The following is a 72089-nucleotide window of genomic DNA, read 5'->3' as shown; positions in this document are numbered from 1 at the left end:
AGCTCCGACATTACGCTCCATTCTTTTCCCTTCTTGTCGGTATTTGTTTTCAGTTTTCATTAGCATTCACTGTACGGTTCTTTTGTAATCATCATTTCGAATTGCTAGTGATTGCCCAACGAAAGTGGTCAAGGACCACGGGCCTTCGAGTAGGAGTCGTCACAGGCTCCGAACGAAGTAAAACATTTGTGTCTATTTTAATTTTCCGCTGCGTTTACACTCTAAGTTTTCGAATCGATATTCACCCCCCCTTCTATCGAATTTAACGGTCCTACAAGTGGTATCAGAGCGGTACCGCTCTGATTTGGTGCAACCACCAATCAGACAGGGGTGAATTTTTTTTTGGTTCGATAATTAATTTTAAAACTGGTGTTTCGTTAACTTAATATTTCTCTAATCAATTTAAATTAGTGCAACACGAATCTAGATTTTTTTTCTATTTTTCTCTTCCCGCACTACTAATCCATGACCAAGTCTTGGGATATTTTTTGGCTATTTACCTGTGCACAGAATGTCCCAACAAGAAGGATTCAGCACAGTACGACCTCCACTCTTCAACGAGGATGACTTTTCATACTGGAAGAAGCGCATGGAGGTCTACCTCAAAACAGACTTCGACCAGTGGATGAGCATTACGAGACCTTACAAAATTCCGGCAGACACCTCCGGGAATATACTGGATCCTGAAGACTGGACAGCTGACTTGAAGAAGAAGGCGTCAACAGAAAACAAAGCGATCAACACTCTACAGTGCGGACTAACAAGAGAAGAACTAAACAGAGTCGGTCCACACAAAAACACTAAAGAACTGTGGGACAAATTGATCGAGCTGCACGAGGGAACGAGCGATGCTAAGGTAACAAAACGAGACCTGCTTTTAAATAAAATTTTTAATATAAAAATACAGGAAGGAGAAACAGCGAATCAACTCCACGCGAGGATCAAGGACATCCTCAACGGGCTTCATGCGATAAATCACCAGATCGAGAACAGAGACTTAATAAGGTACGCATTAAACGCCTTTCCACGTAATAGTTTGTGGGCATCAATAGTGGATGCCTACAAAATTTCTAAGAATCTTTCTAAATTAAAATTAGATGAGCTTTTCTGTGAATTAGAATTACACGAACAAACTAATGCTGCAGCCGAGAAAGGTATAGCTCTATTTGCAGGTTCCTCCAAAGAAAAGAAAAGCAAGCCTGAATTTGAAGAAGAATCTGACCAAGACTCCGAAGACGAAGAATATCTGGTGAACTTGGTAAGAAAAATGTTCACCAGGAGAAAGAGGAGCTTCAGCAAAAAGGACCTTCAAAAGATCAGCTCTCCCTCAGAACAAAAGAACGTGACTTGCTACGGCTGCAATAAAAAGGGACACTACAAGAAGGAATGCCCAAAATTGAAGTTCGACAAACCAAAGCCAACCAAAAAGAAGACACTCAAAGCAACGTGGGACGACTCCTCGAACGAATCGGAGGAAGAAGAGCAGAAACATCAGAGCCACCTCGCACTGATGGCCCGCGAAGCCGAAACAGAAAACGAGTCGGAAGATGAAGACGGGCTGAACCCGAAACAAGCCACGAGTCCGTACTCGTTTCCGAAGGCCCGAATGAGGTATACTTTAATTTAAACAAAAAAATTTTTAGAATTATTTTCTGTTTAAATAGTAAATTAACTAAATTAGAAAATGAAAACAAATCACTTCTTGAGGAAAATCAAAACCTCAAGGAACAAATCATAAATTCAAATCCAACTCAAGATCTAACACTTGAGGAAGAAAATTTATCACTAAAAAATGAGATTAACAATTTAAAAGAAATGTTAGAAAAGTTCACAACAAGATCAAAAAATTTAGACTTAATCCTAAATAATCAAAAAGCATGTTATAATAAAACCGGACTCGGATACAAGTCAAACTCAAATAAAACTTTTAAGTCGTTAATAACTCAATACAAATCAACTAATCAAGCTTGGGTCCCGAAAGCGTGTCTGACCACGCAAGTAGGAATTAATCAATATTATATACCTAAAGAAAAAATACATTATATAAAATCGAATAAACCAAACCAAAATCCAAAATACAAACCTAAACCAAATTCAAAATCTAAACACCTTAAAAATCAACAAAATTATCACCAAGTTAACCATAACTATAAAAAGAATCGACACAAACCTAAAACCAAAATTTAAATTAACGGCCAATAATTCAGGGGGAGGCTCCAGATTAGCTGGCACCTTCAAAAACTAACTTATCCGACAGGGTAACCCAAAACAAACTAACCCGGTAGGGTAATTAGGATTAGAGACCAAGTTTAACTTGAATCATGGTACTGGTGAAATTTTTGGATGATAGTACGTTAGGGAAGCTTGGGGATCGCATGTCTAGAAAGATATGGCTTCGATCTGGTGCATTTGGCCAAGTGGAACTGACCGAAGCTACCCTTAAATGGATCATAATCAGTTAGACCAAGATTTAGTACTAAGCTCCGTGGATAGGAATATTCGGAAAATCTCGAAAGGTTGGTTACTTCTAATGACGTCCATGTGACTCACCAAGCTTAAAAATTTATCCGAAGAATGCCTATTTGTGGAGACCAAAGCTAAATCTGAATTTAACACAAGTTAAACCAAAACTCCATAAGAAAAAAAAAAATCTAATTTCATCTCACAAAATCATAGGATTCCCTGATTGATAATATAGATCGGGTGAGATGAATAAGGTTTAAAAAAAAAAATTAATTTCAAAATTTTAATTTTTAAACTTAAAAAATTATTTTCAAAATTTTAATTTTAAACTTAAAAAATTATTTTCAAAATTTTAATTTTAAACTTAAAAAATTTTCAAAATTTTAATTTTTAAACTTAAAAAAAAATTTCAAAATTTTAATTTTAAACTTAAAAAAAAAATTTATTTTCCAAATTTTAATTTTAATTTTAATTTTAAACTTAAAAATTTTATTTTCAAAATTTTAATTTTAAAACTTAAAAAATCATTTTCAAAATTTTAATTTTAAAACTTAAAAAATTATTTTCAAAATTTTAATTTTAAACTTAAAAAATTATTTTCAAAATTTTAATTTTAAACTTAAAAAATTAATCTCAAAATCTTAATTTTAAACTTAAATTAATGCATGCTCAAAAGACTAACTTTAAATCCTACTTACTGTAGGAAACCAAGTGGATTTTGGACAGTGGTTGCTCCAAACATATGACTGGAGATCACACCAAGTTCACTCAACTCACTTACAAAAGCCTAGGAACAGTTGCCTTTGGAAACAATGGCAAACTCAAGGTAATTGGTATAGGTAATATTGAATTAAAATTAGACTTTATAATTACAAATGTCTTACTTGTTGAAAACTTTAAATATAATCTTCTAAGTATAAGTCAATTGTGTGATACTAGGTATAAGGTCAAATTTCTATCTACAGAATGCTCAATCAAACATCTAGATAATCCTACCATAAGCCTAAAAGGTTTTAGAAAAGACAACATCTATGTCATCAACTTAACCATTTCTTCCATTAAGTGTTATTTAACACAAAAAGAAGAAACTTGGTTATGGCATAGGAGGATGTCTCACACCAACTTTAGAAATATAAGTAAACTAAATGGACTTGTAAAAGGCTTACCAAAGTTACCTAACTTAGATTCAACCATATGTAATGCTTGTCAACAAGGCAAACAAACTAAATCAACCCACAAACAAACAAATCAACCACAAACTAACTCAATCTTAGAACTTCTACATTTAGACCTTTTTGACTCCCATGGAGTCAAATCCATAAATGGAAACTTATATTATTTAATAATTATAGACGATTATTCTAGGTTTACTTGGGTAAAATTCTTAAAACATAAAGATGAAACTTTTGAAGTTTTTACAAATTTTTGCAAACAGATTGAAAACGAAAAAATATTAAAATTAAAAGAATTAGGAGTGACAATGGGGGAGAATTTAAAAATCACAACTTTAACAGTTTTTGTCTAGAAAACGGTTACCATCATGAGTTCTCATGCCCTAAAACCCCCCAACAAAATGGAATTGTAAAAAGAAAAAATAGAACCTTACTTGAAGCTTCTAAAACAATGTTAAATGAGTATAACCTACCTAAATACTTTTGGGCAGAAGCCGTTAGTACAGCCTGCTATGTACAGAATAGAACAACAATAAATAAAACTCATAACAAACTTACTTCTAAATGTTTTATAATAAACAACCAAACATAAAATATTTTAAGGTATTTGGGTGCCCAGTTTTTATCTTAAATACAAGAGAACACTTAGGAAAATTCACCTCTAAAATTGAAAATGGAATTTTTGTAGGATATTCCCTAAATAGTAGAGGCTACAGAATTTATAATAAGGTTACCTTAAAAATTGAAGAAACTACTAATATAAAATTTAAAGAAACTAAACAAGACATAGAACCTACACAACCACCTGAGTTTGTTCCAGAAACCAACCAAACTCTAAGTCATGAAGAAGAGGAACAACATCAAGAGAATCAACCTCCTAAAACAATAAGGGTAAACCCAAATCATCCAACTGATCAAATAATTGGTGACCCAGACTTAAGAGTTCAAACCAGATCATCTTTTAGAAACCTAAGTCAAATTTCATTAATTTCAAAAATTGAACCTAAAACCGTGGATGAATCCCTACTAGACCCAGATTGGATTATAGCTATGCAAGAAGAACTAGCCCAATTTGAGCGTAATGAGGTCTGGGACCTAGTCCCACCACCTAAGAATAAGAAAATAATAGAAACAAAATGGGTATTCAGAAACAAACTAAGTGAAACTGGGGAAATTACTAGAAATAAGGCTAGGCTGGTTGCCAAAGGATTTAGTCAAGTTGAAGGACTTGACTATGATGAAACATATGCCCCAGTAGCCAGATTAGAATCTATTAGAATGTTACTAAGTTATGCAGCCCATAAGGGATTCAAACTATACCAAATGGATGTTAAGTCTGCCTTTCTTAATGGACTAATCAAAGAAGAAGTTTATGTAGGTCAGCCTCCTGGTTTTGAAAGTCTAGAACACCCTGATTATGTTTTTAAATTAAATAAAGCACTATATGGACTTAAACAAGCACCCAGGGCATGGTATGAGAGGCTAACATCTTACCTAACATCTAAAGGATTCAAACAAGGTCAAATTGACCCAACCTTGTTTGTTAAATCATTAAATACAGACATATTTATTGCACAAATATACGTAGATGATATAATATTTGGCTCAACAAATTCAGAATTTTTAGAAGAATTTATTAATCTAATGGAAAAAGAATTTGAAATGAGCTTAGTGGGAAAATTAACCTATTTCTTAGGATTACAAATCAAACAGACAAATGAAGGAAATTATATTTATCAACATAAATACACCAAAGAATTACTTAAAAAATTCGGAATGGAAAATACAAAAGAAATAAAAACACCAATGGCAGTAAACACAATCTTAGACAGTGACTCAAATGGAAAACCAATTGATTTAAAACATTATAGAAGTGCAATAGGTAGCCTACTGTACTTAACTGCAAGCCGACCTGATATTTTATTTGTAGTTAGTATGTGTGCTAGATACCAAACTTGTGCTAAGGAATCCCATTTGACACAAGTTAAAAGAATTTTTAGATATCTTAAAGGAACAACAAATGTAGGAATCTGGTATCCTAGGACAAATAATTTTGAACTAATAGGGTATTCTGACTCAGATTATGCTGGATGCAAATTAGACCGCAAAAGCACAAGTGGTGGATGCCAATTATTAGGATCATCACTTGTTAGCTGGTTTAGTAGAAAGTAACATTGTGTTGCTCTGTCTACAACTGAGTCAGAATACATAGCTATAGGCGAATGTGTTGCACAATTATTATGGATGATGCATACTCTAAAAGATTTCAACTTAAATATCACAAATGTAAAAGTATTAATTGACAATATAAGTTCAATTAACTTAACCAAGAATCCTGTGCATCATTCAAGAACCAAACATATTGAAATTAGGCACCACTTCATCAGGGATCATGTTACTAAAGGTGATATTGAACTCAAGTACATTGAGTCCAAATCAAATTTAGCTGACATTTTTACAAAACCACTCCCTGAAAGTGAATTTAGCAACTTACGACGAAAATTAGGGATGTGCTCAATAGACTAGGATCTTTCAAAAATACTTTCAAAAATGGTTTTATCAAATTATAAGTCAAATTTATTTGTTTTCAAAACTTTCCATTTTTAGATTTTCAAAAACAATTTTGGCCTTAGACTAGTTTTGAATCCTTAGAAAGCATGTACCCATAGGACTAGTTTTTGAGCATCTCACCAACACCTTAGGTTTACCTTGCTTGTGTTTGACAAACATAGAAAGGGGTGAGATGCATAGGCCAACTGTCTGGACTTAAGATGCTTATTTCAGTGCATCAGCATAAGTCTGGACGTTAAATACAAATCAGACAGTAATCAGATTAAAGATCATCAGTCAAGTCATACACTGACCTTAATCTGACTAACCAAGTGAAAGCTACTATCTTCTGATAGTTAGTTAGTACCTAATTGGTTAGAGAGCTGTTTAATTTTCAATGTCAAGTTCAGGGGGAGAAATTAATCAAAATTTTATGTGTTTGACAAATGCTTTTAAAAAAAAAAAAAAAAACTAGCTTATGTGTGAACATTAATTTACAAAAACGGTTAAATTTAACTAAGTGTTTGAAAGACTTGAAAGTTTAATCCCACCTAATTTTCAAACCTGATTTAAAATGTTGACTATTGAAAATTAAACTTTCCAAATTTAGCCTTTATCAAATTAGCTTTGCTTTGTTTTGAAAAATTGAAGTAAATGTTACTCAAACCTGAAAAGAAAAATTTACCTTTTGAAAAGTTGAAAAACCCAATTTAAAATTTTTTTTTCACGCTTGAGAAGTTAAAACTTTAACTTGTCTCCCCCAAGTCAACTTGATTTTTTCCTTGGATTTAAAAAAAAAAAAAATTCTTAAACCAAACTCAGATTTCTTCAAGATTAGCTATGATTATTTTTTCAAGAAACTCTACACTATGATAGTTTACCCTTGTTTTTTGATGAATGCCAAAGGGGGAGGGTTAGGTGGTTAAGTTAGATAAACCAAATTGAAAACACTGAAACTAACTGTAAAACCAATGTACCTGGCTTTTTCGTTCTTTCACTAACTTAACCAAGTTGTCATTCCATCAAAAAGGGGGAGATTGTTGGTGCGGGTAGCACTAACGGTCTAACCCAGGTTTTGATGAATGACAAATAGGTTAAGTTAGTTTTGTTGTTGTCTGACACTTTGATCGAGTGTGCAGGAGAAGTCCAGCTAGGTCGACGGGCTGACCGGATAGCTTGCGAGAAGTCCAAGCGGGTCGACGGGCTGACCGGACGCATGGCGAGAAGTCCAGCTAGGTCGACGGGCTGACCGGATAGCTGGCGAGAAGTCCAAGCGAGTCGACGGGCTGACCGGACGCTTGGCGAGAAGTCCAGACGGGTCGACGGGCTGACTGGACGTCTGGCAGGTAAGTAAGGTAAGTCACTGGAAGGGAGTGACTGTGAGGACGCGTTCCCCGGAAGGGAACATTAGGCGTCGATCCGGCTTAGATCCATTTCGGATATCTAAGTCAAGATCGTGACTAGATTCCGGTCTCGGAAAGACAGAATCTAAGTTATACTCTATTTTATTTTATTTTATCCGTTGAACTTTAACTGTGCTGACAATCTATTTTACAGGATATATATTTGCCTCGGACTAACTTTGTTTTGCAGGAAAAGGGAGTTTTCTGGAACAAGGTGGTCCGGGCGCCCGGAGGTCCGGGCGCCCGGAAGGCGAATTCTATCCAGCCGAGTCGTCGCCACGTGGAGCATCATGGTTTGTGCAGCTACGTCACATTCCAGGCGCCCGGAGGGGATCCAGGTGCCTGGAACAGCATATAAAAGAAGCCCCAGACAAGAGCTTCAGATCAATCAATTAAGCTGAGAATTCTTCTACTGCTGGTCTTGCTGCTCGACGATCAGTGCGACGCCAGCAAAGCTCTGACATTACGCTCCATTCTTTTCCTTCTTGTCGGTATTTGTTTTCAGTTTTCATTAGCATTCACTGTACGGTTCTTTTGTAATCATCATTTCGAATTGCTAGTGATTGCCCAACGAAAGTGGTCAAGGACCACGGGCCTTCAAGTAGGAGTCGTCACAGGCTCCGAACGAAGTAAAACATTTGTGTCTATTTTAATTTTCCGCTGCGTTTACACTCTAAGTTTTCGAATCGATATGCACCCCCCCCCTCTATCGAATCTAACGGTCCTACAGGATGTAGGTGTTAGGACCTTCGGATGGCTAGAGAGGGGGGGTGTGAATAGCCTCTTCGCAAACTTACACAAATTTTCTTCCAGAACTTTGTTAGCACAGCGGAAATAAGCAAAAATAAACTAATACAAGGAAGAAAACAAAACACCACTAACATAATGATGTACGAGGTTCGGGGATAACTTGCCCCTACTCCTCGGCGTGTCCGTAAGGTGGACGATCCCTTGATCTTTCGGTAGATCAACCCCCAGACAGATTCCGGCTAAGTATTTCTCCTTCTCGGTGGAGAAACCTCTCCACAAAGTCTCAAAAGGATTTAAATGAAGCACAAGACTTACAGAGTTTGGTGGCTACTATGAATGCACAATTAACTTGCAGCCACAATGAAAACAGAGCTTAAAGAAGCGGATCCTCAGCGAAGAGCTCCACACGACACTCTTGCTTAATCGACGACAGAGAGTTTGCAATACAAAAACATTACACCAACCTCTCTTCTTCCTCCTTCTTATTTCTCTGCTTTCTTCACTGCGTTTTCCTGCATCGAATCACTGCAAGCTGCATAGAATCGCTGCAATCTGTATCGAATCACTGCAATCAACTCAGGCGTCGCCAATCACTCCTCCTCCTCATCTCGTCCTCTGAACTCACACCAATACCATCCATGGTCTTCACTGGTGTCTTCTGAGCTTGAACCAATGCCAAGGAGTCAAGCAGATTGTAGCCAGAGCATACCCAGATCGCCAGTATCTCGTCCTCTGAACTCACTGCAATCAACTCAGGCGTCGCCAATCACTCCTCCTCCTCATCTCGTCCTCTGAACTCACACCAATACCATCCATGGTCTTCACTGGTGTCTTCTGAGCTCGAACCAATGCCAAGGAGTCAAGCAGATTGTAGCCAGAGCATACCCAGATCGCCAGTATCTGTTGATACTTCAAATGCACCATTTGCAGCCAAACTCAGTAGAAAAACCATTTTGTCTTATTCCTCTGATAGACCTTAATTTGAATTCAAGCATCGCCATGATACCTACAACCTATAACTCAAAAAGCTCATAGCAGATCGTTAGTTCAGAGAAATCAGAAGTTGCAGAAAGACAGCAGAATACAAACGACATCGCTGTGGATCGGTTAGCAGACCGATCCATGGCTCTCTGGACCGATCAGGACACATCCTGATCGGTCTGGGATGGTGCTGATTGGTCTGTGGACCGATCAGGCCTTAGGCTGATCGGTCCCCAGACCGATCAGCCAACTCTGTGTGAGAGTTGGCCTCGTCTCTGATCGGTCTCCAGACCGATCAGTAACTCTCACAGAGCCGCACTGATCGGACTCTGATCGGTCTGTGGACCGATTAGGCCTTAGGCTGATCGGTCCCCAGACCGATCAGCTAACTCTGTGTGAGAGTTGGCCTCGTCTCTGATCGGTCTCCAGACCGATCAGTAACTCTCACAGAAAGCTACTGATCGGTTACTGATCGGTCACCAGATCGATCAGATAACTCAGTGTATCACTGGATCGATCCACTGATCGATCCAGCTCTTGGTTTTTATCCAAATCAAGTCTCAAGCCTTCCAAACCAACATCCGGTCAACCTTGACCTATTGGTACATCATGCTTAGTATCCGGTCACTCCCTTGACCTGCTAGGACTCCCCGCCAAGTGTCTGGTTAATCCCTTTGACCCACTCGGACTTTCTCCTTCGTGCCAAGTATCCTGTCACTCCCTTGACCTACTTGGACTTTCCAACACCAGATGTCCGATCATTCTTGATCCATCTGGATTTTCCCTTGCCCGGCTTCACTCACCAGGACTTTCACCTAGCTTCACTTACTAGGATTTCCACCTGGCTTCACTCACCAGGATTTCCCGAATCAGGTCGACTCACCTCGGGTCAACCAGATCAACCTTGACCAAAGATTGCACCCACAATCTCCCAAGTTTGTATTCTGTCAAACATCAGAATACAACTTTTCTATCCTCGTCAAACATCAAAATACAACTTCTCTATTTTTTGTCAAACATCAAAATATACCTTGAGTCAGGTCAACTCGAGTCGGGTCACCCAGGTCAACCTTGACCTAAGGTTTCACCAACAATCTCCCCCTTTTTGATGTTTAACAAAAACCATAATCAAGTTAGGTTAACCCGATAACCTAACTTAGGTTTTCCAATGTTCTTCCTTGAACATTCTCCCCAAACTCTAATGTTCTTCCTTGAACATTCTTTGGATATTCTCCCATTCTCCCCCTTTTTGACACACATCAAAAAGAGTGAATCAAGGTCAAGAGTTTCTTCCTAATGAAAGTCCCATACCTTTCATTGAAACCCTTAATTTCCCCCTTGATACTAACAATCAACTTAATGATAATCTCATATCACTCAAGTCTTTAGAGTAAAAACTCCCCCTTGACGAATAGGTAAAACTCCCCCTAAAAGTCAACTCCCCCTTGACCATTGCACCAACAATGTCTTGGAGAGTTTCAAACCTTTAGAAATCCAAAACATAAACTGTGTTTTAACTTTCAGCTGAAATTTCAGACAACACAGTCGAAAATCAGCATTTTGGCACGCCCGATCGGTCACCAGACCGATCAGGAGCTCTCTGGATCGGTCCAGTGACCGATCCAGCATCACCTGGACCGATCAGGGAACCTCCTGATCGGTCACACATGTCTGATTTCTGATTTCTGAATTTCTTCCTCCCGAAATTCAGAAACCCCTACAAAATTACAGAAAATTCCAAAAATTATAAAATTTTGAGGATACATTCCTCATACCATATACTATCATGGAAAAATAGTTTTCTATGAAAATAACTTCCACTTTCAAACCTTGATACAAAGTTTAAAAACTTTGAAATAGTTCAAGTTTACCTCAACTTTGTATCAACTTGCTCAATGATGAATGCTGTCACTAGAAAAGCTTCATCAAAGTTTTTCAAATCAATTTTGAAATGATTTTAAACCATTCAATTTAGGACCACAATCTTAGGGCTAAGTGTACATGACTTGTACGCAAGCTTTCCCTATGATCCTCAATTTCGAATTAGGCTCATCTAGGTACAAGAACTATGCACCTTGATCCTAACTCATAATCCTAATATCTCACACACATCAAAGGTGTATCAAATAGTCCAACAATCAAGGTTACATGATTTATAGGAAAAGGTCCAACCAAGTTTCCTTGGTTGGAATATATGAGTAAGATCTAGGAACCAAATACACATGAATTATGTAATGGTCTTCCCCATACTCAATTGATGTCTCTTCAACCTAATTATTCAAGAGATGTATGATACATTTTGAATAATTCTGCTGATCCTAGCATCTCACCCCATTTCTAGCAAATAAAAATAATTTGTTAAGCCTTATAGTTTGTGTGAGATGTTCCCAAGTTGCCCAAATTAATTTCCCAATTTCTCTTGTTGTTTTAACTGTCCTCATTGATCATGATGATGTCCGAATGGTCTATTGAGCCAAATACATTCCCAATTCTCTCCTCAAATGACTAAATTCATTTTCCGGAAGAGGTTTGGTGAAAATATCGGCTAGGTTTGACTTTGACTCAACATATGTGAGCGCAATGTCTCCCCTAGCTACATGATCTCTAATGAAGTGATGACGCACTTCAATATGTTTGGTTCTTGAATGATGGACAGGATTTTTCGTTAGGTTTATTGTGCTAATGTTGTCACATAACACTTGCACTCCCTTATACGAAAGTCCATAATCTTCTAGGGTGTGGATCATCCACAACAATTGTGATACACTCTCTCCCATGGCAATGTATTCAGCCTCGGTCGTGGAGAGAGCAACGCAATGTTGCTTCCGACTTGACCAACTAACCAAAGATGAACCTAAAAATTGACAACCCCCACTAGTGCTTTTTCGATCCAACTTGCACCCAGCATAATCGGAGTCGGTATAACCTATCAAATCAAAAGACTCCGTGCGAGGGTACCATAGACCCACTCTAATTGTGCCCTTAAGGTATCTCAGAATTCTCTTAACTGCAATTAAATGAGATTCCTTGGCACAGACCTGATATCTAGCGCACATGCCCACAGCAAAAAGTATGTCTGGTCGACTAGCTGTGAGATATAGAAGACTACCGATCATGCTTCTATATTACGTCAGATCAACTGATTTTCCATTCTCATCATTGTCAAGGCGAGTGTTTGTCGCCATTGGAGTGGATACTTCCTTAGAGTCACTCATTTTGAATTTCTTGAGCATCTCTTGAGTGTATTTTGTCTGATGGACATAAATGTCATCTCGAGTTTGTTTAATTTCAAGTCCAAGGAAGAATGTCAATTCTCCCACCAGACTCATCTCAAACTCACTTTCCATGTGAGTGATAAATTCATTTAAATAGCCCTTGTTATTTGAGCCACAAATTATGTCATCGACATACACCTGGGCTACAAATATGTTTTCACCATCTCTACGCAGAAATAGTGTTGGGTCTATTTGACCTCTCACAAAACCCTTTTCTAGTAAGTACGTTGACAACCTTTCGTACCAAACTCGAGGTGATTGTTTAAGCCCATACAGAGCTTTCTTGAGCTTGTACACGTGGTTTGGAGCTTCGGTATTCACAAACCCCGGTGGTTGTTCAACATAGACCTCTTCTTTAATGAAACCATTTAAGAAGGCCGATTTAACGTCCATTTGATAGAGCTTGAAACCTCTATGTGCAGCAAAAGCTAGCATTAAACGAATGGACTCTAATCGGGCCACGGTAGCATAAGTCTCATCATAATCGAGACCTTCGACTTGACTATAGCCCTTGGCTACAAGTCTTGCCTTGTTTCTTACGACTTCTCCCTTTTTGTTTAACTTGTTTTTGAAGACCCATTTGGTTCCAATAATGGTGGTCTTCTTAGGTCTAGGAACTAAGTCCCACACTTGACTCCTTTCAAATTGACCTAACTCATCTTGCATAGATATGACCCAGTCAGGATCGTGCAATGCCTCATCAACTAATTTTGGTTCGATTTCCGAGATCAAGGCGACCTCATTAGACTCATTTCTAAAGAATGATATAGTCCTAACCCCTTGTTGGATGTCTCCCACAATCTGGTCTTGGGGATGACTAGAGGCTATCCTAGATTGCCTTGGTGTTGACGGTGTCTCATGAGTGGTCTCACTAGACACAGGCAATGGCTCAATATCAGGCTGAGCCCTCTCTTGCCTTTGCTCATCATTATCGGAGTCAATTTGGACTCTTTCTATGTTTTGATCATTTAAACTTAGATTTCTAAGTTCAAATTGAATTTCTCCTACATCCCTTGATTGATCATTTGATTTAGGGATTTCTTCAAACGCTACATCCGAGGACTCTTCAATCAACTTAGTCCTATTGTTGTAGACTCGATAGGCTTTGCTGATGAGAGAGACCAGTATCCCTTCATCAGCCTTAGCCGTGAACTTTCCAAGATGATCCTTGGTGTTCAAGATAAACACCTTACAACCAAACACCCTAAGATGTTTAATTGTAGGGGGTTTCCCAAACCAAAGTTCATGGGGAGCCTTTCCTAAAAACCTATGTTTCAAGACTCGGTTCTGCACATAGCAAGCTGTATTTACAGCTTCAGCCCATAGGTAGCTCGGTAGAGAGTACTCATTGAGCATGCTTCGTGCAGCCTCTTGTAAGACTCGGTTCTTTCTCTCCACAACCCCATTTTGTTGTGGGGTCCTTGGAGTAGAGAACTCATGCCTATATCCTTTTTCTTGACAAAATTCCAAAAATCTATGGTTTTAAAATTCTCCACCATGATCACTTCTAATTGTTTTAATTGTTGTTGATTTTTCATTTTCATTTCTTCTACAAAAGGAAATAAAAATATCTATGGTTTGGTCCTTATTTTTCAAAAAGAAAGTCCATGTAAATCTAGTAAAATCATCAATAATTACTAAGCAATATCTACTTCCATTCAATGAAATAACATTACTGCAATCAAGCAAGTCCATATGCAATAAATCTAAAGCAGTAGATGTACTTACAATGCTCTTACCTTTATGAGGCACTTTTGTTTGCTTACCCTTTTGACATGCATCACATAGTTTTGACTTTTGGTACTTGATGCTTGGTAGACCTCGCACTAATCCTTTGTTGACCAGCTTTCGAATGTTCTTCATGTTTACGTGGGCCAACCTCCTATGTCAAAGCCAAGATTCTTCTTCTTTTGACATGAAACACTTAGCAGAGGCATTAGTAGCACTTTTAAACGATACTTGATAAATGTTATCTACTCTTGTGCCTACTAGTACCGTGTCAAGTGCGTCAATGTGTTTGACCAGACATTGACTTGAGTGAAACTCAATTGTGTAACCCGTATCACACAATTGGCTGACACTTAGGAGATTAAAAGTCATCCCCTTGACTAGAAGGACATTTCTGATTTGGAGACATTCGGATATATGAATATCTCCAACTCCTATAACCTTAAGGCTACCATTATTACCAAAAGACACATTACCTCTATTTTTATTTTGAAGGGTAGTAAAGAGTGACTTATCCCTGGTCATGTGCTTGGAGCATCCACTATCAACAAACCAAGTTGATAGATGCTCCCCCTCGACAAATGCCTACAAGACACGAAAGATAGATGTTTTAGGTACCCAAATCTTGGGACCTAATGCATCTACAATGTAAGACCTAGGAACTCATGCCTTGGTCACACCCTTCCTAGTCTCATGAACCCTAGAAGCATATGATCTATGAAATTGGGTTCTAGACACTAGTGAAATGAAACTAGACTCTTTGGGTTGATATCCTAACCCGGCTTTGTTGTAGACCGCCCTTTGGGCATTTAGAATCATGTCTAAGGTCTTAGAGCTAGTTGAAAATTTCTCAAGCATTTTCTTGAGTTTCTCAACTTCACTCTTTAAAGCTTTGTTTTCATCCTCAAGAAGCTCTTGATGTAGGTCATCGACCTCTTCTTCCCTAAGAGCCTTCAATTTTTCTACTTCATCTTTTAGTGATTTAATTTCTGTTTTTGATTTCTTGAGCAAAGTAGATAAATGAGTAATAGTTCTATAACACTTTTCTAAATGAGGCGAAGTTACCTCTTCATCATCCGAAGATGATGAAGCCGCGACTGACGCTTCACTTGTGTCACCATCACTTCCGGAATCCGGTTCCTCCCTTGCCATGAGCGCTAGTTGATGTGTGCTCTTCTCCTTCTTTTCTTCCTCCGATGAGCTTGAGGAGGATACATCCCAAGTAGCTTTGAGAGCTTTCTTCTTCTTGGCCCTTTCTTCCTTCTTCTTGAGTTTTGGACAATCGATCCGATAGTGTCCTTTCTTGCTACACTCATAACAAGTAACATTAGTTTTATCAATATTTTGATCAGTAGGTTTACCTTTCCCTTTGTATCTTCGGCTCCTTCTCATGATCCTCCTTACAAAATTCGCCATCTCGCTTGATGATGATCCTCCTTCATCATCGGACTCGGAGGAGGATGAGGATGTAGGGATCTCTTTCTCCTTCTTCTTTTCTTTCTTTCTTCTTCCATCCTTGCTCTTTTCTCCTGCAACTAAGGCAATACCTTTCTCTTTTTGACCTTGGTTAGCAAGTTCATGAAGTTCCATTTCACAGAAAAATTCATCTAACTTAACAATTGAAAGGTCCTTGGAAACCTTGTAGGCATCTACCATAGATGACCACAAGGCATTCCTTGGAAAGGCTTTGAGTGCATACCTTACGAGATCGCGATTCTCTACGCGTTCATCTACGGAATGAAGACCATTGAGGATCTCTTTGAACCTTCCGTGTAGTTCACTTACCGTTTCGTTCTCCTTCATGGTGAGGTTTTGTAGTTGGTTTAGGAACAAGTCTCTCTTGGCGATCCGAGAGTCTCGGGTTCCTTCTTGGAGCTCGATGAGCTTGTTCCATAAATCTCTTGCACTCGTAATTGGACCTACCTTGACGAGTTGATCTTTGGCTATCCCACATTGTAGAGTTACCACCGCCTTGGCATCGGCTTGTTCTTTGCGAGTTTACTCGGCGGACCACCTTGATGACTCTAGTTCCTTACCTTCTTCGTCCTTTGGAGGTGTGAACCCTTCCTTGACCGAGAACCACATAGAGATGTCGGTCTTGAGATAATACTCCATGCGGCTCTTCCAATATTGGAAGTCCGCTCCGTCGAAGTAGGGTGGACGATTGGTGCTAAAGCCTTCCTTCATAGTCATCTTCTTGCTCTTTAGGGTGTTAGTCCGGATGAAGAGCGCCAAGCTCTGATACCACTTGTTAGGACCTTCGGATGGCTAGAGAGGGGGGGGGTGTGAATAGCCTCTTCGCAAACTTACACAAATTTTCTTCCAGAACTTTGTTAGCACAACGGAAATAAGCAAAAACAAACTAATACAAGGAAGAAAACAAAACACCACTAACACAATGATGTACGAGGTTCGGGGATAACTTGCCCCTACTCCTCGGCGTGTCCGTAAGGTGGACGATCCCTTGATCTTTCGATAGATCAACCCCCGGACAGATTCCGGCTAAGTATTTCTCCTTCTCGGTGGAGAAACCTCTCAACAAAGTCTCAAAAGGATTTAAATGAAGCACAAGACTAACAGAGTTTGGTGGCTACTATGAATGCACAATTAACTTGCAGCCACAATGAAAACAGAGCTTAAAGAAGCGGATCCTCAGCGAAGAGCTCCACACGACACTCTTGCTTAATCGACGACAGAGAGTTTGCAATACAAAAACATTATACCAACCTCTCTTCTTCCTCCTTATTTCTCTGCTTTCTTCACTGCGTTTTCCTGCATCGAATCACTGCAAGCTGCATAGAATCGCTACAATCTGTATCGAATCACTGCAATCAACTCAGGCGTCTCCAATCACTCCTCCTCCTCATCTGGTCCTCTGAACTCACACCAATACCATCCATGGTCTTCACTAGTGTCTTTTGAGCTCGAACCAATGCCAAGGAGTCAAGCTGATTGCAGCCAGAGCATACCCAGATCGCCAGTATCCGTTGATGCTTCAAATGCACCATTTACAGCCAAACTCAGTAGAAAAACCATTTTGTCTTATTCCTCTGATAGACCTTAATTTGAATTCAAGCATCGCCATGATACCTGCAACCTGTAACTCAAAAAGCTCACAGCAGATCGTTAGTTCAGAGAAATCAGAAGTTGCAGAAAGACAGCAGAATACAAGCGACATCGCTGTGGATCAGTTAGCAGACCGATCCATGACTCTCTGGACCGATCAGGACATATCTTGATCGGTCTGGGATGGTGCTGATCAGTCTGTGGACCGATCAAGCCTTAGGCTGATCGGCCCCCAGACCGATCAGCCAACTCTGTGTGAGAGTTGGCCTCGTCTCTGATCGGTCTCCAGACCGATCAGTAACTCTCACAGAGCCGCACTGATCGGACTCTGATCGGTCTGTGGACCGATCAGGCCTTAGGCTGATCGGTCCCCAAACCGATCAGCCAACTCTGTGTGAGAGTTGGCCTCGTCTCTGATCGGTCTCCAGACCGATCAGTAACTCTCACAGAAAGCTACTGATCGGTTACTGATCGGTCACCAGATCGATCAGATAACTCAGTGTATCACTGGATCGATCCACTGATCGATTCAGCTCTTGGTTTTTACCCAAACCAAGTCCCAAGCCTTCCAAACCAACATCCGGTCAACTTTGACCTATTGGTACATCATGCTTAGTATCCGGTCACTCCCTTGACCTGCTAGGACTCCCCGCCAAGTGTCTGGTCAATCCCTTTGACCCACTCGGACTTTCTCCTTCGTGCCAAGTATCCTGTCACTCCCTTGACCTACTTGGACTTCCCAACACCAGATGTCCGATCATCCTTGATCCATCTGGATTTTCCCTTGCCCGGCTTCACTCACCAGGACTTTCACCTAGCTTCACTCACCAGGACTTTCACCTAGCTTCACTCACCAGGATTTCCCGAATCAGGTCGACTCACCTCGTGTCAACCAGGTCAACCTTGACCAAAGATTGCACCCACAATCTCCCAAGTTTGTATTCTGTCAAACATCAGAATACAACTTTTCTATCCTTGTCAAACATCAAAATACAACTTCTCTATTTTTTGTCAAACATCAAAATATACCTCGAGTCAGGTCAACTCGAGTCGGGTCACCCAGGTCAACCTTGACCTAAGGTTGCACCAACAGTAGGGAGTAATTAGGATATGATGTTGATGTATAAACTATGAATTTGTTCATTTCTTTGTTCAATGATATGTTTATGACTTATTCTATTGTGTTGTGTCTTATTCATGTTTAACGAAATGTGTGTATGGTAAATACATCTAGATGTAAAAAAAATTGATCACCATGTAGAGGAGATGCTTTGAATTGTATGACCGAGGGGTCTTATGTCAAAGAATATCTCTTTAATCAGACTTTCTAGAGCATCACCTTAAAACGAAAGTCAACCTTTTACAAAGGATTGGCTAAATAGGTTTTCCTTAACTTAATATTAGGAAGTGACTTTGTGTAATCTAGACTGTATGACCAGGAGGCCCTTAGTGATAGAGAGTATTCCTTTAACTAGACTTTTTAGGATTTCTTCTTTACTTAATAACTTTAAAAATTGGTGTAAACTTTTCAGTGTGATCTTCACTAGATCGTATCGATATTTGGTCAAAATTCCTACAAGAGTGTAAGTATGGAGGTAAGGTGATGAACAATTTATAGAGACATTGATTAACATCATAGTGAATTGAAAGCCTAGAATCATTCCCCCAATCACTCTCTTCCTTTTTGCTCACTTCCTCTCTCTCTCTCTCTCTCTTGCTCTCTCAACTCTCTCTCCCTCTCTCTCTCTCTCAATCTTTGATTCTCGAGCTTTTAAATAACTTTCGACTATTTATATAACTTGTTTTATAAAATCAACTAGTGTTTAATCAATAGTCTATGTGGAATCAATATTTTTATTATTTGATGACATTTCACACACTTGCGAATTGACAACAAAATTGCAAGAGATAATTTGAATTTAAAATACATAATCAGAATTGGTCCTATCTGTTAGATAATTTGAGCTGATAATCTCAAACTTCCAGCGGGACTAGTTCTGTCAAGCTTCGGGTGGTCTAAGTGAAGTGTCGAGTCCAAGTCAGGAAGTCACCCGATTGCCGATTAGCAACTTGTTTGAGTCTCCAAGTGCCAAATTGGTTGAGTGTTGAATCAACTGAGTGCTCTAGAGGGCAAGCAAAACATTTCCGAGTGGACACTGAGTTCTTCTTAGTAGATTTTAGGTGTTTCCTAGTTGGGTTCTTCTGAATTGTAGAGTTGCCCAAGTGCTGACTGCAGAGTGCTCGGGGAGTCAATGCTAAGTTAGAAGCAGAAGCTGAGTACTTGAGAAGTCACAACCGAGCTGAGAGTGGAATCACTTGACTGTTCGAGTCGAGAAGAGGAATCCCCGACTGTTGAGTGTTGATCGAGCCCGAGTGGATTTTGTACCCAGTCGGAAAGCGATGTTGAAGTCCGCGTTTGATGTGGTGTCCTTCAAATAAATTCGTCCCACCTCCAATTGTATTTTGAGGTTGTTGTGGGTTGTTTCTTCTCAAGATACAATGGTAAACCATGATCATCATCAACTACTGGTGGTCATGGTCAACTGAATTCATACTTGATTACAATCATGAATGGATCTGTCGAGCGTAAGATGGACATCAGAGAGAGAGAGAACTGAGGAACAGAATGGATGAAGTTTTCTTTCTACTTTTTATTGTGTATCTCTTTTTTTTTCATGGTCACAACATCTTTATATAGCCGCTCAGATCCAAAAAGCAATAAGTGACTAATTAATGATCATTTACTACCTTTACTTGCCAGCATCAAAACGTTAGTTGCCGATTGATAATGGTCGATTACATATTCTCATTAAATCAACGATTAATTCATCATTTACACATCAATAGCAAGCAAAAAAATTATTTACTTGACAAAATATTAATTATTCTACTTAGATAAATTTTATATTGATTGGTCTAACATTTAACACATACAAATTGTGCTCGTATATGAAAATATGATTCAATACAAATTCGAACTCTGAATTTATATCCTCTTATATACTCATGCATGAAAAATAACTTCTTTTTATACATTTGTTTACAATTACCATGTCCGTGATGCAATAAAAACTAATAAAATTACCTTAAAAGTTTTAATACGAGACTAAAGTGACATTCGCAGAGGATTCACTTATGTCCAACAGAAATGACTTACGCTAAAGCCTCGGATTTTTTTTTTTTTGAAAAAATGACTTGGTCGGTTTTAGGGGACAAGTTATCTCTGCCAAACCGATAGTTCAATCTAATACATTTAGATCGAAAGAAGGATTTGCCGGATATTAAAAAAGAGGTGAGGTGCTATTTTATTATTTTTAAAAATAAAGATGCTAATAAGAAAAATTGAAGACTCCCATGTTACTGGTACTATTGTTTTTATTAAAAACAAATCTGTCGTTTGGTTTGTTGTCCAATTGAATTTTCAATCAAAAGCAACTTACTGCACAGATGCATTTTTAAACTCTATTTTAGACCGAAGATTCTGTGATAACGATGACCAGCGCTTTCCTTTTGTTCCTGTCTGCGACAATTATGGCTGCTTCCATTGTATCACACGATTAAATTAAATTCCCACCGACCAAAGTTTCTTTTTTCCTTTTTTTTATAAAAATGCTTCATTTTATTGGCGAATTTATTTAGTTGCTCACTTTTTTGATGTTTTAAAAAAGTAACGGCTCTTTAACGTTTTATAAAAAGAGTTAGCTATTTTGATTTTTATCAAAAAAAAAAAAAATATATATATATATAAAATAAAAAACGAGTCCCGACACGAGCGATGTGATGCCATCGGTGACAAGTCTGTTATCTGTTCACAACCTGCACAAAGGATCCTACTTGCCAATTAATCTCTACCATGTCAATGATGAATTTACCGAGCTACCATTCTTCGCGAATCAGAGTAATTTACTGCAATGCCCTGACTCCGAAGTGTCCGTTTGAGTTTTCCTTTTTACGCACAGAGTAAATTATAAATGACTATTAAGTATTAGTGTAGATGATAAAATATTAAGAAAAACTTAATTCAAACCTGTTGAATTTTGCCTTAAAATTTTATATAATAATATTTTATATTTTAATAATCGCATCGTCTGAGAGGACTTTGAGTTTTTTTAGTTGACATCCGAAGTTGTTCAATTTAATCCGCAGTCGATTCATCTGTCCATCATTTTTAGGTAAATTGAACGGGAAGATTAATTGGAGTAACTAAATAGCGATAGCCCACCTATTAAAAAAATAAAAACTAAATTAATTCCTGTGTACTAAGGGTTAGACAGCAGAAAAGGTCACGCCCTTTTTTTTTTATCTTCCCCTCCCATGGCGATTCCTTCCTTTCCCACGAACACTTCTCCTCGTTGTTCGTCGAGCATTCCCACTGAGCCAGAGCGCTAAACCTGAAGGCCTCTTCGCCGGTTATCCATGGCTACTGCTCGTACGCCGCTGCCTCCGCCAGTGATCGGGAAGGCCGGGAGCTACACCGTTTTCATCACTCCCTCGTCGATGACGCCGCCATCTGAGAGTCCGGGATCGAACATTGTGAGTCCCTCGCCGAGCTCTACTGCTAGAAGGCCTGAAACGGAAGCTCCTTCTCCTGCGAAGGCTCCTCCTCCGCCAGTTCAGGTCCCGCCTCCGCAGTTTGAGAAGACGACTGCAATGCCCTCCGGATCTGTGTTAGGGTTCTTCTGGGAGGCTGTCGCCAAAATCCAAAATGGTATCGTCTGTGATTTTTAAATTTTGCGGGTGTAATAATTTCCTTGGTTTCTCAGTTTCTTTAATGAACAGCGCATTCAAGCTTGGACGAACACTTGGCGAATTGGTTCGGCTTGGACCATTCGAGGTACCAGTGGGCCTTGAATGATTACTATGAAGTCAGTGGAAAGGTAATTGATCTTTCTCCTTTTCCCTTCAGTTCTTTTGGACGCCAATGGCTTCAGGCTTACTCTGAAATTGGAATACAGTGTTTCAGTCTGCATTTATCTTCTATAATTGCGAAGTGATATTATTTTCTCTGGAATTATTTCCTGGATCAATTTTCTTGTTGGCAGAAGGCAATTAAGTTAATTTGAGTAGGCATTGATAAGGGTAAGATATTATGGAAAAGATCCAATGTGAGTTTCCTAGACTTTTCTATTCATTTTCTTTTTCTGGAGTTTATATCCACTAGAACAAAGAAGTGTACCCATATTTGTTTAAAATCACATTTGCTTTGAAAAGTACAAATTTGCACATATTTGTATATGTTTATTGTTGGGCCAAGATGAGAAAGTTCAATTACAAAAAATTTCTATAGTTCGAATATCTCATTCTAGATTTTGATTATTTACATATTAACACGAATTGATTTAATGAAACATATAAAAGACTTAAGGTTATCCTTGAAGTGTGCATTCAACGTTAGATCTACGCTCCAAACCTCTAAGCCTTCTTTAATGTTCTCTCACGATTCAACTTTGTAGTAATGTTTTTTTGTATGTGTGGGCACACCATATATATAGGACTAAACATAATTAAAAAAAAAGCAGCCTGGCTTTGAAAAGTACAAATTTACACATATATGTATATGTTTATTGTTGGGCCAAGATGAGAAAGTTCAATTACAAATTCTATAATTCGAACATCTCATTAGAGCATCTGCAATGCTCGTTAATAGGGGGGGTGTTATAACATCCCTTGGTGTTAAACACCCATTGTGGAGGGGTGTTATAACACCCCCCACTTTGAACGCGTTTAATTGCAACGTGGGGTGGCCCAGCGCTTTGCCCACCTCACGTGTGTTTTTTCTTTATTTTTTTAATTTTATTTATTAAAAAATTAAAATTTTAAATTAATAATTGAATAAAATGGTTAATTTTTTAACGGCTAGTTCGAAATTCCATCTTTATAATTTTAGCCGCTCAGTTGTAATTTCATTTTCTCATAAACATCTATTTTATCTAATAAATATATTAAAAAAATTAATATTATTTTTGAAAAACAATAAAATTATATTTTTAAAAGTAAGATTATTATTAAAATAATAATAATAATAATTTAAATATTTTAAAACATATTTAAAATGTATTTATTTAATATGATATAATTTTAAGATGATTGAGTGGATTGTGGGACTCATAAATAATGAGTGTTAATATTAAAAGGAATGTGGGTAAAAGAAGGATGTTGTTATAATGAGTATGTTGCAGTGGCCCCCATGTTTTTTTGATGAAGTGGTGGGTGTTATAATGATGATGCATTGTGGATGCTCTTATAGATCTTGATTATTTACATATTAACACGAATTGATTTAATGAAACATATAAAAGAATTAAGGTTAAGTGTTCTACTCAACTTTGTAGTAGTGTTTTTTTGTATGTGTGGGCACACCATATATTTATAGGACTAAATATAATTAAAAAAAAGGCAACCCGATACACAAAACTCGCTGTTTCCTGGATTTAAACTCATGATCTTTTGGTCACAAAGTAACAACTTTTCCATTGCACCAAGGCTCCTCTTCAAGACTAAACATGATTATTCTATATAATAATAATCTAAAATAATTATATTCTTACTATAGTTGGGTTGATCAAATTATATCATATCTAGAATATTATGACAAGTTTTTTAAATACTTTCCCTAAATAAAGATTTGACAATTACTTGTCGTTACTATCAAATATCTTGTCATGTGTACAATACACATGTCAATTAGTCCAATATATTTTATTTTCTACTACAATTTCTATAAATTAACTCTTCTAATTTATCCAAATCTCACTCGAGCTACCAAAGGGACCGAATTGGACCCAATTAAATCAAACTATAATAAATTAATTTTGACATATTCAACTCTTAACTAGTGAAAATAATTTATTAATCTCATTCTATTCTACTAAAAGAATGAGATTGCACGCTTAATCCAATTGGAATTAATGAAGCTTATAATCAATAAATATATCCTCTAATCGATTGATCTAACATATCACCTCCGTTGATCAACTAGAATATCTGAAATTGGGTACTATGACCAAAATGCCCTTGTTGGGTATTCACTATCACACAACTTTCTTCTTCTATTTGAGTGCCTCATGTAATCTCATCACATCATTAATTCAATAATTAAAGTTGAATTACTGGGCTCAGATTTTACTTTCTATTAGAACTTGTGAGTTATGATCACGCCCATTAATTAGGTGATGGATTTTATATTGTGAATATATGTTCTTTGTTATTTCACTTGAATTCCCAAAACACCGAGATATTAACCAAAAGATATTATCCACCCATTAATATGTACAATAATCAAGTAAAATTAAATTTGTGCGGTCAAATCACAATTTAATTTCATGTGTTCAGTCCAATACATTAAAATGTATCCCCAATTTTATTACGAAGCCAAAGATAGACATAATAAAATTGAGACAATCTTGTCAAAATGAACGATCATGAACAATGATTCTTTGGATTGAATTATAAATCGAACTTTGTATGTTTAACAACTTAAACACTCAATTTACAGTCTTATATAATTCATGGACACATGCAATGCTCAAAACAATATTATTGAAGTTTTTCCAACTTATCTTAAGTAAATAAGATATGTATAATATATTCATATTCTGAATGTCTCTCAAAACTCCCAGTAAACTTCTAGTGTAAGGATCAGTAAGATTTTCGCTATCTTGCACATTGTCAAGTCTCTTTGTTGAAAGATATCCCTAATTAGGTGATACTTTTGTTCAATGCGTTTGTCATGTTGATGGTTTCTAAACTCTTTAGCGCATGCCACTGCTCCACTATTATCATAGTACAAAGTAATGACCTCTAATGTAGAAGGAACAACCTCAAGGCTTAGCCAAATTTTTTACATCCATACGACTTCTTTTGTTGCTTCACAAGCTGCCATGTACTCGCTTCCATTGTGGAGTCAACAATACAAGATTGCTTGATACTCCTCCAAACAACGACACCACCACATAGTGTGAAAATGTAGACTTACAAGAGTCTTTATCGGCATGAAAATCAAAATTAGTATATACTATGGACACCAATTCTGGAGCTAAATAAACTAACATATATTCTCTAGTTATGCGAGGATACTTGAGAATATGCTTATAGAAGTCCAATGCTCCGTCCCTAGATTCGACTAATGTCTACTGACTATTCCAAGAGTATAACATATATCTTGACGAGTACACAACATAGCATAGGCTTCCTACAGTTGAGGCATAAGCAACTCGTTTCATGTATTTTACTTCACTTGAAGTCTTGAGACTTTGCTCTCGTGACAAGTGGACTCCATGTCTTTTGAACCTTCTTGGAATCTTGCATAGCAAACTTCATATGTATCTTATCAATGTATGAAGCATGGGATAATGCAATCCTCTTGTTCTTCCTATCCCCAAGGGTTTGGATACATAAAACATGATTTGCTTCTCCCAAGTCTTTTATGCCAAACTGTTGAGTCAACCAATGCTTAGTTGATGTTAACTCTCCTATGTTATTCCCAATGAGCATGATATCATCCACATATGATACGAGAATAACTACTTTATTGTCTTTTATTGTCTTATAGATATAAGTTTCATCTAGATTCTAATCATAATCATAAGTCTTTATAGCTTGATCAAATCTGATGTTCTTAGCTCGATCAAATCTGATGTTTGAAGACCTAGACGTCTATTTAAGTCTATAAATGGACCTTTTTAGTTTGCATACCTTATGCTCTTGACCCTTTTGTATGAGACCATCTAGTTGCATCATATAGATGCTTTCATCAAGGTTTCCGTTAAGAAAGGTAGTCTTGACATTCATTTGTCATATTTCATAATCAAAATGGGATGCAATGGATAAGAGGATCCTAATAAATTTTAGCATAGTCACAGGTAAGAAGGTTTCATCATTATCGATTCCTTCTCGTTGGGTATAATATTTTGCAATCGATCTAGCTTTAAAGGTCTTTACCTTTCTGTCTATTCCTCTGTTTCTTTTGTAGATCCACTTATACCCCATGAGTTTCATCCCATTAGTTATATCTATAAGATCTTGGATGGAATTAGTGTACATGGATTTCATTTTTGAGTCCATAGCACTCCTATAATGGTCAACGTCTATACCCTCCATAGCTTCCTTACACGAAGTGGGATCCTCCTCTTACTCAATAGATATTGTGCCATAAAGGACTCTCCATAAAGCAAGTACTTGGAGGGTCGACGAATCACTACCTCTAAGCTGTGGAGGCTCTTGGTTGATTGGAGTTGATTGTTGCTCTCTCTCTTGATCACCATGCCCCTTATTTTCCATTTCAATACACGGAGGCAATTGAACAATGGAGCTACGATCCTCAACCATCTCAATTGTCGGCAAATTAGTAGATACAATAGATGGAACCTCCATTCATTTCCCACTAAGACCAACATTCGATGGTGGTAAAAATATGAATTCAAATTGAGTTTGTTCAGTGCAAATATCTGAATTAGGATTTTCTTTCAAAAGAACCTTACTTTTTAATTCACGTTCTGTAAGTACCTCAGGTGAGTTTTGATGCGATTGACCGGGTTAAGTTAGGTTCTGCGTTATTTGATGCCTTGTGTCTAAGTGTGCATAGACTTAGGAACATAAGAAGTCGAGCGGAAGATGCAACTAGTGAGAAGGATGACACGGGAAGTGAGTCGACAGGCTCGGTGCATCAAAGAGACGAGGTGTTGCGGAAGAGTACACCGGTGGACGAGGAAACGTCCGGAGCATCCAAGGGATGACAAGTCGAAGTAGAAGACTGCTCGAGAAGAAGACCGGAGTTGGGTTCGAGTGAGCTCAACTTTGGATGGTCAGAGAATCACTTAAGCGACCGGAGCAGTAGCCGGGCAAGTCAACACAAAGTTGACTTGTCCAGGTCTAGGCACCCGGACCACCTTGGGCTAGTAGAGGTGACCCGACGAGACGTTACTGTCCGGATAATTTTCGGAGTCCACATTAGTAACACTCCATACGTCTGGACTGATCTAGGCATCTGAGCGAGAATAAAGTTTGATCATCAAGCCATTAAAGAGCCGTGAAGCAAATAAGATGCATCGCTGGGGCACCTGACCTGCTCTAGGCGTCCCAACGGACGAATTTGCCAGACTATAAATAGAGCCATAGTCTTAGAAATTCAGTACAACACACTTGTATTTTATTTATGAAGTCTATTTCAACTGTTCGTGCTTTAACTTCTGTAAGAGGCTTCTCCACCTTCAATAAATGAGACTTTTTAATGGAGCTTACATTGTCTTGGACTAGCAACCTTTCCGATTGCAAACTAAGTAAACTCAGAGTTTTCTCTTATTTTTTCTTTTGCATGTTATATTTGCCTAACTAATGTATGTTTGTCCTTGCTAAGTAGCAAGAGATTAGTTTTCAATTCTTATTTGTAGGCAATTCAACCCCCTCTTACTGGGTCATAAAGGAGCTTCATGTTTTTCTATATATTTATCCTCGAAAAAGGTTGCATTTGTATATACAAATACTTTTTTTTTTATCTTGAGGACTATAGAAGTAATATCCTCTTGTTCCTTTTGGATATCCTACAAAGATGCATGCTTTTGATTTTGCTTCCATCTTATCTATCTTGCATTTATGCGTATATGAAGGGCATCCCTATATCCGGATATGTATTAGATTAGGCTTGCATCTATTCTACAACTTTAAGGGTGTCTTAGATCTAGATTCAGAAGAGATTATGTTCAATGAGTATATTGTAGTTTGTAAAACATATCCCTAAAATGATGTATTGAGAGTGGAGAAGCCAAGCATATATATGACCATGTCCAAAAAGGTCCTATTTCTCTTTCTGAGATACCATTGGGAGCCTCTCATGCGCTCAGTTGGGATAAATTCACATTCTCTGAAAGGTATGTTCTAAACTCATTGGATAGATACACCCCACCTCGATTTGATTAAAATGTTTTAATGTTCTTACCTAATTATTTTTCCACTTCATTTCAGTATTCCTTAAATTTTTCAAAAGTTTCAAATTTGCAAGTCATTAGGTAAACATAACCATATCGAGAGTAATCATCATTGAAAGTGATGAATACTCATATCCACCTCTAGTAAGGACACTAATTGCCCCCATGGGAAGCTCTCACGTGTTGGCGCAGATGGTACTTGCATGAGTGTTTGCTCTAATAGGTCTTGGGGTCAATTTCTAATAGTTGCAAAATGTCTCGTGGGTGTCATGCATATGGTTGTCGTTTTATGAAAAAATGCCCTCGTAATTTGCCTGTATCCATGGGGTCAGCCATACTAGACCGCTTGAGGTGAGCGATTTCACTTTTTGCTTCAACTAATTGCCCCCATAGGCATAGCCGAGTTGGTACTTGGGTGGTAGATTGCCATGTGAGAGTAGGGATTGAATATCTGGAAAACAATCCCTTGGGGAATAAAATCCCTCCCACCTAAAGAGGCCGCTCGGTCACCATGATTTATTCCCTTCATTTCGTTGTGGGGCCAGCGATGAAGAGTATAAAGTGCAACCAACTAGTAAATGAACTTAAACCGACTATCAATCACATAACTCGACACCAACATTAGGACCCAACATCCTAACACACGTAAAAACTTAGACAAATAAAAGAGGCCCCCAGGTGTGCACTACCAGGTACAAGAAAGCTCATTCTTGACGTCCTTCCATTTCCTCATTACCTACACCATATGGATCTTGTACTGCTAAAGATAGTAAGCTCAATCATTTATAGAAATAACATCCGCTTGTATTTAAGAGAAATATATTTTTTTTATATAATTTACCATGTAAGAAATGGAAAACAATGACATTAGTTTCATGAATTTTCTCATAAATTACAAGAATTCAGCTCATCAGATGTAGTTACTTTATATTTCAACCTCTGATCGTTTCACTAAACTTTTATCCTAGGTTAGTAAGGTTCATCGGACCCTTCTTAAATCGGATTCCCAAACCCCTTTACTTCAGTAAGGTCAGAGTTCTTTTTTTTTTAAGGGATAAGGTCAGAGTTCTTAACCATTATAGTGCATCTACTTGTTTAGCTTAGAATAACAAAAATTGACATATGCACATATATATTTGCATTCTACTTGTGTAGGCTAGAGCAAGGTTCTGAATCTCGACCCATGCCGAGGTTTCGGTTCCAGACCGGAATGATACAGTTTCAGTATTGTATTGTACCGTGTCGATACGGTTTTGATATTTTTTTATTTATATATAGTAATTATTGAATAAATATATTTATTGTGTATAATTTTAAAATAAGTTTTTATAAAAAGCAACTCCCTGAAAACAATATTCCATAACACATTTTTATAAAGTAAACTATCTCCTAAGAATATTAATTTAACTTTCTCAATTTAGAATGATCAGAAGTGCACAAGATTATAAGTAAGAAGACTATTAGAAATCATAAACTTGATAGCATATGTTTATCAAAATTTCTGAAATAAATGACAGATAATATTTCCTAGGCAGGTAGAGACATTCTAAGACAAATATATATCTTTCATATGTTTTTGAAGTAAGAATCCTAAAAGTAAAAAAATAAATATATTATTATTCATGGATTTAAATTTCAAATTGATTCTAAAGAAAAAAATATTATCTATAATAAGTATATAAATTAACATAAAAATAATACTCTATATATAATAATTATATAAATTAACTATTTATTAATTTAATTAATTATTAATTTAAATAATATATATTTTAAAATAATTATGTAAAATAGTAAAAAAATATACAATAATTTTTCAAAATTATCAGAATATAAATCTGATTTTTTTTAGAATTTTTAAATAAAATTTAAATTAATAAAATTAATTTTCAAAATATTAATTAATAATTTTTTTAATTTTAAATATTTTTTATATTTTATTGGAATAATTTAATCAGAGTTTAGAAAAGCCCGTTTGAAATATCACGTTTGAAAAGTTTTCAATTAATTAAATAAATGTTGGGATTTATTTTCTCGTGAACTTCGCGAAGAACAGAAACGCGAACACGGACTTCGCACCATAGGGCTCCCCCGAGCGGATGCGAGGCATTGGAGACGGCAAGCGAGGCATCCGGTGGCCCCGGAGGCGTCCGACGACGCTTTCGATGGAGCCGGAAGCATCCCGTGACGCCTTCGGCCTCGCCTGCAAATCGATTCCTTCTGTCGCGATTCTTGGTTGGCGACGCACACGTCCTCGCTCGTGACGCACGCGACCTGATTCCTCCTATCGCCGCTGTGACAAACGCAGTGACACACGAAACAAAGTGGCTCACGGTGCCAGTTTCGTGCGTTAAGCGGAATGACAAATTTCATCCATGTCGGGCGGCATAGAACGAAATTTTGATCCTTGGGCTAGAGAATTTTAAAACAATGTAGTATCATCTTTTTTTTTAATGACATGGCACATTGACTTGCAAGATGCAAATCCTATAGAGACCCTCTTCATAGAGATCTCATATTACAAAGGGTTGTTATATACTATTACACTTTACATTGTTTTTTTATCTTGCATTGTTGTTATTCAAATTATATACGGTTAATTTTGAATTTTTTATGTACTAATATTTTTAAAATTATGTGTTACTATCGTGATGAGGTATTACAAAATATTTTGCCGACCAAAATGATTTCAATAGGAGGAGATTTAAATAAGCATGTAGGATTGAAAAATAGGAATATGATAGGGTGCATAGGGCTTATGGGTTTGGACAAGAAATGAAGGGAAAATTATATTGGATTTTGCGATCGCATATGACTTTGTACTAGCTAATACATTTTCCATGAAAAGAGAAAACACTTGGCCACATTCAAAAGTTGAAATAATAAGTTGCAAATTAACTTTCTTATGGTTAAGAAAAATGATAGAAAGATTTGTAAAGATTATAAGGTCATTTAAAACTTAAGTATCCAATATAGGTTAGTAATGTTAAATGTGCGCCCCCAACATAGTAAGAATAAAAGGAAAATGTACATGACTTATAGAATTAACCGGTGAAAGTTAAAGAATGTGAAGTAAAACATATTTAAAGAGATGATAGGAGTACAAGTATTAGCAGAAATACACGGTAACTTGAATACTACATGGGATAAAATGATATTACAGTTGAAAATAGTAGTTAAGAGTGTATTCGGTAAGTCAAATGGGCGTGCACTAATAAGTAAAGAATCTTGAATACTATATGGGATAAAATGACATTAAAGTTGAAAATAATAGCTAAAAGTGTATTTGGTAAGTCAAGAGGATTTGTACTAACAAGTAAGAATCTTGGTGGAATAAGAAAGTAAAGGAGAAAGTGAAAGAAAAAATGAACCGCCTATAAGGTATTATAACACTTGTAAGAACGAAGAAAACTTAAAAAAAATGCCGCCAAGAAAAAGACCAAGAAAGCAATACATACAACTTTTGAACGCTTATATCGAAAATTGGATAAAAATAAAGGAAAAGGGCATGTATAGAATAACTAAAACGAGAAAAAGGAAGACAAAAGATCTTATCTAAATAAGTTGTATTAAAGATGAATGCAATATGTACTATTAAATGATGATGAAATAAAAGAGCAATATAAGAGATATTTTCATCAACTTTTTAATGAAAGTTTAGGTGATCAACTTAACTTAGTAATTTAAGTAGGTTAAATGAGTATAAAAATTTAAATTTTTATTGTAGAATTCAAACTTTAAAAGTAAAATAAGCTTTAAATAGAATACAAAATGGAAATGTAATTGGACTAGATGATATTCTGACAGAGGTATGGAAGTGCCTAGGGAAACAAGGTATTGAATGACTTACAAAATTATTCAACTTGATATTAAAAATGAAAAAAAAAGTCTAATCAATGGAGGATTAAGTATTCTAGTTCCCTTATATAAGAACAATGGAAATATACAAAAGTATACAAACTATAGGTGTACTAAATTAATGTGTCATACCATGAAATTTTGAGAAAGAGTAATAGAAAAAAGACTAATAAAAGAGACATAATGGTTGAAAATCAATTTGGATTTATGCCTGAAAGTTTGATAATAGAAACTATACATCTCAGACGATTAATTGAAAAATATTAGAAACAGAAGCAAGATTTATACATTGTATTTGTCGACATTAAAAAAAGCTTATGATAAGTCCCATAAGAAATTATCTCGAAAATTCTTGAAAAGAGACGTGTTAGAATAGCATATCAAATGAAATGTCATTTCGTGCCGCTCGGCACTGACGGTTTTTAACGTTCCGCCGTGGAGGCGAAACCAGTACATCATGCGCGCACGTCTCAGCGTTTCTAGCAGAGCCTCCTCGACATTTCTGGTAGAGCCAGAAGCTTCGCGTGACGCCTTCGACTCCATCGGAAACATCGCAGAACGCCTCCGGAGTCGCCGGAGGCATCGCGGGCGCGCTCGTGTCGCTTCTAGCGGAGCAGAAAGCGTCGCGGGACGCCTCCAACGCCGCTGGAAGCGTCGTCGGATGCTTTCGGTGCCGCCGGAGGCATTGCCGGACTCCTTCGGCGCCGTCAGAGGCAGGCGCGGGCGTCGCGTCAGAGGCGGGCGCGGACGTCAGAGGCGAGCGTTGCTGGGTTTACTGTATAAAATTCATATTCTAATTTAAATAAATTAAAAAATTCCTAAGTGTGATATTTAAAAGAGGGTTTCATTAACCCTAATTAAATTATCCCAATAAAATATAAAAAATATTTAAATTTTTTAAAAAAATTAATAAATTTTATTAAGTAATATTATGAAATTGTTTATAATGTTTTAAATTTTATTTAAAAATTCTAAAAAAATTATAAAAATTCTAATAAATTAAATTTATATTCTGATTCTTTAAAATTATTTTATATTTTTTTACTATTTTAATGTTTAATTGATATTCTAATTTTTTTCTTACTATTTTAAATATATTATTTAAATTATTAAATAAATAAATATTCAATTTATATAATTATTATATATAAAATAGTATTTTATATTAATTTATATAATTATGATTATTTAATTCAAATTATTAATAGATTAATTTTCTTAAAAAAACTATATTTAATTATTTTGTATAACAATATTAAGTTGCTTAATAATAGAGAACTTATATAAAATCAATATATAATTTATTTTTAAATTATAAACAATAAATATATTTATCTAATAATTATTATATATAAATAAACAATACCGAAACCATATCGGCACGACACGATACGATACTGAAATCGTATTGTTCGGTCTGAGACTGAAACCTCGGTATGGGTGGAGATTTTAAACCTCGGCATAACATATATCGACTTACTGAGTCAATAGGCTAGGAGTGAATGTTTGATACGTGTACTTTAGGGTGGTTTGAAGTAAGGTGGACTCATAGGCTAGGAGTGAAGGATGACACAGAAACCAAATTTGTGGGGCTTGGTCCATCCAAGGGATTGAGGGTTTAACACGAGGTAGACTTGAGGGCAACAAGGAATCTAAGGTTGAAGACCTAGAGGTGTGAATGCTGTGAAAGATTACAAGTGATGTGTAATGTTTTTTCTTTTATGCAGGATAATTCAAGAATAATGTGCTTAGGTTGGTAGAATAGATTAGCTAATGGTTTAATTGAAGTCTACAATTAGGTGTACAAGGGTCTAAGCAGAGAGGAGGGACCACTAACTTGATTCTGTCCACACTAAAGATGGATCTTAGTTGATTGAATGCATGTTTGGGTGACAGAAAGGTTATGTTCGAATAACAATCAATTTGAGGTTTATCCAGTCCACTCGAGACTTTGCAGTTGATTGAGTGGAATTTATGGCAGTTGGTTACTCAATGATGATTAGTGTCTGAGAAATCGATTGTAGCCTTTTCTAATTGATTGGAGGTGGATAAAAGAGCAACATATATAAAAACCCTTGGGAATCTTTGAGCAACAAGAGGTTGCTTGAATGCATTCTTATATTCCTCTACTATTGTGTAAATATTCTCAAAGATCTCCAAGGGCTTAGATAAGGTTAGAAGTTTTAATTCAATCTCTTGGTATTCTTCTTTTGCTTAAATTGCATTTCAGTCTTATTTGATAGTAGGAGAGACTTCATTGTAAACATTCTTCAAGTGGTATTGTAAAAAATTTACTTCATTAACTCTTGTGAATGTCTCCTGTAAATGGGTGTTTTTTAGTTGAACGTTTATTAGGGTGACTTACTGGACCAGTTATTAGGATTAGAAGCAGTCTTCGAACCACATTAATTCATGTTGTTAACATTATATTTATTTCTTATTCTTATTTTATTACTACTATAGTTAACACGAATAACCGAACACACACATGAGTGCCCCACGAGAGAACTAATGATTTAATTTATGTTTGTTTTGCAAGAGAATTTTATGTTAGGGTTTTAGTTGTTCACCGCCTTCCTCTATGGCCATATCAAACTTTGTCTAAACTAGATCATCATTCTTGATAAGTGCTATTAGAGCAAGTGTTCTAATTCAAAGGACTAATTGCCAATCATCTTGCAACTGTGGAATATGACGGAATAAATTTTGAATTTTAAACGATGAGAATGGAATATTTTTTCAAGATTGTCTTCGAGGTGTTTTCTGTTGTTGCACATGGATTTGAATCTCCAAAAGATAACAATGGAAAATTTCTTAAAAGAAGGAAATGGACAAGCTAAGATGTTTAATGGTTTGAGGGAAATGATAAATAGAGCAAAATTGGTGAGTAGACTTATTTAAAAGATCTTTAAAGTACGGTGGTCAATCTTTATGAAAAGCACTTACAATAACAAGAAATTCAAAGTGTTGAATTAGTAGAGGATAACAAAAATTATAAGTAGAAGACATTAAGTTCATGAGGCTGAGGAGTCACATGATGACGTAGACAATGAAGACTATGACTTAATTGTGTAGAGATTGACAAGCAATGAGGATGAGCGGCTATCTTCATCATCTGAGCCATTGGAAAAAATAACCCTTAAATAACATCAAGGAATTTTTCAGTTAGGCAATTGAGGAAACTCAAATGCCACTCCTTCAAGCCTCTTAGTCTCAAATCGTGAAATCCAGGCAAAAAAAAAGTTGTATGATTTGTATGCAATGAGAAGGCTAACTACAAAAATGTCCACACATAAAGAAAGAGAAAATGAAAGAGAAGAAAAATAAAGGAGAAAATCAAAGAGAAAGCAACCAAGAAGAAAATTAAGTGCTTTCGTTACAATGAAAGTGGACATTTCAAGAGGGATTGTCTTCTTATCAAGAAGGGTCTGATCAGGAAGAAAAGAGATGTCCTAATTGTTGGTTGCTACTCGGAAAACCTATCGGTTCCACTGTACAAAAATTTTGTACAAAGGTCAGAACCTTTTCCTAGCTACCATGTGTTCTTTTAAATTAAACTTGGATCGCCTGCGGAACTTAACACGTTTGATCCGAAGTTTAATTTATTTGTTCTTTTAGGTTTAGACTTGGATCTCCTGCGGAACTTAACATGTTCGATCCAAATCACCTAGGTTATTAATTCCATTAAATATTAATTTTCAAAATTAGCTTCCAGGACTGCATGGCGAGGCACATGACATTCTTGGATATGGGAACAACTACCGCCTCCTAGACAAAGCCTTTTAAGGAAAGCTAATATTTAATTTCCTTAAATAACTTTAGGTCAACCAAAAGAACAATCAAACCACAAGGAAAAGAAAAACAAAAGAACACAATATCGAAAACTAATTCGAAATACTAGAATCGCATGCCTCTTGTATTTGGTATTTTTACATGAAGATAGAACTAGTATGATGCGGAAATTAAATACTAGTATACTTTTTCTTTTGCAAGCAAAAACTTCTAGGTCTTCTACCGTATTCCTCTTCTAACCTCGGACGTTGTGTGGGCAACGATCTTCCGAGATGAGAAACCACCAAAGCACCTTCTTCTCCTCCTTGCAAGGTTCAGCCACAACAAGAGCTTCTCCAAGGATGAAGAGAAAACACCACCAATGCTCCAAGGGATACAAGCTTTCTCTCCTTCTTCTCCAAGCTAGAATCCGGCCACCACTTGATCTCCAAGAAGATGTGAGGTTCGGCCACAAGGATGGAGAGAAGATAAAAGAGAAGGGGCCACACCAAGGAAGAAAAGAGGGAGAAAAATAATAGAGGTTGTTCACAATCAAGGCACCTCTACCCCCTCTTTTTAATCCTTGGTCTTGGCAAATAAGGAAATTTAAATAAAAACTTCCTTTATTCTTTTGCCATGAAAAGGGAAATTTATTTAATTAAAAATAATTTTCTCTTCTCCAATTTATTTGGCCGGCCACTCTTCTCCCCAAATCAAGGAAAGTTTTAATTAAAACAAGAATTAAAACTTCCTAATTTATTTCCGGAAATTTATAAAAATTTCTCCAATAATTTTTATCCCTTCATGATTGGTTAATAAAAAAGGAAATTTTATAAATTAAAATATTTTTTTTAAACATGTGGATAAAAAGAAAGTTATCTCTAAAAATTAAAATATCTTTTAATCTACAAATAAGGAAAGATATCAAATCTTTTCTTAATCTTTTGTAGAAACTTATAAAAGAGAATATTTAATTTTTTAAACTCTCTTTTAAATCATGAACATGGTTAAAAAGGAAAGTTTTCTTAAAATTTAAAATCCACCTTTTAATCAACAAATAAGGAAAGATTTCAAATTTTAAACTCTCTTTTAAACATATAGATGATTTATAAATAAGAATTTTTTTTACCAAAAATTAAAACCATCCTTTTAATCTACAAATAAGGAAAGAGATTAATTTCTTCTCTTAATCTTTTGTAGAAAGCTATAAAAGGAAATTTTTAATTTTTAAACTCTCTTTTAAAACCATGATATCCACATAAGAAATAATTTTAATAAAAATCCTTTTTAATATTCTAGTGGCCGATCACCTAAGCTTGGGTCCCAAGCTTTGGCCGGCCACCAACTTGGCTCATCCACTTGGTCTTGGCCGGCCCTAGCTTGGGTTCCAAGCTAGCTTGGCCGGCCCCATTGGATGGGTAAGAAGGTGTGTATGTGGTGGGTATAAATCTCTATATACAAGAGGCTACGATAGGGACCGGGAGGAGGAATTGGTTTTGGTCTCCCGATAAAATTAAGTATCCCGTGTTCGCCCCGAACACACAACTTAATTTTATCAATAATAATTCATTCCACTAGAGAACTATTATTGAACTACCGCACGAATCCCAAATTACATTTTGGGCTCCTTATTATGAGTGTGTTAGTCTCCCTGTGTTTAAGATGTCGAATGCCCACTAATTAAGTGAGTTATTGACAACTCATTTAATTAATATCTTAGTCCAAGAGTAGTACCACTCAACCTTATCGTCATGTCGGACTAAGTCCGCCTGCAGGGTTTAACATGACAATCTTTATGAGCTCCTCTTGGGGACATTCTTAACCTAGATTACTAGGACACAGTTTCCTTCTATAATCAACAACACACACTATAAGTGATATCATTTCCCAACTTATCGGGCTTATTGATTTATCGAACTAAATCTCACCCATTGATAAATTAAAGAAAATAAATATCAAATATATGTACTTGTTATTATATTAGGATTAAGAGCACACACTTCCATAATAACTGAGGTCTTTGTTTCTTTATAAAGTCAGTATAAAAGAAACGACCTCTAATGGTTCTACTCAATACACTCTAAGTGTACTAGTGTAATTATATAGTTAAGATAAACTAATACCTAATTACACTGCGACCTTCCAATGGTTTGTTTCTTTCCATCTTGGTCGTGAGCTACTGTTTATAATTTATAAGGTACTGATAACATGATCCTCTGTGTGTGACACCACACACCATGTTATCTACAATATAAATTAATTGAACAACTACATTTATCATAAATGTAGACATTTGACCAATGTGATTCTTATTTCTAGATAAATGTTTATACCAAAAGCTAGGCTTTTAGTATACATCCTAACAATCTCCCACTTATACTAAAAGACTAAGCTGCCATATCTGCTGCCATACATCTGAATCCCAACCCTTCAACATGCCCATCAAAAGCTCTTGCCTTAAGGGCCTTAGTGAAAAGATCTATAGGTCATTATCTGATGCAATCTAGGCAGCAACAACTTCTCCTCATTTATACGATTTCTTGTATTGGGTGGTACTTGCGCTCTATTGTGTTTACTTGCTTTATAGACTTATGGTTTCTTCGAGTTTGCTACTGCACCACTATTATTACAATTGTAATAATCTTTGGACAAACCAAAAATCATATCTAAGTCTATCTTGAGGTTATCAAGTCATTCAGCTTTTATGACTACCTCAGAGGTTTGCCATATACTCAGCTTCTATGGTGGAGTCCAGAAAAACACCTATGCTTATCACTCTTCCATAGTTATGACTTTACCTCCTAAAGTAAACACAAAACCCCTAGGTTGACTTACTATTGTCCCTATTCGATTGGAAGTCAAAATCCGTGCAACCCACAGAGACCAAATTAATGCCTTGTAAGCTAGCATATAATCTCTAGTGCCTCTAAGGTACTTCAATATATGCTTTACTGCAGTCCAATGTCCTTGTCCAGGGTTACTTTGATATCTGCTAACTTTGCTCTTGGCAAAACAGATTTCTGAACTCGTGCATAGCATACATTAGACTTCCGACAGCCGAAGCATAAAGAACTGCCTTCATTTCCTCTATCTCCTTTGATGTCTACGGAGACATTTCTTTAGATAAAGTTACTCCATGCTAAAAAGGTAAGAAACCTTTCTTGGAGTTTTGCATGCTTAAAACGAGCAAGGATTTTTTCGATATATGAAGCTTGGGATAAGTAAAATAATCTTTTCTTGCGATCCCTTATTACTTTGATCCCAAGAATATATACATTCTCTCAAGTCCTTCATATCGAATTGTTTGGACAACCATACCCTTACTTCTGACAACATTTTGATATTGTTTCCAACTACCAAAAATGTTATCTATGTATAGTACAAGAAATACCACCACGTTTCCATCACACAAGACTTATCCGGTTACTAAATAAATCCATAGGTCTGGATTACTTTGATAAATCGGATGTTCCAAGACCTTGAAGCTTTGCCTCAGTCCATAGACTGATTGAGCTTGCACACAAGATGCCCTTTGCCCTTTGCAATGAACCCTTTTGGTTGCTTTATATGGATGCTTTCTCCAAGACTTCCATTAAGGAATGCTGTCTTGACATCTACTTGTCAAATAGATAAAAGAATCCGGATAGACTTAAGCACGACTACCAGTGAAAAAATTTCCTTTTCCATCAAGCCTTGTTTTGAAAGTTTCCACCTTGTCTATCCATCTTTTCCTATTGTAGACCTATTTTCACCCAATGGCTTTTACACCATCTGGTGGTTTTACAAGCTTCCAGATTTTATTAGAATACATATATTCTAATTCTGTATTCATTGCTCTTTGCAAAGATGCTGCATCTTTATCTTGGAATGCTTTATCATATGTCAGGGATCAGACTCATGTTCATTTGGGATCAAGTCCAAAAACTCTCCCAAAACATGAATCTTTTAGGTTTGCTTGACAACCCTCCCACTACGATGAGCCACTGTCTGTAATCGTGTATCATTTATGATACGTGTTGCAGTTTCTTGTGATATTTCATCTTGTACAGTTGGTACTAGATTAGACATGTCCTTTATAATTCTTTTAAGAACAAATTTACTTATGGGCTTGTGGTTTATTACATAGTCCTTTTCTAAAAATCGATCATTGATGCTAACAATGATCTTCTGATTTTTAAGACTATAAACCTACTTTTGTTTTTCTAGGATAACCCACAAATAAGTGAATTCCTGTCCAACTTTATCAGTGTCTCTCATGTGCTAGACCTCCCAAATCCGAATATGCTTCAGACTAGACTTACGCCCAATCTGCAATTCTATGAGAGTAGAGAGTTCTGACTTAGAAGGTACTATGTTCACTTCCGTTTCCAGTGTATATCCTTAAAACAAATTTGGTAATTTTCTGAATAACTCATCATCGATCTAATTATTCCATAAGAGCCTATACCTTCTTTCTACTACACCATTCTGTTAGGGTGTACCTGGTGCAGTTAGTTGGAATTGAATCCCTACTTCTGATAAGTGACTCCTAAATTCTCCCAAGAGGTACTTGCCACTACGATCTTACCGTAGTGTCTTGATACTTTTACTTTGACGTTTCTCCACATCAGCCTCGTACTCTTTGAACTAATCAAAGCACTTAGACTTGCGGCACATCAAGTAAATGTATCCGTATCTCAAATAGTTGTCTATAAAATAGACGAAATATTTGAAACAACCTCTTGCCTGGATAGTCAAAGGTCTTCACAAATCAGAATGAACCTATTCCTATATCTTTGGCTCCAAACCCCTTAGACTTAAAAGCTTCTTGGTTATTTTTCCTTCCAAGTAAGACTCGCAGGTTGGAAAATTTTCCTCTACCAATGAACCCAAGAGTTCATCGATTATTATCCTTTGAATCCTACTCAAGTTAATATAACCTAGCCTTAGATGCCAAAGATATGTTTGGTTCATTTTGAAGGTTCTTTCTCTTATAGTTAGAAGATGTGTTACTAATTTCCATTTGTTGCATCGTGGGAGTTATTGGATTTATAAATTGTCAACCAACGTACCAGAACAGATAACTTCCCTCTTTTTCTTGATAACAACTTTGTTATTAAAAGAAGTAGAATATCAAGTTCTTTGAATAGTTTAGAAACTGAAAACTAGTTCTTTCTAAACTTGGTACGTAAAGACAATTACTCAAAAATCCATGTTTTATTCTTATCAAAAGATAAACATCTCCCACTGCAATAGCTGCCACTTTTACAGCAGTGCCCATGTGGACGGTGTTTTTATTTTCATTTAGTTGTCGGGTTTCCTGGAACCCTGCAATGAATTGCGGACATGATTAATGGCATCTGTATCCACACTCCAGGTTCTGGTAGATAACACCACTAAACATGTTTCAACTAATGAATTAAATACACCTATATTGTTCTTAGTTCTAAGAAGACAGTCAACCTTAATGTCCAAGTCCTATTTCCAATCATTACAATTGGGACTACTAAGTCTTTTCTATAGTATAACAACTAGGGGATTGACAAACATTTTAAATCCTAAGAATCACAAAAATATTTGGTCAAGATCAATTCTTTAAAATCCCCATGAATTTTGTATGCCACGATAGTGTGGACGTATATAAAATCAAAGAGGAGATTTTATCCATTAATTTTATTATCTCGTCAACTTTACTTTATGACGAATAAAATTAATAGTTGATCTGTCTTTGATCAAATATTTAGTCAAAACTTTTTGAATTTAAAATAACATTGATTCCTCAAACAATATTATTTAAATTCACCAACACCTCAAACACCGTAAATTTTGCATGCCACGATAGTGTGGACGTATACAAAATTTAAACATTTGTAAGAGGAGAGTTTTACCCATTAATTATCTTGTCAATAAATCTTTATGACAAAATAAAATTACCTCAAACACCGTTGAATTTTGTATGCCATGATAGTGTGGATGTATACAAAATCAAACATTTATAAGAGGAATTTTTAATTTTATTATCTTGTCAACCTATTTATTTGACAAATTAATAGTTGGTTTTCTTTGGCCACATAAATAATAGCAGTGACTCCGATGGGGAGGATACTATTAGATGTGCCTAAGTGTATACCATTACTTGACACTAAGTCCATTAATAAGATTGTGCCCCTTCCGATGGGGAAGATCACACGCTCTTAATTAACTTCCTATAGTCATCCAAAATGGAAGTTTAAGCTAGTGATCCGCAAACAAGCTCCTCCGATATGGAGGAAGGCACTCAGAGCCAACGCGCAAGCTTGTTGCATCACTTATAAACCAGTAATGGAGACCGTGGAATTTATTTAAAAAATAAATCCCTCTCCCACTTAGTTATTTAAAGTGAGGAATTTTGACTATGCTAGCCTACTTAGCATGCATACTAACAAGCACATACAACACAGCATAAAAAACAATAAATAGAAAAATTAATTTTCAACTATTATGACTTTTATCTATTGCTGTCCTCCGTGTGTCGCCAACCCTAGCTGCTGCCATCTTTGGCCACCGCCACCGGGTCTAGTTGTCGCATCCATCTTGCTCCTTGTTCCGCTGCGCCTCTGGTCCTCAAAAGGTTCCACGCCTTGCAAGATTCGATCCGCGACATAAATAGAATTTTACATTTTTCGATCCTATATTCCTCGAAGGAATGTACATGTATCTAGATCAAAAATAAAATTCTAATAAAACTAAATACAGCTCCTGCTGTATTTTATAATACAATCATGCACACACATAAATGCCCTTGACATGTCCAAGGGTCCAATCACACACAAAAACTATAAGCTATAATAGTTGGATCCTGCATCCACAAAGTTAGCACATCCTACTATTAACCTGCCTAAATTATGTATGACATGTGCATAATTAAACTAATACCAAATACACAGAGGCAAAACCCTAACTCTGATACCAATTGTTGGTTGCTACTCGGAAAACCTATCGGTTCTACTGTACAAAAATTTTGTACAAAGGTCAGAACCTTTTCCTAGCTACCATGTGTTCTTTTAAATTAAACTTGGATCGCCTGCGGAACTTAACACGTTTGATCCGAAGTTTAATTTATTTGTTCTTTTAGATTTAGACTTGGATCTCCTGCGGAACTTAACACGTTCGATCCAAACACCTAGGTTATTAATTCCATTAAATATTAATTTTCAAAATTAGCTTCCAAGACTGCATGGCGAGGCACATGACATTCTTGGATATGGGAACAACCACCGCCTCCTAGACAAAGCCTTTTAAGGAAAGCTAATATTTAATTTCCTTAAATAACTTTAGGTCAACCAAAAGGAACAATCAAATCACAAGGAAAAGAAAAACAAAAGAACACAATATCGAAAACTAATTCGAAATACTAGAATCGCATGCCTCTTGTATTTGGTATTTTTACATGAAGATAGAACTAGTATGATGCGGAAATTAAATACTAGTATACTTTTTCTTTTGCAAGCAAAAACTTCTAGGTCTTCTACCGTATTCCTCTTCTAACCTCGGACGTTGTGTGGGCAACGATCTTCCGAGATGAGAAACCACCAAAGCACCTTCTTCTCCTCCTTGCAAGGTTCAGCCACAACAAGAGCTTCTCCAAGGATGAAGAGAAAATACCACCAATGCTCCAAGGGATACAAGCTTTCTCTCCTTCTTCCCCAAGCTAGAATCCGGCCACCACTTGATCTCCAAGAAGATGTGAGGTTCGGCCACAAGGATGGAGAGAAGAGAAAAGAGAAGGGCCGGCCACACCAAGGAAGAAAAGAGGGAGAAAAATAATAGAGGTTGTTCACAATCAAGGCACCTCTACCCCCTCTTTTATAATCCTTGGTCTTGGCAAATAAGGAAATTTAAATAAAACTTCCTTTATTCTTTTGCCATGAAAAGGGAAATTTATTTAATTAAAAATAATTTTCTCTTCTCCAATTTATTTGGCCGGCCACTCTTCTCCCCAAATCAAGGAAAGTTTTAATTAAAACAAGAATTAAAACTTCCTAATTTGTTTCCGGAAATTTATAAAAATTTCTCCAATAATTTTTATTCCTTCATGTTAATAAAAAAGGAAATTTTATAAATTAAAATATTTTTTTTAAACATGTGGATAAAAAGAAAGTTATCTCTAAAAATTAAAATCTATTTTAATCTACAAATAAGGAAAGATATCAAATCTTTTCTTAATCTTTTGTAGAAACTTATAAAAGAGAATATTTAATTTTTTAAACTCTCTTTTAAATCATGAACCTGGTTAAAAAGGAAAATTTTCTTAAAATTTAAAATTCACCTTTTAATCAACAAATAAGGAAATATTTCAAATTTTAAACTCTCTTTTAAACATGTAGATGATTTATAAATAAGGAAAGTTTTTACCAAAAATTAAAACCATCCTTTTAATCTACAAATAAGGAAAGAGATTAATCTCTTCTCTTAATCTTTTGTAGAAAGCTATAAAAAGAAATTTTTAATTTTTAAACTCTCTTTTAAAACCATGATATCCACATAAGAAATAATTTTAATAAAAATCCTTTTTAATATTCTAGTGGCCGGCCACCTAAGCTTGGGTCCCAAGCTTTGGCCGGCCACCAACTTGGCTCATCCACTTGGTCTTGGCCGGCCCTAGCTTGGGTTCCAAGCTAGCTTGGCCGACCCCATTGGATGGGTAAGAAGGTGGGTATGTGGTGGATATAAATCTCTATATACAAGAGGCTACGATAGGGACCGAAAGGAGGAATTGGTTTTGGTCTCCCGATAAAATTAAGTATCCCGTGTTCGCCCCGAACACACAACTTAATTTTATCAATAATAATTCATTCCACTAGAGAACTATTATTGAACTACCGCACGAATCCCAAATTACATTTTGGGCTCCTTCTTATTATGAGTGTGTTAGTCTCCCTGTGTTTAAGATGTCGAATGTCCACTAATTAAGTGAGTTACTGACAACTCATTTAATTAATATTTTAGTCCAAGAGTAGTATCACTCAACCTTATCGTCATGTCGGACTAAGTCCACCTGCTGGGTTTAACATGACAATCCTTATGAGCTCTTCTTGGGGACATTCTCAACCTAGATTAGTAGGACACAATTTCCTTCTATAATCAACAACACACACTATAAGTGATATCATTTCCCAACTTATCGGGCTTATTGATTTATCGAACTAAATCTCACCCATTGATAAATTAAAGAAATAAATATCATATATATGTGCTTGTTATTATATTAGGATTAAGAGCACACATTTCCATAATAACTGAGGTCTTTGTTTCTTTATAAAGTCAGTATAAAAGAAATGACCTCTAATGGTCCTACTCAATACACTCTAAGTGTACTAGTGTAATTATATAGTTAAGATAAACTAATACCTAATTACACTGCGACCTTCCAATGGTTTGTTTCTTTCCATCTTGGTCGTGAGCTACTGTTTATAATTTATAAGGTACTGATAACATGATCCTCTGTGTGTGACACCACACACCATGTTATCTACAATATAAATTAATTGAACAACTACATTTATCATAAATGTAGACATTTGACCAATGTGATTTTTATTTCTAGATAAATGTTTATACTAAAAGTTAGACTTTTAGTATACATCCTAACACTAATCCCTTTACAAAGCTAATGTGGTAAAAATTAAGGAGTGAAGCTCAAGACAAGTGGAGGTAGAAAGGTTTTCAAGGGGGCAACGAACCCCTTTCTTAACTTTAATATGTATGATTTAATGTTTAATTTAACTTTAGAGGAGTCCAATAGAAACACCAAGGCTTGAAAACAAGAACTTGGGAAACTTAAGGCCAAGGTCAAATTATCTCACATGCTTGGTTAGTTGTTTAATTAGAAAATCAAACTTTGTGGTCAAAACTTATGACATGAGAACAACCCTATAAAACTTACAAATGACTCCACCTAAATATGATTTTAGAGGAGCCAAAAGGCTGACATCAGTATGACATACAAACTAATGCCTAAGAATTATGTCGTAACACCCTCATACAATAGGTTTATTTTTGTTGACGGATGACTCATATTTGAGTGAAGGACATCACGGATGAAAAAAAAGAAACGGCGGAAAAATTCTACTACCGTTTTTCGTAACAGAATTCTTTTATGGTTTTTTCTAACATAATTCTATTATGGTTTTTCGAGTTTATTTTGGGGTTTGGGCACTATTTATAGGGATCATTGTGATTATTATGATGAGAACTCTTTTGTGTAGAGATAATTCTAATAAAGCTTTTGTGAAGTAGGCATGCCGTCAATCCACGGTAACTCTTCTTCCTCTTCTTCCTCGTATTTACTCTTTCTTGTGTGTCTTTGTCTTGTTGCTCCACGCGATCTTTTCCTCTTCTTCTGCATTAGAGGTTGAAAGTTGTTACCTTCTCTTTACAGAACATTTGGTATTAGAGCAAGGTTTTGACGGATTTCTTCAGCATGCCGGGGATGTCTTCTGAAAAATTTGATATGGCGAAGTTTGATAGAATCGAGAACTTCGGATTATGGCAGAGGAGGGTTAAGGAGTTGTTGGTGCAACAAGACATGGTGAAAATGCTAGGAGAAAGGAAATCGGAAAGTATGGAGAGATCAGATTGGGAAAAACTTCAAGCGAAGATAGTAGTAACAATCAGACTTTGTCTTACGGATGATGTGATGTACCATGTCATGGATGAGAAGTCACTGGTGATAATTTGGCAAAACTAGAAAGTCAGTACAGGTCAAAGTCATTAACAAACAACTGTATCTCAAACAAAAGTTATACGGACTGAAGATGATAGAGAACTAATCTGAGCTAACGCATCAATTTATTCAACTAGATTGTGAGCGATTTGAAACGAGTTGATGTGAAGATTAAGGACGAAGACAAGACGTTGATGTTGTTGAATTCTCTATCTTCATCTCCTACGTACGAGAATTTGGTTATTACTTTGATATGACGTAAGAAAACTCTAAATTGGAGGAGATCACATGTGCGCTGCTAGGTTTTCATTAAAGGAAAAAAGCAAATGATGAAGTTTCTCAAGGAGGACTTGTGATGAATAGTAACCAAGAGCATGGTAGGAGCAAAACTTAGTATGGATCGGGTAGCGACAACAAGACCCTTTCTAAGTTGAGAAGAAGGTGATCATGTGCTTCAAATGTGGAGGAAAATATCATATGAAAAGAGATTGTCCAGAGATAAAGAAACATATTGCAGGAACAAAGATAGTTCGGTGAAGTCTGCAAATATAGTTGAAGAGGAAAATTCAACGAGCAGAGATGGAGATATGCTATCAGTTATGTCGAGTTCGGAGCAGCTGATAAATGCACCGATCTTACACTTTATATGTTCATATCACATGACTCCAAATAAAGAGTAGTTTGACACCTACAGGCAGTGAATTCTAATTCAGTGTTGATGAGAAACGATGTGTCATGCAGAGTTATCGACATAAGGAAAGTTAAAATCAAGATGTTTAATGGTGTGATTAAGAACCCTAAGTGATGTCAGACATATACCAGAGCTAAGGAAGAATTCGATTTCACTAGGTATATTGGGATGATATTGGTTGCAATTACAAATCAGTGAGTATGGTTGTCACGCCCCCAAAGGAGCCTCTGCCAGACAAAAATCTGGCAGCATCTCCCCTCTACCGGTGACAATCTGAAGCATCACTACAAGCAAAATACATCAGCCACATGCGGCTGGAATATTTATATACACAACCACGCAGTTATAATAACAGCCCACAACATGAATATAATCGTCATGGTAAATCCACACATCCCACCAAACACATGTACACAACTACACACGTATAATCAACCAAAAATCTCCAATAATCCCACTGGACACATATGCACAGAACGTAAGTACAATCAACATGTATCCTCCAATAATAAACACATCAGACACGTGTATAAACCACAAACATACAATCAACACAACTCCTCTAATCATCACACTGGACAAATGTGTACACGACATACAAATGGACAATCATCATATGAACATTGCCAACGGACCATACATTACCATATACACTCTACATGTGCACAAATACCACAGAGTATAGATAATCCAAAGTGTAGACTGTATAAGAATTAAATAGATCATCACAAGGGTCAAGCATAAGTATCAAGCAGGAAAATAACCAACGAAGACGATATAAGGTAAAGCAGCCTAAACTATCACATAATAACCATGCACTAAGCTCAATAAAAATCTACATAGAGCCAAGGAAGAAATACCCGCCTTAAATCTGTCGATCGTGATCCGGAAATCCCACGTCGAGACACTCGTCTCAAACCAAAGTCCTGCAATCATATAATGTATTTAGCCAGTTACATATGAAGTAAATAACTAAACAACTTTCCCCCACCTAATTAGGATAACCCTAATCAAACATGATTATGGATTAATCCTCCAACTAACCTTAATCATAATATAACCTAATTAGATTAGGTCATAAATGATACACCTCCAAAACTCCCCCAAAATAACACATTTAATCCAATAATAAATCTATTCTCTTAATTACCAACCCACTACATAATGATATCAACCATAAAACGTATCATAAGCTCAAATCTCCATCATAAATCCACATCAACTAAACAACCAAATCATCAACCTACCTCATCTGATAATCCAATCAACAACCAATCCAATGCTCCTAAAAATGATCACATAATAATCTATATCAACCAAAACAATACTTACCACTAGAGGCAAAACCTTAATCCTTAATCCACAATATCAACCAATCCACATCACACCACTCATAAACTAAGCAAGCACAAAACCCTACAACCCATTAGAAAACTTAATTTAGCAACCTACAAATGAGTAACCCAGCAATACATCACTGTAAGACATTTACCTTGACGTAGGGCAGCAATCCAGTAGCTAACATCTAGCCATCCACTATCCGGGAGCTACAACAGAATACCTACACCAATTCTTCCAAAATTCAATCCATAAATCCAATCATATAGCAAAGGATTTATTGAAACCCTAACTCACAGTACCAAACTCACCTCAACAACCCTCCACCTCTTCACCCAAGGCCCTGACAGCCACAAGAAATGGAGAAGATGAAGTCCTGCTAAAGGAAAATCCATCACTAGGTTGATCCGAAGCATCCTTCTTCCTACATCAGGAAGGATATCACGAGAAGAAACAAATTCACAGAAGATTCTTGAACTCATAGCATTACCCGACTCTGCCCTTACCTTAATCGATCGCCTCCAGTTGGTGTCGCGCAATCAATCTCATCTGGTGGAGATTCGGAATGCACTCCAAGAGAACCAATTGAGAAGGAGAATCGGACAGGACTCAATCAGTCAGGAAAGACGAGAATCGACTCCTCACCGCCGTGCCCTAGCCCCCTGTCAAGTCGCTGTCGCGCGAGAAAGCCCAGCTGAAGAGAGAATCGCTCCGTTGGAGATGGTCGGAGACGTCGAGATCTGTGATGTTTCCCCTCGGTGACGCGACGAAGACGAGATCGCCGGAGAAATCCCTCGGTGTCGAGTCCTCCGCGCGCAAGAGGGGGAAAGAGAGGAAGAATCGAGTCGGGTGAGCGCGAAAACCTTATAAACATAATCCACTTAGGGTTAAGAAAATTAAACCCTAAATTATTCCTCAATCAACTCCCACTTAAGGGTATTCTAAACAGACTTCCACTTAACTCCACCGACTTATCCCCTCAAAATGGGTCGTGCGGACTCCGTTTAAATCCCCAAAAAAATTCTGAAAAATCCAATAAGATTTTTCGTCCAATAACATTTATTATTTATTTTGCGATATCTTACAATGATGATGAAGGTTAGCAAGGGAGCTTTGATGGTAATAAAAGGACGAAAGTTAGCAAGAAACATCTACAAGTTGATAGAGACTACAATTGTAGGTGGAGTCACCTTGGTGAAGTTTGAATCAAACAATACTGTCTTGTAGCATATGCGATTAGGGTATACGAGCGAACGTGAGATGCTGAAACTTCACAAGAGAGATTTGTTAAAGGGTATCAAGACGTGTAAACTTGAATTTTGCAAATTTTGTATTTATGGAAAATAAAGCAAAGTGCAATTCAATCTAGCAACATATAAAACAGAGGGGATTCTAACTACCAGCCAGTGTAGCATCACGTGGAGGACATTTATATTTTGTGAGTTTTACTAATGATTACTCACGAAAGGTCTGGGTATACTTCATGTGTTACAAGTCTTAAACTTTTACGAAGTTTAAACTATCGAAAACTGAAGTGGAGAATCAGACCGGAAGGAAGATCAAATATCTTAGGTTAGACAATGAGACTGAGTACATGGATTCAAAGTTTCAGGAATTTTATGAGCAACATGAGATTATAAAACATTTCATAGCTCACAGGACACCACAACAGAATGGTGTGGCGGAAAGGTTGAACATGACAATCATTGTGAAGACAAGATATCTCAGGTTGAATGTAGAGCTAGCAATGAATTTCTATACGAAAACGGTTAACATGACATGTTATCTCATTAATATATCACCAAGAGCAGCACTAGACGGTAAAGTATCGGAGGAAGTATGGACAGAGAATCCAATAGATTACTCTCACCTTTGAATTTTTCGATGTCTAGTCTATATGCACATCTAGTAAGGAAATATCAAAGCTAGATACAAAGTCAAAACAATGTATTTTTCTGGAGTATCAAAAAAGAGTTAAAGGTTTTAAACTTTGGGATTTTAAGACAAATAAGGTAGTGATCAGCAGAGATATGGTATTTGACGAGAATGTCATGTTACAAAATACTCAGAAAGATGAAAAGGAAACATCACAGAGTTAAGCAGAAGGACGTTGTGCAGGTGGAGCTAGAGACTCATGATTTTGATAATGATAGCTCAGGGTGTAGTTGGAGGTAGGACGAGACGGTTTTGAAGACTGATATCTTATGTGCTTATCACTAGTAGTAGAGACCGTGCATCTTTCTAGAAGGTGGTACACAATTTTGAGAAGGACAAGTGGATGAGTGGTATGGCGGAGGAGATGGGTGTTAGTATTAGCCCTAAGAGCCAGTTGTAAGATGATTAGGCTTATTGGTTCCAATTCGAGTTAGACTCATTGGGTTGGTCTAATCCATGTTAGACTCATTGAGTTAAATTCAATTGAATCCATTCATTCATGGAAAGACAATGATGGTTAATTAGATTAATCATGCATTAAGGAAGATGAAAAGACAATGATGGTTAATTGGATTAATCATGCATTAATAAAAGGAAGACTAAAGGGCAAAAATCCTTGGTATTCATGGGATGAATAAATATAAAAGGAATTTTGTCAATGTATTTTATAAAAAAAACTTGTCATCTTCTTCTTCCTCTTCTCTTCTTGATCTTAGCCGAACCACTCTTGCTTGCTAGCACAAGAAGGTGGTTCTTCTCCGAAGCCATGTTCGTGCGACGGACATAACGTGTTCGTGTGGATACCGTAGAGGCACCAACACTTGATCGCTTGAGATCTGCATCCAAAGAAAAGTTGTTGTTGGGATTGTGAAGGGCACACAACAAAGGTATAACTTTCATCACACTTAGTATATGATTTTCCTTGACATGAATCTTCTGGATAGGATTTAGATAATTTTTCCACTACGCTTTCTACGTGTTTAGCGCACTAGATCCCAAAGTGGTATCAGAGCCAGGTTGCGAAGGCATATATTAAGTTGTTAGATTTTTATATGTTATATAGAAATTGCATGAGATGTTTCCTATGATTTGCATGATTATGAGTCCTTTTTTGTTGAGACCGAAATAAAGTTGTATGAACAAAATGGTCTCGGCTAAACTAGGTTTCGGCCAAATCAGGTCTCGGCCATACAAAGGTTTTGGCCAAACTAAGTCTCGGCCAAATATGTTCTGAACAATAAGGTCTCGGCCAAAACTATTGTGAACAGCTAGATTTTGTGGGCAACAGGGTCTCGGGCATGACAACAACTCATATAATGAGTATGCAAAATAATTTTGCTTCGGGACGTTGCCCCCGAAACCCCCGCAAGGGGTGCTACTCCCTTGGCCCCTGCTCGCTAACCGGATAGAGGGACTACCGTGATATTACGACTCATAATTCTTTGTTGCAATTATAGTAGATTTTATGTCAAAAAATATTGTGAATGTTATATGACATGGTGCATGGTTATGACCATTAACCCCAATATGATTGGATGTGTATGTTGTAATTCATAATACGGCCTGCGTGTCGTGCCTTTTTTCTTTTTTATTCCTATTGTAAATTTAGACTACCCTCGAGTGTAACTCGAAGTTTCCTTAGATTTTATAATGTATAAATTAGATAGGAATCAATCTACTGGATGATGATGAAAAAGGGAGAAGGACAACAACACACGACGATCAAAGAATCACTTGGAGAAGTTGCTTTAACCTAGGTTGACCCTTCGCTCTTCTCATTGGCTTGAGAAGATCGTAGGAGATGGGGCATAACCATGTCACATTTATTAGCGTATATGTTGATGTATGCCATGATTATATGTGATACACGCCTAGAGTATTCGCAATTAAGTCTTTTTAATATGCCTACTAAAGTTCGGTACTCACTACTACCACGATCATTTGTAATCAGGTTTGCCATAGCAAAGTGACTCGTTTTATCTTGGTGCAGTGCGATAGGACAATAGTGATGTCCGACTATTAAGTTTTGAGTGTGACTTAACTAAGTTACCTTAATTGTATTGGGAACTTAGAGGCATATCCCATATGATGTAAATCATATTATACTAGTCTTGGGCAATTAGCCAAAGTTAACTTAAGATGAGCTATAATATGGATTTCATAAGATGGACAAATGAACAAATAGTCTTATTCCCCCAATGAGTCAAGAGTTACATAGGTTGTAATTGGTAAACGTTGCTTATCTAAGTTACACTAAGTCTTGGACGATTAGCCAAAGTTAACTCAAGATGAGGTATAATATGGATCTTGTCCCACATGAATGTCATCACGTTCGGATTTGGAGCTAGTAGTGTGAGTAAAATCACATCCTTGACTTGCTCCTACTAAGCTTTATAATTCAGTGGGAGAATCATTTAATTAAAGGCCTAATTAAATGATCTAAATATGATACTTATTTTTTTATTTTATTGTTGTAGATTACCATGTTGTCTAGTACGTCGAATACACTCTCACTGCAATATGTCCTTGATAAGGACAAGCTCAATGGAGCTAATTTCTTGGACTGGTATAGGAACTTCAGAATAGTTCTCAAGCAAGAGAGAAAACTATACGTCCAGCCTATTTCTAAACCCCCCCCCATTAGAGCTGATAAGGATGCTTATAAGAAACATCAAGATAATGCATTAGATGTATCATGCCTTAGCTCAGAAGCAACATGAGAACATGGATGCGTATGATATGGTTGAACATCTTAGACAACTATATTAGGGGCAGGCAAGGCATGAGAGATTTGAGATCTCTAAGGCTCTATTTCAATGCAAGATGCAAGAAGGAAGTCCCGTAGGGCCTTATGTGCTCAAAATGATTGGGTATGTGGAGAACCTACAAAGATTGGGATTTCCACTGGGACAAGAATTGGCTACTGACCTTATTCTGCAGTCATTGCCTGAGAGCTATAGTCAATTTGTCGTGAACTATAACATGAATGAAATTGACAAACCATTGCTTGAGATGTTGAGCATATTGAGAATTGCTGAACTCAACTTTAAGAAGACAAAGCTTAGTACTATTTTGATGGTGCCAAAGGGAAAAGACAAATAAAAGCCTAAAGATAAGGATAAGACCCAAGCCAAAGGCAAGAGCAAGACTCATACATTGAAACCCAAAGATGGGGTTGTTAAGGAAGGAACCTGCTTCCACTGTGGTGATACCGGACACTGGAAGAGGAACTGCAAGATGTACCTAGAGGAACTGAAAAAGGAGAAGTGAGATTTCTGCCTCAAGTCAATCTATCTATTTCTTCTTCATGGGTATTAGATACCGGGTGCGTATCTCACATTTGTACTAATGTGTAAAGACTGAGAAATAGTAGAACATTGACAAAGGGTGAAATAGACCTACAAGTATGCAATGACGCAAGAGTTGCTGCTATAGCTGTAGAAACATATTCCTTATCTTTGTCTACCAGACTTGTTTTAGAACTTGAAAAGTGTTGTTATGTGCCTGCCTTAACTAAGAACATTATCTTTGTTTCTTGTTTAGACAAGAAAGGATTCTCATTTGTAATAAAGGACAAATGATGTTCTGTTTATTTCAATGAAATATCTTATTATAGTGCACATTTTGTGAATGGACTCTATGTTCTAGACTTTGACAATTCATTCTATAACATACATACCAAACGGTTCAGGTCTAATAATTTGAATCAAACATATCTCTGACATTGTCGTTTAGGTCACATAAATGAGAGTCGCATACCCCAACTCCATAAGGATGAACTTTTGAACTAATTGGATTTTGAATCATATGAGATATGTAAATCTTATCTTCAAGGCAAGATGACAAAGACTTCATTTAGTGGACACAGCGAAAGAACTAATGATTTGTTAGGACGCATACATACAGATATATGTGACCCTTTCAGAATAACAAATAGAGGAGACTATCATTACTTAATTACGTTTCAGTATGTATGACTGTGTATCTGATGAGATACAAGTCGGAATCATTTGAAAAGTTCAAAGATTTCAAGAATGAAGTACAAAACCAACTTGGTAAGCGTATTAAGATTCTTCGATCAGGTCGACGTGGAGAATACTTTAGCCAAGAATTTCATGACCATCTCGTTGAGTGTGGGATTATATCTCAACTCACTCCACCTGGAACACCATAAAGGAATGATGTCTCAGAAAAGAGAAATCATACTTGATTAGGTATGGTACGATCAATAACGAGTCATACAGATTTTCTTACTTCCTCCTGGGGATATGCTCTAGAGACAGTCACTTTTACACTTAACCACGCACCATCTAAAGTCGTCATAAAGACACCATATACGATATGGACTAGAAAGAGTTCTAAGATGTCTTTTATGAAAATTTAGAATTGTGAGGCTTACGTTTAACAATAAATCTCAGATAAACTAGGATCCAAATCAGACAAGTGCTATTTTTTAGGATATCCCAAGGAAACAAAGGGATATTACTTTTATAATCCCACATAAGGTAAAATGTTTGTTGCTAGAATGATGTCTTTTTAGAAAGGGAGTATTTCTAGAAAAACTAGTGGGAGTAAAGTCGATCTTGAAGAAATTCAAGATACACAATTTAGCACCGAAGCATTGATGGAAATTGAACAGGCACCACAAGATGTTATGGATTATGATTTTGTTACACCGCAAGAAGTTGTGGAGCAATAACTTGTTCAAGTAGCATAAGCTCTACGCAGATTTGATAGGACCCGTCGTTAACATGAGAGATATTATTTTCTCTTGTCTGACCACGGTGATGTCGTGTTTGTTGGTCTCAACGAGCCTATATCTTATTAAGAAGTTGTACAAGCCCAGATTTTGAGAAATGGTTAGAGGCCATGAGATCCGAAATAGAATACACTAACCAAGTATGAACTTTGGTTGATCCACCTGAAAGGATCAAACCCATTGGATGTAAGTGGATCTTTAAAAGAAAGACTGACATAGATAGTCATCTGTATACCTATAAGGGGCAATTGGTAGCTAAAGGATTCAAGAAGATTCATTGTATGGACTATGATGAAACCTTTTCACCAGTTGCGATGCTTAAGTCTATTCGGATCTTACTTGCTATTACATCTTATTATGATTATGAGATCTGACAAATGGATGTTAAAACTATATTTTTTAACGGAAATCTACTTGAAGATATATACATGACACAACCTGAGAGTTTTGTCGATCCAGAGCATGCTGGAATGGTATGTAAGTTGCAACGATCTATATATGGATTAAAGTAAGCTTCTAGAAGTTGGAATCTTCGATTCGATGATGCAATCAAAGCATTTGGTTTTATCAAGAATGAAGATGAATCTTGTGTCTACAAGAGGATTAGTGGGTACTCATATTGTATGTAGATGTCATACTTCTCATTGGATATGATATCCTTACTCTTCAGTCAGTGAAGACTTGACTTGGGATTATTTTTCAATGAAAGACTTAAGTGAAGCAGCCTACATTTTAAGCATTGAGATCTATAGAGATAGATCTAAGAGATTTCTTGGTCTAAGTCAGAGGACATATATTGACAAGGTGCGTAATCGTTTCGCCATGTAGAATTCCAAGAAGGGATTTCTACCGATGTTACATGGTGTGAGTCTTTCGAAAACTCAATTCCTCTCTTTTAAGGAAGAAAGGGACCGCATGGATTAGATTTCTTATGCATCTACTATAGGATTTATAATGTACGTCATGCTTTGTACTTGCCCAGATGTCTCGTATGCGAGCAGATGCCAGTCAGATCCAGGTTAAGGTCACTGGACAGTTGTCAAGAATATTCTTAAGTACTTGAGAAGAACTCAATATTATTTCTTGATCTTTAGAGGTGATGAAGAGCATGCTGTAAAGGGTTACACCTATGCTAGTTTCCAAACTAACAATGATGATTCCAGATCGCAGTCAGGTATATATTTTGTTTAAATGGTGGTGCTGAGTATTAGATACTACAACGGTTCCATCTCATTCGAGAGATCATCGATAGATGAGATGTGAGGATATGCAAAGTATTGACCAATGCTAACATTATGGATCGTTTGACCATGACTTTGGTACAGAAGAAGCATGATGGTCACACTAGGTCAATGAATATTAGATATTTCAGTGATTGACACTAGTGATATAAGGAGATTGTTAGTGTTAGCTCAAAGAATCAATTATGAGATGATTGACAGGACACTTTTTGTATCATATTTCATTAATTAATAAAAGGCAAAGTTGATTATTATATTTATTTCAGTACAGTGCCGAATGAATAAGTATAATAATGTCCTATGGTAGTGGGTTCTAATCTACAACATATCAATTGGTTGAATTGATTGTGGGATATTGTAAATTTATATAGAACACTACTCTTAACTATTCCTAATCAAGCATTAATATGCAAGGACAATATTAATACGTTGAGACTAGCATGTAGGTCAACGGATGACTTAATCTTACAAGTCATGGATATGAGATATCAGGTTGACACATGAGTATATATTAGAGAATATGTTTTGAATTGACCCTACATGAGAATGTTTCATGGATCATTATAATGAGTGTCATAAACATTCTCATATGATTATTGGTATGAATAATTTTTATACCTGAAGTCACTACGATTCCCTATATAAGGAGTTGTGTACTTTGGTATCGGTAAACGTCACCTGTAATAAGGTGGACTATAAAGTCGATCATTAGGTATGCAATAAGTTATGCGGAGGGATGTGAGTGATGTAGATGGTATCTACCTCTTCCATATAACAGAAGTGATATCTGTGGGCCCTTGATTAGTAGGACACAAGAATGCATGGTCATGCTCAAATGAGTCAATATGAGATATTGAGCTTATTTGTATGAGTGTGTCTACTTATAGATCAAGAAACATAAAGATTGATAAGAGGATGACACGGTCTATGCCTCATTGATTAATCTAGATATCAAGGATAGAAAGACTGAGTCATACAAGATAATAGACACGGAAAGGTTAAGTCGGATCTCAACATTCTCGTCACTTAGGTAGCAATGATGCCTTGCTAGATGTCACTTATTGTTTATATCTCTAAAATGATTTTAGATACATTGCCAATGTTACGAGAGTCTATTGGGTCACACACAAAGAATATGTTGGTTTGGAGATGGATATTTTAGTAGTTTGACTAAAATACTGAGGATCTTAAGAATAATGGGTTACTCCATAGTGTTGGTGTTATCTTTGTAATGATTGACACTAGTGCTAGTGGGAGATTGTTAGTATTAGCCCTAAGAGCCAATTATAAGATGATTAGGCTTATTGGTTAATGTGTCCAAACCGAGTTAGACTCATTGGATTGGATAGAATCTAAACCGTGTTAGACTCATTGAGTTAGACTCAATTGAATCCATTCATTCATAGAAAGACAATGATGGTTAATTAGATTAATCATGCATTAAGGAAGATGAAAAGACAATGATGGTTAATTGGATTAATCATGCATTAATAAGAGGAAGACTAAAGGGCAAAAATCCTTGATATTAATGGGATGAATATAAAAGGAATTTTGTCAATGTATTTTATAAAAAAAACTTGTCATCTTCTTCTTCCTCTTCTCTTCTTGATATTGGCCAAACCACTCTTGCTTGCTAGCACAAGAAGGTGGTTCGTCTCCGAAGCCGTGTTCGTGCGACGGATGGAACGTGTTCGTGTGGATACCGTAGAAACGCCAACACTTGATCGCGTTGAGATCTGTATCCAAAGAAAAGTTGTTGTCGGGATTGCGAAGGGCACACAATAAAGATATAACTTTCATCACACTTAGTATATGATTTTCCTTGTCATGAATCTTTTGGATAGGATCTAGATAATTTTTTCGCTGCGCTTTCTGCGTATTTAGCCACTAGATCCCAATAATGGGGTCGTTGCATAAGAATCAAATATAGGATCTAGTAGAACTTCTTGAATAAAAGCGAGCTATAGGGTGCAAGTGAGTATTCAAGAAAAAGGAAGCAATGCCAGAGAAAAAAGAAGTAAAGTTCAAGGCTCAGTTGGAAGCAAAGGAGTATTTACAGAGAAAGGAGTTGACTATTAAGATATTTTCTCTCCAGTGGTAAGACATACATCAATTAGAGCGGTGTTGGCTTGGGTGACACATCACAATTTGCAGTTGTAGTAAATGGATTTGAAGACGACATTTCTCTATAGTAATTTGGAGGAGCATATTTTTTATATCATAACCTGAGGGATTTAGTCAGCCCGGACAAGAGCGGTTGGTTTGCAAGTTAAAAAAATCGCTCATTGGATTAAAATAATCTCCTAGGCAATGATATAAGCATTTTGATACATACATGATTCAAAATGAATATAGGAGATGTGAGTATGATTGCTGTAAATATGTGAAGAGTCTTGAAAATGAATCACTCGTTTTCTTACTATTATATGTTGATGACGTGCTCATTGTTGCGAAGAAAATGAAAGAGGTCGACAAATTGAAAAGGCTACTAAGAAAGGAATTTGACATGAAAGATTTGGGAGAGACCAAGAAGATTTCTAAGGTGGAAATTCACAGGGATAGAGTTGCAGGGAGATTATGGTCGTATCAAAGTAGCTATGTGAAGAAGATATTAGATAGGTTCAACATGAAGATTGCAAAGTCGGTGGGCACACCTCTAGCGCATCATTTCAAGTTATCTCGTACGCAGTGCTTAAAGAGAGATGAGGAGATCCAAGAGATGTTAAAGGTTCCTTATGCTAGTGCAATTGGGTGTATGCCATGGTTTGCACGAGACCAGATTTGACGCAAGCAGTTAGTATGGTGAGCAAATTTCTCTTAAATCTTGGTCGATTGTATTGGGATGCAGTGAAGCGAATTTTCAGATAATTGAGAAACATAACTGATTATGACATCATGTTCAGTAGAAAATCGGAAGATCTTTTAGTTGCTGGGTATGTGGAAGTAGACTATGCAGGAGATTTAGATGACAAGTGGTCTACTATAGATACATGTTCACTGTGGCGAGAGGACCTATCTGTTAAAAGTCTATGATTTAAGCTATTGTTGCATTGCCTACTACAGAGCAATATATGACAGTAGATGAAGCAGCGAACGAAGTTTTATGGCTTACAGGGTTAGTCAAGCAACTACGTGTTTAGCAATGTGGAGTCAAGTTATTATGCAATAGTCAGAGTGCTATCTATTTGGCGAAAAATCAAGTGTATTATGCGAGAACTAAGCACATTGATGTGAGATTTTACAAGATCAGAGAGCTGATGACTTTCGGGGAAATTTAACTTAAGAAGGTTCACATTGCAAATAATACTATAGACATGTTGACAAAGCATGATAGAGAAGTTCAAGCATTGCTTGGATTTGATTCATATCTCTAGATGTTAGAGGAAGTAAGTTCAGACTTAGAGATCCAGATGGAGTTTTGCTCAGATACTCTTGTTCTTCAAAGAGGTGAATATTCGCCAAGGTAGACATTATTGACAAGTGACTCATATTTAAGTGAAGGACGTCACAGATGAAAAGAAAGAAACAACGCAAAAATTCTATTACAATTTTTCATAATAAAATTCTATTATAATTTTTCGTAATAGAATTTAGTTACAATTATTTTGGTATGTTTTAGGGTTTGAGCACTATTATAAGGATTATTATGAACCTATTGGTAGTATTATCGTTATGATGAGAACTCTTTTGTGTAGAGAGAATTCTAATAAAACTTCGGTCATTTTTGTGGAGCAGACATGTTGTCGAACCACGGTAAATCTTCTTCTTCTTCTTCCTCGTGTTTGTTCTTTCTGTCTTTGTCTCGTTGTTCTGTGCGATCTCTCTCTCTTCTTCCTCGTTAGAGGTTGAGAGGTGTTGCCCGACTTTCAATTGAAATGTTAGACTACATGAACCAACTAGGTCAAGATATGCCAACAAGAACATTAAGCCTAGAATGATGATTAGGGAAGATATCCCTAGTGAATATCTAGGAAACCCAATTGAGACGAATAGTTGTTGGGTTTTAAAGAATATCATTTTATTATTTCAAATAGGTTGGGTATGCCAAATATTTCCAAAGAACGGTCAATTCACTCCTAGTAAGTTAAACACATCAATTAAGCTCTTTAGTGAATGTATATTTGCAATTACTTAGAATGCGAAATTAGGGATAAATATGATATTTGAGGTAAATTGATTGTTTCATGATTGATATGCCATGATATCGTTGTGTATTTATGTTTGATTGAATTAAATGCCTAGATGTAGTAAAACCATGTCAATAATAAGCTAGGGATAACAATAATAGATAGTTGGCAAGATTAGAGCACATTTTTGCACTAAGTATGAGTAGACTTATGGAATCACAATAATTGCCTAATCATAAGAAACATGCAATTTAATGTTATGTGTCATTAAAATGATAGGGATAGACAATTCAGCTATGCTGAGATGATGATATGACACTTAGGAACTCATATTATTGAACAATTTGGATCACTTAAAAATCTTGACAAAAATATAAAGCATTATGACTTTGTAAGGAAAATAAATATGTACGTAAAGTTTAATATTTTTAAAATTGTATATGAACTTTTATGAAATTTTAAACTTGGAATATTGTTAAAGTAAAAGGAGATATCGCTCATCCCAAGCGGCTCAATATCGTCGGCCCTATGACAAGATACAAACAGACAAATCACTAGGGACCTTGGGCTACTATTATTTTAACATCTAATTGACTATATCAGTAATACAATTGATTGAAACTTAGACTAATATACTAAAATTACAATATTTAATTTTAATTTTTTGATAAAATTTTGCATATCTTATAGCCCTTGATCATGTTTAAGTGGCCGTATATACTCTATACATCGTCAAAACATGTTTGATTAATTTTCATCATCTTTAGCATGTTAAAATTCAAATATGGCAAGCAATTTGCATCTAGGATTGAAATTATGAAATCTACTATTAGCATAATTACAAATTGGTTGTTTGACTACATTTAGGAATATTTTATGCTCTTATGATAAGTGCTCTTGGAATACTTATCATGCATAAACATATGTCCTCATGTTTATTTACATATATACTTCAAGGGGGAGAAATGTTTTTAATTAGTATGTGTGATTGATATGCATACCTTCTTGCATGTCTTGATCACTATGCATGGAATTAGTATGTTGATATTGTGGCAAAGGGGGAGAAGTATAAAAGTCCACTAATCAAAAAGAAAAGCATCACCTTTAGTAGCTCACTCATGGATGAAGTCTCGAATCAAGGGGATATGGAGCTTTGAGTTTCGGATTGCCTAGTTTATTTATTCATTTTTAAGTCCTAATTTAAGCAGATCTTCAAACATCAAAGTGAAAGATTGCTGGTGCAACGATGCTCCCAAATGGTTAACTTCAATTAAATTGTTTTGATGTGTTTGACAAAGGATTTAAATTCGATTTGACGTATGAGTGTGTTAGGAATTAGAAAAATGCATATAGGAGCTTACAGAGCTCGACAATTTAATGCACTTAAGTTGGTTTGATGGATGACTTGACGTAATCGAGTTGAGTGGTAGCTCAAAAGTTTGACATAAAGTTGGACTGAAGGCAAGGAGCGATGCATTGTGGAGAAAGCTTCTAGAGCTTAGTGCATCAAGGTACTGAGGGTTTGATGCTAGGTGAACTTTGGAGTGAACTCCGAAGGAGAGAGAAGGATGACATGAAGGAAATTTGAAGAGTTTGGTAGATCTGAGGTATTGAGAGTCTAACACAAGGTGTACTCTAAGGCGATGCCAAGCGAGGTGGACTTATAGGCGAGGGGTGAAGAATGACATGTGCAACAAGCTCGTGGGGCTTAAGTGCATCCAAGGGATTGAGGAGGACCTGATACAAAATGGACTTGAGGGCAATGAAAAACATCTACTAGGTTTAAGACCTGGAGGCATGAAAGTTTTGAGAGCTTATGAATGACGTGTAATGTTAGGCTTTTGCTTTAGACCAACATCATATGAGGTTGTGGTTAACTAGTAAAGGTACATTACCTAGTGGCTTGATTGAAGCCTTTGATTGAGGAATAAAATGTGAGATCTGTTAGTATTAGCCCTAGTACCAATTATGAGATGATTGTAAAGGGTTTATTTTGTATCATATATCATTATTAATAAAAGACAAAGGTGGTTATTATATTTATTTCAGTTCAGTGCCAATTAAATAAGTATAATAATGCTCTTGGGTAGTAGGTTCTTATCAACAGTATATCAATTGATTGAATTGATAGTGAGATATTGTAGAGAACACTACTCTTAACTGTTCCTAATCGAGCATTAATATATAAGGACAATATTAATGCGTTGAGACTAGTATGTAGGTCAACGGATGACTTGATCTCACAAGTTATGAATATGAGATATCAGGTTGATACATGGGTATATATTAGAGAATATATATTGAATGACCCGCCATGAGAATGTTTCATGGATCATCGTATGAGTGTCATAAACATTCTCATGTGACTATTAGTATGAATAATCCTTAGACCTAAAGTCACTACGGTTCCCTACATAAGAAGTTGTATATTTTGGTATCATCAAACGTCACTCGTAACAGGGTGGACCATAAAGTCGATCACTAGGTACGCAATAAATTATGCAGAGGAATGTGAGTGATGTAGATGAGATCTATCCCTTCCATATGACGGAAGCGATATCTGTGTGCCCCTTGATTAGTAGGATACAAGAAAGCATGGTCGTGCGTAAATGAGTCGATATGAGATATTGAGCTCATTTGTTTGAGTGTGTCTACTTGGAGATCAAGAAACACAAAGATTGATAAGAGGATGACACGGTCTATGCCTCATTGATCAATCTAGATATCAAGGATAGAGGGATCAAGTCATACAAAATAATAACCACGGACAGTTTAGGTCGGATCTCGACTTTCTCGTCACTTGGGTAGCAATGATGTCTTGCTAGATGCCACTCATTGTTTATGTATCTAAATGGTGATTTGGGTGCATTGCCAATATTACGAGAACCTATAGAGTCACACACAAAGAACAAGTTGATATGGAGATGAGTTCATGTGATGAATCAATGGATTAAGTGTAATCCGAATTTGACTCATTGAGTTTGACTCAAAGGGATCCAATTGTTGGATTGAGTCGAGTTGCTTGAGAATCAATGGGTTGGACTCATTGGGTGAACTCGAGTTCACCAAGGAAGTTGAATGGTCAAAATTGAACCATTGAATTGAATGTTTAATTTTGAGCCATTAGATTATAAGATGAAAGGGTGAAGACTCTTGGTATACCATGGGATGGTTATAAATATCATTTTGGATGATATTCTTCTAGAGTTTTCATGTGTTGAGACCCTTGGCATTCTTCTTCTTCCTCCTTCCCCCTCTTGGCCGAAACACACTTAGAGGTTGCTAGCACAACCTTGTGTGATTTCTTCTCCATCTTGCTTTGTTTGTGAGACAGGTAAAGACAAGGCTTGTTCGTGTGGTTACCATAGAGGCGCGGACGTGTGATCATGCTGAGATCCGAGCTGTCGGGAGATCGTGCGCACGCATCAAGGGTATAATCCTATCATCTAACTTAGTATAGATTGTTTGTATGCAATGTTTATTCCCTTTGCATGGATCTGCTGGATGGAGGATCTAGTAATTTTTCCGCTGCATTTCCGCATCTTTGGCGTGCTAGATCCCAACAAGATCGTAGTCTACAATGTAACTCAATTTCAAAACTTCGTGTAGGCTTACAAGGGTGTAAGTTGAGTGATGGAGGGATCAATGATTTGATTCTGTTGATTAGAGATGCTTCTTAGTCAACTGAACGAGTAGTTTCGGTGAACAAAAAGGCTTTGTTCAAGCAACAGCCAACTGGAGGTTCGTCTAATTGATTCGAGACTTAAGCAATCAACTAGAAATTTGGATTAACAATATGGTCGTTGGCTGCTCAACGATCATTAGTGCCTGAGCATTCAACTAAAGCCTTTTCTAGTTGATTAGAGGCAGAAAAAATAGAGTTGTGGGAGCAACATCTATAAAAGAGTGGCAACAGGTTGCCTGAATGCATTTCGATACTTGTCTAATTCTGTTCTAACAATGCTTGGATAAGGCTGAAGCTTTTAATTCAAAATATTGGTAATACAAGTTTTATCCCATTATCTCTTGCGAATGAGTGATTTTTAGTGGAACCTTCATAAGGTGGCTCAATGGATAAATCATTAGTCTTGGTTTAGGAGTGGAGTCTTCAAAGCACATTATATGTTATTATTAGTATTATATTTGTTTCTTATTTTTATTCTGTTGCATTTATAGTTCACTTCAGATTTGTGCTTGTTTTGCAAGAGAATTCATTTTAGAGTTTCAGCTATTCCCCCTTCCAACCATATCAAACCACATTCGAACCTGCCCTTGATCTTGATCTCGATCTCGAAATGTTTATGAAGGGGATTTTATATCATTTGTATTGTGATTAGTTTGTTAGCATACTTCACTAATTTATGTTTGTGTTTTTTTACCTTTAACATGCCTTAGTTTCTCACTTGACCAATCAATGAATTATTAGGTTGTGTCTCCAATCTGGTTCTCCAATAGGGCTATAATTGAATAGTACTTTGTGAACAAATTCAATTTGTAGCTTGATAAAAGTTAATCCATATTCATTCGACATTAAATATATATAGATATATAATAAATAAGCTTGGACACTAGTGAGGTTGATTCATTAAGCTTCATGAATAAATAAAACTTGCAAACAATTGACTTTTCTGAAAAATATATTTTTAAAACTTATATGAAAAATATAATTTGTATGGTACAATTTTTTTTTTTACTTTCATGCTATCCAATAATATGTAAAAAGTGAGAAAATAAAGCAACTTTCAATTATTAAATCTATATTTTAATTTATAATGCTAATGATAATAATGTTCAGTTGAGCTTGGTAAGAAAAATGAACAAGCTTCAATATTGTCAATTTATATACTTTAGTTGCCCTGGGGCAATGATGCAGCAGCAAGGTGTGTTCTCAGTTTTCAAACATTTAAGGATTGAGTCCTAGCTTCGGCAAATTAACATATAAATTTTTCTTAATGGACGATTGACCTAAGAACTCCACCCACGATGGACTAGTCATGACCAGTCCTAAACCTAGATAAAGGAGGGTTGCGTTATATTGTCAGTTAGCGTTAAAACTATGACAAATGTTCAATGAATGTATCCTATATGGAATTTAAGTTTAGCAATATTAGGCATAATGAGACAATTGTTAAGATAGGAGATGATGAGTTATCTGGAACCAAGAGCTTTAAATATTTAGGATCATTTTTGCAAAATGATGGAGAGATTGAGAGAGATGTTTTATATAGAATACAAGCAGGATGATTGAAATGGAGGAGAGCGTCAGGTGATTTATGTGACTGTAAAGTACCTCTAAAACTTAAAGAAAAGTTTTACAAAACTATAGTTAGACCTGCTATGTTATATAGAGATGAATGTTAAGGACTCGAGCACATAAGCAGAAGATGAGAGTTGCAAAAACGAGAATGTTAAGGTGGATGTATCGACATACGAGAATGGACAGAATAAGAAATGAGAACATTATGTTGGAACCCCGTGGTAGTTTTAATGTGATCAACTAGGTTAAGTTAGATCCTATTATGATCCTTGTGTGTAAGTGTGCAGGAGCTTAGGAACACAAAAAGTCGAGCAGAAGACGCAGCTAGCGAGAAGAATAGCACGGGAAGGGAGTCGACGGGCTCGGTGCATCCAAGGGACGAGGTGCTGCGGAATAGTACACCGGTGGGCGAGAAGGACGTGCGCGACGTTTCGAGGGATGAGAAGCTGGAGCGGAAGCTTGCTCGAGGAGAAGACCGGGAAATGGGTTCGGGTGAGCCCTATCCCGGATGACCACGATCACCCAGACGATCGAAGCAGCAGAAAAGCAAAAGGTGGATGTGAGTGCTACTGGAGGCGCCTTCAACTGGCGCCTCCGTGGAAGGCGCCTTCGATGAATAGTACGAAGGCGCCTTCCAGCTCTATGGAAGGCGCCTTCGATCAGGCTGATATTGCCGTTGCCAAAGGATAAAATTTTATCGTTTGGCGCCTCACTGGAGGCGCATTCCAACTTCAAATAAAGTTTCCCAGCGGTTTTAAAAAGACCCCTGGACCTAGGAAATAGGGAACAACTCTTGTAATCTTTTCTTAGCAACTGCTTGAGCGTTCAACGATTGTAAGAGGCTTCTCCGCCTACACGAAGGAGATCTTTTAGTGCTTTCATTGTCCTTGGATTAACAACCATTTAGGTTGTAATCAAGTAAATTCTGAGCCTCGTTTTTTTAGTAGTTAATATGAGTTATTAGTATTGTTGCTTTTAATTTGAGTTGAAAGAACGGGAAAGGTGTTGTTTTTCTTTTTGACTAATAAACTCAACCCCCTTTTGCTGGCCCTAACTGGACTAACACATTAGAAAGAAAGTCAGAGTTACATCTATTGAGGGAAAACTCTGAGAGACACGTTTAAGATGATATGAGCATATACTTAGACGACTAATAAATGTTCTAATTAGGCGATGTGAAACTATGACAAACACACGTATCAAACAAGGAAAAGGACGGTTAAAAAAGACTTGGTTGGTAATAATAAAATAAAATAAAATACATTCAAGTATAGATGATATAGTAAAAGATAGAGCTTAATGGCGTAAAATGATTCATATAACCGACCCGACCTAGTGGGATAAGGCTTAGTTGTTGGGCGATTGACCTAAAAACACTGGGTTGATGGACCGCCTATTGCGATCGCTTCTTAATTTACTCTGGTAGCATACAAATTTCCATGGGGCCCGTTCGGCCGATCACCTCAAGATTAGTCGGCGTAAGATGGATACGTGGTGTAAAAAAAAAGAACTATATACTTGAGTTTTGTATGCTGAGATAACATGGGTTGGGTCTATGATTCCATTTTCTACATGGTTAACGATTCGTGAGAAGTAGATTATCGGCAATACTTGATGGCCTTTGCAATCTTCCTTGAAAAAACTTCATATTTATTGCAGAAAGATAGTGAAAAAGTCACAAAACCAAAAGAGCTTGTTGGCAAAGGCCAAGCTGCCTGATGGATTGTAGTAGAGTGGTATCCATCCTTATCTGCACATTTTTCCCTTCTTCCAAATGTTTATGAATGACTCTAAACTTGTGTTATTTTTTTTTACAGTAAGCGATTCCAACATTCACATCCGGAAACATACTGTAAAATGAAATGCTGTGAAGACATCTCCATGAACTGCCCAACATTTTTTTATATGAAAGGTTTCACGCCATCATGCCGATCAGAGTTGCCCAATAAGGAAGCTGGAGTATATTAGATAAATAAGATTTCCTTTAGATATATTATCCTTGGACAATTCTGTATCTGATGTGTAACAATTAAAATTGCTCTTTTTTCTTGTATGGGACTGGATCTAACTATTCCTTTGTGGTAGTTTTAGTGTCTCTGATGTTTTCGGGTAGAATTGAATTATTTGTGCTTTGATTATTGATTCTCTTGACTTTCTATTCATTCTCACACATACGTTGTGGAATCTTGTCTTCTTAAGGTGCTTTTGGTGTGTTTATTTGTTTTGTGTATACGTACCAGGGTTCCATCTTTGGTCCTTTTTTTAGTTCAATTTTTGTTCCATATTCTTTAAGTGGCTGTTGTGTTACCTAGAGGTGATAGGTTCGAGTCTTGAAAATAATTTATTACAAAGTATATTAAGATGGTCTATAATAGATTTTTTTTTAAAATTTTATATTAGTGGAAGCTTTGTCCATCGAATTATATTGAAGGTTGAAACTAGAATTTTTCAATATTGTTTTCTCTTACTGTGCCTAATTTCATATACTTTTGAAAGAGAGATTTGTAAACCTTATATGGCTTAGAGGCTCTGTTCTTTGAAGTTTTAAGAGAATTGTTTTGTCATCTCCAGAGTAAAACCAAGAGATATATTTTCTTAAAGCAAAAATCAAACGAGGACCCTTACCATAATCGTTAAAACGGTATTTTTCTCAAAAAAAAAAAAAAAAAAAAAAAAAATTAGTATCCATCATATTTTTCATCGAACTTTTTTTTAACTTTAGTGTCAATTTGATCAAAATTATTTAAATTTTGTTAAAATCATGTCTCAAAATGATTATAATGTAATTATAAAATATTGTAATAGCTTATTAATATGTTGTTGCCTAGTATATCTTTGTATAAAAGTGTTCCATATGTAGATTTTTTTGACCGAGTTAAATCAATCTTTTTTGCACGCTGTAACCATCATATTCTCGTATAAAAATACCTTTATTTTAACGCTATAGGTGGATTTGATGGATGCGTTTTTAATTTTTTTTTTTTTATAAGGATTCTTTTTAATTTAGTTTTTTTTTTTTTGCAGACAAGGCTATATCTACAATATTTTTGACCCGAAACAAATATAAAAAATAAGCCCCTCAAAGGCCTTAAATTAATACTTCTTTTTATTTTTATTTTCCCTTTTTTGAGAGTTAGTCAAATGTTTAGGAGCAATTTTTTAATTGATTATATTTAAGAAAATATTTAAAAAATATTAGGAAACATAAATTAGTGAATCCAATTTGAGATATAAATGAATGATGCATATAATTGCACAAAAAGAACAATTAGAGATAAAATATAATTAAAATTTATGATTAATTTTCACAATTTACATTGAAGGGGAAAAATAATGTACAAGATCAAATTAATTAATTAAGCAACAAAAAATATCAAAAATAAAAATATACATGGCACATCATTAGTCAAGTGGTGCATCTTAAAAAATTCCTAGACCCACACTGATCAAGATTGAACACGTTACATAAATAAGAAAGTATAATGGAAAGAAGACAGATCTCGAGTCAAAATGGAGTATAACAATTAAGAAAAAACAAAAAACCAATAGAGTCGCGATCAAATGAAGGAGACATAAATTAGCAAAGGAAACAAATCATTGATAGATTATTTATTAATAATATGTTGCGGCCCATGTAACTCATAGGATTGATTTTAATATAAAAGGGCGTAATTTGATGCAACTTTGGTTGAATGTTAATTAAAGTCCAGGGTTCTATTTTAAATAAAATTATCTTCTCTCCCTTATGTACTTCTTTATAAAAATAGGTATTATTAAAAAAAATAGATCCGTTATTTTAACGATCCGATTTCACGGATATAAAAGAAGGTACATACAGGTACATAGAAAAAATAGAAGTTATACAAATGACGATTATAAAAATCTATTCCTCACATGACGTCAATTAAAAGTTAACATGCGAGATAATTTAGATAATAAAAAAAGATTATCTTTTTTGATATCCGTGGAATTGAATTTAGGGAAGCCACTGATATAACGATTCCATATTTTAAATAGTAAAAAAAGAAATCTATATCTTTCATCATCAAAGATACAATAATAATAAAAGATAGACAGGAGAGAAAAGTTTTACATATCAAGAATTTATCCGTTGCATTATGGATCAGAGTATGTTTTCTTTAATATCTCAATATACATATTAATACATTGTGAAAGTCATTATATCCAAAATCCTTTTACGTATGGTGTAGTTTTTTTGTAATTAAAAAATCACATGAAAACTACAATTATAGTTTTATCTACGAATTGGTTGTTGATCTACATGCATGAAAAATACAAAAATATGAAATATGTAAAATTTATAGTGATCTTCGTAATAGATCTTGATCTTCACTTTCGTACAAAACGAAAAACTCACAGTGATGCTCGGAGAAGAAGATCGGAGAAGATATTGAAAAATAACTTGTCGTCAGAAGAACGATCAAGAACGAATCAAAAATCTTTTCAAGATTCCATGAGCCAAATCCCTCTCTACCGGAGGTTCTCCTTACCGATTACTTGCTCACCCTCCATTTCTCATGATTCCTTGGACGCCTTTCATCTCTCGCTCATTCAAGTCAATTCATAAAGGTTAACTAGTTATAAAGATCATGTAAGCCACATAGACTATACTATAATCAAGTTACAAAGACCAGAGCAAAACACTAATTAGTCACAAAAATCAAATAAGAACATCCAATCCATACTTTAGGAAAAATGGTTCGTACGACAGCAAGCACACTAAGAAATTATTGCTAAGAAAATTGTTACATTACATAGTTGCTCTATAAAACGAATTAGAGACATCAATAACTTGCCTTTACCCTAGATTAATCATTTATATCATTACGAATATTTCTAATCCCTCATAACAATTATTGTGTCGAGGGCATGTTCTATATTCAATATTCATAATTATATACATAACAGAAATGGGTCGACTAGTGAATAATATCAAAGATGTAAATCTATTTTAATCATCCTTCTTAGCTCGAATTTATTCATTCTAATTAGTCACTTTTCTAGTTAAGCTCCATAGATCAAATCACCCATAGACAATAGGAAACATGCTAAAATAGCAGACACTGATAAGAATTTTAAGTAAACAATTAAATAGTCACTTAAGGTGAGATTGAGATTAACTTATAATCTCAAGGGTATGAATCACATACTACGATGTTATTTCCTTTACTAAAAAGAGCTTATATTTTTCTCAAAAATTTAACATCGTATAGATTTTGATCTACATATGCCTAATGTCTAATCCTGAATTCAACATATGAATTCCAATCTGGCCTTAAGCAGATTCAGTAAATGGTGGGTGCATTTACTCTAATCATTACATAAATAATCTCATCTTGACACAATTATCAAGATGACCTTAACTTATGGGTATGTCTCTATACACAACTACATAAGCTGTCTCATAAGTAACAACCTTATCTCTATTTATACTTAACAGCTAGAGATGATTGTCTATGTGAGTGGATCAATTTCAACATGCCAACATGCTCATCGAGACTTTAATCCAAAATATAACAACATATACACTGAATAGATTATGACATTTTACAACGTGTTACATTTTACAAAGTTACAAAGACTTTCCATATCCTTGAAATGACTCTTTAGTCAATGACTTAGTAAAAGGATCTGCAAGTATATTACGTGTAGGGATGTACTTAAGAAATATCTATTTTTGTCAACAATATCGCTTATGAAATTATATTTAATTTTTATATGCTTGCGTTTGTTGTGATATTTGAGATCCTTAGAAAAAGCTATAGTAGCTTGACAATCACATTACACTATAACATGACTCCCACTAGCTTCAACAATCTTTAGATAATTTAGGAATCTTCTTAACTAGATAGCCTCTTATACAACCGTTGCACAAGTTACACGGCTTCCATTATTGATAAGGCTATACAAAGCCCAACCATATAGCCTCTATTGTCAACAAGGCTACACAAGCCCAGCCATATAGCTTCTATTGTCGACAAGGCTACACAAACCAAGCCATATAACTTTCATCGTCGACAAGGATGCATAAGCCTACTTCTTGCTATTCCATGAGATAACACCACTATTTAATAAGAAGGTATAACTAGATGTGGAT

The 72089-nt window shown here is 36.1% G+C and overlaps 1 protein-coding gene across 6 annotated transcripts; it reads left to right on the top strand.

Annotated features, from left to right (window-relative positions):
- Nucleotides 1-21670: 21670 nt before the first annotated feature.
- Nucleotides 21671-68103, top strand: LOC122033471 (classical arabinogalactan protein 9-like). 6 transcript variants are annotated; one of them, XM_042592496.1, is made up of 4 exons: nucleotides 21672-22096; nucleotides 22168-22265; nucleotides 67631-67707; nucleotides 67789-68103. In XM_042592496.1, exons 1-3 carry the CDS (start codon nucleotides 21805-21807, stop codon nucleotides 67688-67690), a joined length of 450 nt encoding a protein of 149 aa, XP_042448430.1. In that variant the 5' UTR covers nucleotides 21672-21804; the 3' UTR covers nucleotides 67691-67707; nucleotides 67789-68103. The 6 variants fall into 6 exon arrangements, with proteins under 6 accessions (XP_042448429.1, XP_042448430.1, XP_042448433.1 ...); XM_042592499.1 differs by lacking the exons at nucleotides 67631-67707; nucleotides 67789-68103 and adding an exon at nucleotides 22434-22674; XM_042592497.1 differs by lacking the exons at nucleotides 67631-67707; nucleotides 67789-68103 and adding an exon at nucleotides 22344-22674.
- The last annotated feature ends 3986 nt before the right edge of the window (nucleotides 68104-72089 follow it).

Source organism: Zingiber officinale, chromosome 11B (genome assembly GCF_018446385.1).
Source record: "Zingiber officinale cultivar Zhangliang chromosome 11B, Zo_v1.1, whole genome shotgun sequence".
Taxonomy (NCBI): Eukaryota; Viridiplantae; Streptophyta; class Magnoliopsida; order Zingiberales; family Zingiberaceae; genus Zingiber; species Zingiber officinale.
Note: the sequence above shows the minus strand (reverse complement) of the source record. Positions and strands in the feature narration are given on the sequence as shown.

Coding starts and splice junctions, on each gene's coding strand:
- LOC122033471 (XM_042592495.1), top strand. CDS start 21,805: ATGGCTACTGCTCGTACGCCGCTGCCTCCGCCAGTGATCGGGAAGGCC. Junction 22,097..22,167: donor TGTCGCCAAAATCCAAAATG/GTATCGTCTGTG, acceptor TTTAATGAACAG/CGCATTCAAGCTTGGACGAA.